General features: G+C 39.0%; 1 protein-coding gene and 1 pseudogene across 2 annotated transcripts in view; both read left to right on the plus strand.

Annotated features, from left to right (window-relative positions):
• Nucleotides 1-20,573: 20,573 nt before the first annotated feature.
• Nucleotides 20,574-48,205, plus strand: LOC110218664 (prostaglandin-E(2) 9-reductase-like; annotated as a pseudogene). The gene is made up of 9 exons (XR_013484339.1): nt 20,574-20,683; nt 29,342-29,510; nt 30,547-30,663; nt 34,372-34,447; nt 35,663-35,785; nt 36,447-36,556; nt 39,974-40,139; nt 45,273-45,355; nt 47,121-48,205. The product of XR_013484339.1 is annotated as a prostaglandin-E(2) 9-reductase-like (transcript).
• A 21,566-nt stretch (nt 48,206-69,771) lies between these two features.
• LOC110218733 (aldo-keto reductase family 1 member C1-like) overlaps nt 69,772-72,089 on the plus strand; it is a 25,547-nt gene continuing 23,229 nt past the window's right edge. Inside the window, 3 exon segments of the mRNA XM_078150109.1 lie at nt 69,772-69,895; nt 70,559-70,668; nt 71,219-71,384. Of these exon segments, the coding sequence (XP_078006235.1) occupies nt 69,776-69,895; nt 70,559-70,668; nt 71,219-71,384 (396 nt within the window). The 5' untranslated portion in view covers nt 69,772-69,775.

The following is a 72,089-nucleotide window of genomic DNA, read 5'->3' on the forward strand; positions in this document are numbered from 1 at the left end:
AAAATCTGCTTCAATAGATTGTCTTTACTTTTACTTCTTTTTTTACTTTTACTTTTTACCACTGTTTACTACTTTACACTTAATTTCTTCTTTTTAAAAAATTCACCACTCAAAGGTGGGAAAGGGAATAGGCAATAATTATATGGGTTACTTGTTCACCAATTCTCTTCTGACAGAGTTAACACAATGTGCCATTAAACAATTTTCATTGGGTAAACGTTAGAGGAGGGGGGGTAGGTGTCCAAAACTCAAGCTTTTTTGGGAGAACACAAGGAGCAGGTTTAACTTCAAGTGCAAGTGATTTTCCTAAAGTTCAGGTCTAACCTTGTCACTTCCTTACTCAATAAACTTCAGTTCCTAAATGAATATACTTCTATCACCTATAGAATCAATCAAAAATCAGTTAGTCAAGAAACATTTATCAACTGCCTACTAAGTGCCAGTTACTGTGTTAAGTGCTGGAGAAAAGGAACTCTCTTAGGGGAGACATAATATAAACAAATATATATAGATAAACTGTATGTGTATACATATATGTATATATGGAGAGAGAGAGAGACAGAGAGGATAAAATGGTATTAGTTACAGAGGGAAGGCACTAAGATGAAGGAGGACTGGGAAAGGACTCTTACAGAAGGTTTCACTTTATCCCCACTGTTTGGTCCTGAAAGCTCTTTACAACCTGTTCTCAACCCACCATCCAATCCTTCACACATTACTCTTCTTTATGCTCTCAGTGATCAGACAAATTGACTTTCTTACTGTCGCTCAGTTCAAATCTGTCCTCACCCATTTAGTAGCTGTGTGACCCCGGGCAAGTCACTTAACCCCATTTGCCTCATTTTCCTTATCTGCCAAATGAGTTGGAGAAGGAAACGTCAAACCACTCCAGTGGTTTCTTTTCCAAGAAAATCCCAAAAGGGGTCATGAAGACTCAGAAATGACTGAACAACAGCAACAACAACAACAACAACACTGTCCCTCAGCCATGCCACTCCATTTTGTATATTCTTGCTTTTGCACTGGCTGTTCCCCATGCCTGGAATGCACTCCTTCCTCATCTTAGACTATTGGAAACCCTAGTTTCCTTGAAGACTCAACTCAAGAGCCATTTTCTACATGAATCTTTCCTGATTCCCTCAGCTGCTAGTGCCTCCTTCCCCAAACACTCTAGCATCTATTTCATATACACATACACACATTCATATATTATAAAAATTCATACACATCTATTTCACATATAAACACGTATCTGTACACATCTATATGTAGATGTGTGTGTATATAAAGTGTGTATGTGCATATATATATATATATATATATATATATATCATATCTCTTTATATATCATATCTCTATATATTCATATTGACTTCCTCCAAAAAAATCTAAGTTTCTTGTGGATATGAACTATTTCATTTTTCCTTTGAACCTAGCCCCTGGTGGTGAGTGGTACACAGTAGACATCCAATAAATTCTTGTTTGATTGAATGAATCACTACATTGGAAAGTTAAATTGGAGTTGTACCTCTTTGTACAATTAGACTTGTTTCATAAGCCCAGCTTTTTAAACTCTTTTGTGTGAATATAGGTCAGATTTACCTCTTTTGTCCTTGTGGGCATTAACATTGTCCAACCTCTGTAAGAGACTGAGACAGAGCTTGAGCCCATGGCACTTACTTAAAGGGTCCATGGTCCCTCTAGTGAAGTAGACCACAGATCTTCCTCCTGATCTGAGATACCCCTCCATTCAGGGCCCTATTTTTATAGGGTTAGATATCTAGACATTCAAGAACAGCTATGACAAATACAGAATAATTCCATTGGTTGACATACAACGCATAAGCTAAAATAAGCAAACAACGTATCAGCAGGGTCACAAGTTGGCAAAGCAAAGAATATCTCCACTGACTAGGTGGTAGTCATATGGTCCAAAAATGAGGTATTAGCGGTTTGGGGGTCACAGATTGGGAGAAGCATGGGGCATCTCCACTGACTAAGCAGTTATAAAATGAGATAAGAGAGAATGGTCTAGAGGTACAAAAATAATTTGAGGGACTTTCCATGTAATTAGGTCACCCTGCCATACTGGTCTTGGTCACCATGACAAGGCAAAACAAAGGTGGAGGGCTTCTAGTTAACTTCCTATGATTAAGCACATGAATTTACAATCTTCAGCTCACAGTTCTGGAGCCAAATATACAAAACTTATAATCATTACCTCCATAGAATTATGTCAAATTGATTGATACTAATTGGAAAATCATCCCTTTGACCTTGACATCAGTATATTGGATTTTGAGTATTAATTTTATCTTTCTTCCCTGTTTGGTTATTAACTTGTTTAAATATCTTTGGATTATGGACCTTTGGATTATGATGTAGGAGAGCCCGTAATCTGATAATACTTAGCAAGATTGTGTAATACTGATACTTTTATTGCTCCCTTTCTAAAGCTCTGGAATGAATACCTGCCATGAGAAGGACTTTGTGAAACATGCTTGCCAAAATAGCGTGAAGGATCTACAGTTGGACTACTTGGACCTTTACCTTATTTATTGGACTAAGGGTTTTAAGGTACACTATGGTAATTACATTCATCATTCAGACTTACTCATTTTCATACCCCTGAGCATGGGGGGTGGGTGTTACTCAGGTTTGCAAACTCAGAGTATCTTTAAGAGGAGGCAGTGAAATCTTGCCTTTTGTTCCCCTGCTCTTTAAGTTACCTTCCCTTTCCTAATTTCTTTAAATTCCTTTATAGAAGGTAAGCTCCTTGATTCCATGGCATTTTTTTTCTTTATATTCCCAGCACCTAGAATACTATCTTGCACATAGTACATACTGAATCCATGTTTCTTGAATTGAACTAACTTGAATGGGAATACCTGAGGTTATTCCCTGTTTGGTCACCTGTGTGGTCAGCTGTGTGCCCTCTTACAAATAGTTTAATCTCTATGTTTCTCAGTTTCCTCATGTGAGGAAGTGCAAGGTTCAGACTAGATGATTTGAAAATCTCTTCCACCTCTAACATTCTATAATTTTCATCCTCTAAGATACTCATTCATATCAAAAGTTTGTCTGAAGCTTAGATTCTTCTTAGAGTTAGATGGTTATAAACCAATAATAGGCAGTGGAAATACCATCTTCCCTGGGAATACAGCCAAATTCTCTAACTTCTTACTTACTTGCCCTGTTTCTTTTGTGGTATCACATCTGGAGCTTTCAAACATATCCTGAGGTTGTTGGACCAGAATCTCAGATAACTGCTATCAGAAATAGTAGCTTAATGTGAATCAGAAAGTCCTTATCAGTCCCCAAATACTGAACACACAGCTTTTAGCGAGGTAGCAAGAATAGCCACAGCACCACAGTCACCTAGGGAGAAGGTCAAAGCAGACACAACCCACCATCCCACATGTCTGCCTACTGCAAAAGACAATTCATGTCAGGGAATCCAAATAATTCAGCCACATGCTTTCTACTTCACAGTTATTTACTGGGGTTTGGATAATTTACTTTTTTTTTTAATATAAATTTATTTATTTTTAGTTTTTAACATTCACTTCCACAAGTTTTTGAGTTCCAAATTTCTCACCCCTCCCCCAGAACCAAAATGGCATGCATTCTGAATACCCCTTCCCTTAGTCTGCCTTCTCTTCTATCTCTCCCCCCTCCCTTCTATTATCCCCTTCCCCTTCTATTTTCCTGTAGAGCAGGATAGACTTCTGCACCCCATTTCCTATATTTCTTATTTCCAGTTGCATGTGAAAACATTTTTTTAAAACATGTGTTTTTAAAACTTTGAGTTCCAAATTTTCTCCCTTCCTCCTTCCCCACCCACCCTCACTGAAAAGGCAAGCAACTCAATATAGGTTGTACATGTGCAGTTATGCAAAACACTTCCATAGTAGACATGATGTGAAAAACTAACTCTATTTCCCTTAATCCTATGCTGCCCTCCCATTTATTCTATTCTTTCTTTTGACCCTGTCCATCCTCAGAAGTATTTGCTTCTGATTACCCTCTTTCCCAGTCTGCCCTCCTCTCTATCATCCCCCTGCTCTCTTATCCCCTTCTCCCTCTATTTTCCTGTAGGGTAAGACAGATTTCCACACCCAATTGAATGTGTGTGTTATTCCCTCCTTAAGCCAAATCCTATGAGAATAAGATTCCCTCATTCCCTCTCAACTTCCCCCTTTCCCCTCCACTGTGAGAGACTTTTCTTTTCTGGTTTTTTTTTTTGGTGAGATAATTTACCCCATTCTACTTCTCCCTTTCTTCTCCAAGTATCATCCTCTCTCATCCCTTAATTTTATTCTCCAGATATGACCCGTTAGCCTTCAATTCACTCTGTGCTCTCTATCTATGTATCTATCTATATATATACATACATATATATATATATATTTTTTTTTCCTTCAACTACCCTAATACTGACAAAGTTCTCATGAGTTACAAATATCATCTTTCCATGCAGGAATGTCAACAGTTCACTCTTAATAAGTCTCTTACGATTTCACTTTCCAGATTAATGTAAGGTACTATCAGGTTAGATGCACTATTAAGACACTGTAAGGTACTATCAAGATGAAAAGGTCTTGTGTAAAAACCAATCTGAATAAGGTTTCTATCTCATTCCCTCCTTTTCACACACAGAGCAATCAATTACCAGTTTTATAGATTTTAGCATTCAACAATAACCAACAAACTTACAATTTTCATAAGTGATAGCCAAATTGTTTTAGCTGTAACCAAATTATTTTAAGTTACTTGGCATGACTGATACAAAAGTTTATTAGTTTGAAACTTAAAACAAACCCATTACCAATCAGATGACTTGAATTTTGTTGAATGCCTTTCCAAATTACTTTACATAGAAAACTGGCATTTCATCATTAACATGCTAAAGCTACAACTTTTAAAAGAGCAGGCTTACCCAAGTTTGGAGGCTGGCTGGCTTCTTACTTTATACTACCTTGACCCATGTCACTTTCCTCTCTCCGGCACAGCTGCTGGAGGTGGAAGTGGGGTGTGGGATGGTGAGCAGGATGCACTGAACCTGAGTGACACTTCCAGGCTTTCTGGGTGGGCTATGTGGAGCCCAGGGACATTGCCAGCGAAGCCCCAATATAACTGCTGCCCCTCTCCCCTCCTTCCTTTGACTAGGTGAAGGAGGGGGACTCAAATTCCCTGCTGTTCTCCAGCACTCTCTTTTCTTAGTCTGGTCTGGGATGAGAGGGGTTAACAAGAAAACTTGGGGCTGTTTGCACTTCCCACACTGAGATACCCTCTTGACTCAAGGGAAGGGTGTGAGGGAAAGGGAGTAACTGGGAATGTTAGGAGGTGTTTCAAAACTCCTTGATAATCAATCTCAAAACCTCCAGAATCTGCTAAGATGTTTTTAGTTGTTCCAACTTTTCACTTAAGGGAAAAAAATGATTTTGAACGTTTACAATTTTTCTTGGTCCTCTAGATCGTATTGATTATTAATTTGATTTTTCCTTTTCCTTTTCAAGGTCTTGGAAACTGAGATTTTTTCCAGTTCTAACCTAGGGGCAAATCTTAGGGAACTTCTGCTGAGAGGAAGTCCTCCCCAGCTTCAAGGATCTGGTTGCCATGAGGCTGGAAGAGAAGGGGAGTCCTGCAGGCAGAGGAATGGGGACAGGGAGTCCCTCCATGAAGGAGGATCCTGGGGTGTAGTAAGCCTCAGGAAACTAAAACGGCACCTGAAGTTTTCCCAATTCCTTAGCGTCCTAGAGAATTGGGTATCTCTTCCAGATAGGGCATCACCCATGTGGTGGAAGGTCTGCCTTCATTTGAGAAAGCTTCATAACCATCTGAGCCAAATGGAACCTGAGAGCATCAGGCCCAAAAGGCCTCTTCAAGCCTTCCTGGGTTCTTGGAGAGTGACCCCAACTGCAGAGCAAAAGAAATGGATTGAGAGAGAGGAGGCTTGAGGGGGTCAGACAATTCCCCATAAAGGGCCACCAATATGTTGTGGTTTAGGGTGCTAGGACCTCCAAAATATAAGGGTACAGGGCAGGTTGCCCTCAAAAGAATTTGATCACTCAAGCCTTTCAGTCAGAGACAAGGTTTATTGTGTCACCAATACGAGTGGGCAGGATTCTAAGAATTTATGCATTTAATGGGGATGAGATTGATATTTTTAGATAGAAAATACTATGGGAAGAAGATTTGGATGGCATTAAGGAAGGGTAAAGTGGCTTGGATGCTCCAGAGGTAGCAGAGAAGGGGTCTAAATGGGATGAAGGAGTATCAAGTAAGATAATTAAGCAATCAAGGTGGGTTGGGGTGGGCCAGATGCCTTCTGCAGAGGCACCAATGATTTGGGTTACTGAAATGTATGGGGAAATTCAGGGACTGGGTTGCTTTCAAAGACATGGTCTTTTTCTTTTAAGGGTTCAGATCCCATTCCCATCAGCCCAAAGTTTGCAATTCAGTCAGATAAAACAACTGATACTTCTAACATGGCATAGTTCTTACTTTATGTAAGATATATTTATGGAGGAAGCATACATGAGGAATTATTATTTTGTTGCCCTTTGGAAGGGCACACAGTAAGGGAACATATATCTATATCTATGTCTTGATGAATTTCTCACAAATGAAGGTTGACAGTAGGAAAATTGCATTTGAGTTTCTATACATAGTGATGGAGCAATGATCGGCATGAATGTTGGATTTGTAGTAAAAATTAAAGCTAGTGGCAATGAACATATCACTTTTACTCACTGCATGATCCATCTGAAGGCACTGACAGCCAAAAAATATCACTAAAGTTAGACATTGTTTCTTGAGATGTTGAGGTTTAGGGGCTTAGGCGTTCTGGTATCCCAAAATTACAGCACATGAGGCCTGCCTGAAAGAATTCGACCCAAGCCTTCTTTCAGCCAAAGACAAGGTTTATCATATTGGGCAGATTCTTAAGGAGCCTGAACATTAGTGAGCTATTGGCTAGATTTTAAGAATCTCAGTTCCTTAACGGAGACAAGATGGACCTTATATACAGAAAGATTGTGGGGGAGATCTAGGAGTGGCCAAGTATCAGGGACTGTGAGGTAATAGAATGCCAGGGCCATGTGGCCAAGGGAGAATGAAGCCTAGCTGCAATGAAGGATGGGAAATGGGGGGGCATGGGGAGGTAAGACAATGGAGAGCTAGGCTTCGTTTAGGGTAACAGAGAATTGGGAGATTAGCCACAATGAAAGGCCAATTGATGGGATTATAGCCTCAGGCAAAGCCAGAGATTTGGCCATGGGGGAAAGTTCAGGGTTTTTCCTTTTTGGGATCTAGATCCCTCCTCATCAGAGATACTATCAAAACCCTCAACAATCCTTTATTTTCAAACCTTTGGAAAGACTTGGACTCTGCAGCTTATTACTCCATGCAGAGGTGAGGTGGCTCAAGACTGCTAAATTTAAACAGATTACTGAAACTGAAAGATGAAGCTGTTGTATTTTTGACTGAGCAGAAATTTCATTTGGGTAATTTTTTTTATATTGACTTATGGCTGAATGCAATGCTGAAATAGTGAAGCCCTCTCAGTGTAGGATAGGAGCTGACCCCTCCCTACATTTCTCAGAAGCTGCCTGGCTGAGAAAGCACTGTTACAAGTAGATCAGGTGACAGAGTCAGATACTGTTCACCCAGATTCTATTCCTCCCCAGACCCCCCTCCCTAGTTGTTAAGCAAACCCTTCCTTGTTTCTTGCCCTTTTTGTGCTTTCTTCCCTCCTTGCTGGGGAGAAGTTCTTCCCCTTAGAATGTGAGCTTCAAAGCCCAGTCAAGGGGAAGAAGAGCCAATGAGTGGGTGGGGGGTTCTGCTTTATGGTCTATATAAACTTGTTCGGAGCTTTACACCCTTGCACTTTCTCACTGACCCCCACCTTGAGTGACACAGAGAGTGTCCTTTCTCACAAGAAAGCAATAAAACTCCTTTTTGCCTTTCTTAAGAACAGTCTCTCACTGATTATTACAAGGGGGTCGCAAACACCCCACACATGGCTTTCAAAACTGTTCTGTAAGAAATTTTCAAAAAACTCAATGATTCAAACATGTTGCTTCAAGGAAAAAAATTGTAACATATTTTTGTTAGAAGATAAAATTGAAGGTTTCACTAAAAAAGTGATATGGAAGAATAGGATAGAAAATGGTTCTTTAGAAATGTTTATAGCTAGAGCTGATTTTATAATTGAAAACAACATTCCCAAAGATTTAATTGTAAGAGTTATAATTGATCATCTGAAGTGCTTGGACACACAGGTTTAGAAATACTTCCCTTCAAATTTTGATTCTAAAAAACTACATTGGGTTCATAAACCATACTCACTTGAAATTTTAAAAAGTGAGTCATCTGCCATTACACAGTTGTGTGGGACAGAGACCACTTACTCAAAAATTTAAAAAAAAAAACAAAACTTAGATACCTTGAAAGTAGAAAGGAGTTTATTGCTTTCTCATGAAAAAGGGTACCCCCTTAGTCGCCATTGTGGGCCAGGAGAATACGAATTCGCTATAGAAACCAAGACTTATTTATGCCCTAACAGGAGTTTCTCCTCCCTAACCCTCTTCCCCTTATCCCATTGGCAGGGCTTTCAGGGGGCACAATCTTTTCAGGGAAATCTAGAACAAAGGTACTTACACAAGTTTTCCCAGAGACAAGAAAAGGTGGGAAGTTTTTGCAAGGGCTCTTAACCACAGGGTCTGAGCAGGGGAGGGTTTTGAAAGCAACAATCAAGAATTATTAATAAGAACTATTGACTTTTGAGGAGGCTTCATTTCTGAGAGATCATCTCTCACAATTCCCTCCTCTCATTTCTTACAATTTGAAGCCTCATCACGCCTTACTAAATCTTAATAACCGTCAAGGTGGTCTCGGACTGGCACCTAACCGTGACTCTTCACCTTGATTTCTCCTTTCCCTTCTATCTTAACCAAGGGGTACAAGGAGTCTTGCACACAGGGGAGGCACACTGGGAGGAGGATAACAACAATTTCCCTCAAATTTTACAATCTAAGAGTTTTAGAAATACAATACAATTTAGAAACAGTAATAATTTTGTAACACAAACAATAAACTTCAGGTAACATCAATTGCATTTCCATATTATCACATACTGAAATTATCACTCTTATGGTACCTTTAACATTTGGCAGTCTTGACAACTCTAACTATTACATATTCCACATCTTAACATACGCATTCTTCTCTAATTGTACTTCAGAAATTGAATCTTTTACATATGATAAATTCAAACAATGATTTTACTCTTACTTAGGCCATGAGATGACTACAAATTCAGATCAACTCACCTACTTCATTTACTGACCACTTGCTCTAATCAGAGAAATCTACTATAAGAGGGAAAGACCTGTGTCTCCACCTACAGGATCACATCCCCTCTGGGTGCTTGTGCCATCTCTCTCAGATGCTGATTTTAATGCAGACAACTGTACCCAAATTCAAACTCAAAACAAAATTAATTGTAGTGCCAAGAGCCTTTTACCTTAAACAGATAATTTCACTAATTATGGCTTAAAGCCAAATATGCTTAATTTTACTCCCATGGAGTTGCAATAATCAATAAAATTTTACCAGGACTCGCATCTCAAATTTAAGCTTGTCCCAGTGTACAAGCCAATCATTAGAAACTTGCAACTTCTCAGCAAGCCAAGTTTGTTGTTTAGGAACTGCAAGTTCTTTCCTCAGGGATGATGTACTCTGTTTTGTCTGTTCCTTCTTACTTTCCTCTACCCTGGCCACATACACTTCTTTGGGCCATTTCCAGCAACTCATCTAAAGGTCTATTCTGCCAATTCTCCAACTTTTGCAACTTTTTATGAATATCTGGCCAGGAGTTAGTTGCAAGATATACTCTCAATAAACTTTGTGCAGTTGAGTCCTCAAGTTCTAACCCTGAAAACTTCCTCATGTTGTCCTTCAGCCTGTCTAAAGAGGCAGAAGGAGTTTCCTCTTTTTTCCTGTTTGATCCCCATATCTTATTCACGTTCTGGCTTTTAGGGACAGCATTTCTAATTCCCTATAATTTCCTCATGTTCTTTCTATAGGCCAGGTTGTTATGGTCCCCATTTGGGTCTACAAGGGGGAACTTCTCTTCTCCCCTTGGTTCCCCTTGTGCTATCGAGTGGCCAGCATCCCAGGTTTTCATCGCCACCCCCGAATCTGATCTTCTTCTTCCCTAGTGAGTAAGATATCTAATATCACCACCATTTTCTCCCCAAATATACAAATTAGGTCCTAAAAACTGATTGACCTGATCAGTGAGCCCTGAGGGGTCCTCAATTAACTTCTTCATATCCTTCTTAAAATTCCTTATCCCTGAGCTATTATGGGGAGCATTCACATGCTCAATTCCTCCTTGAGCTAAAGGAATCTCTTTCAATGGGAACTCCCTGGTGGTGCTAGAAGTAGGTAGTGGAAAGTTCTCTTGGTCTTTGAGTAACTGCTTTAGTTCTCAGCAGAGAGGGGCAGGGCCAAGCTGTGGCTTCCCTCAGATCAATCAGTTCCTCCCAGGGAGGAGCTAATCTTGGTGCCTTTGCTTTCCGACCCCCCATATCCCAAGGAGGACTGTTTCTGCCCTCTTCTAGGCATTATGTTAGGCACCTTCCAATCATAACAAATTTCAGATCCATACATTTTCCCAATTTACCTTAGTCCCAAACCATGTAACATCACATTTCATTTAAAGTATTACCAGAATGAATTAAATTACCTTTTGGTTGTGTTCTGGCACACAAAATCTTTTCTCTTTCATGTGAGGCAGAAAAGATTAGGTGCCAAATCTTTTATTCTCATAAACCTTCCTGCCTTCCTTCTACCTACTTATCCCTCTGCACATACCTTTACATAGGAACACCCATTCACACCGCAAATACAAACACAGAAATAGACATCCTTCAAATTGTAAAATCCTCAAATCATATTTATCTTTCCCTTTATACTTTAGCAAAGTCCAATTAGCTATCCTCCAGGACATCAGGAAAGGAGCTATGTTTCTTACCACCCACTCTTGGACGTCCCCATGGCTCACCAGTTCTTGCCCATTAAGGCTCACTATATCTTGCCATGAGGTGGAGGCTCACTAGTTTTTGTCCTCTTTTGAGAACTCAACGATCTTGCCCCCTTACAGGAGGGGAGGCTGGCTAGATCTTGCCGAGGGCTGGCTAGACTTAGATGCCTTGAAAGTAGAAAGGAGTTTATTGCTTTCTTATGACAAAGGGTACCCCCCTAGTCGCCAATGTGGGCCGGGAGAGTATGAATTTGCTACAGAAACCAAGGCTTATTTATACTCTAAGGCGAGTTCCTCCTCCCCAACCCTCTTCCCCTTATCCCATTGGCTGGGCTTTCAGGGAACACAATCTTTGCATGGAAATCTAGAACAAAGATAATTACACAAGTTTGCCCAGAGACAAGAAAAGGCTGGAAGTTTTTGCAAGGGCTCTTAACCACAAGGTCTGAGTGGGGTAGGATTTTGAAAGCAACAATCAAGAATTATTAATAAGAACTATTGACCTTTGAGGAGGCTTCACTTCTGAGAGATCATTTCTCACACATTCAAGAAGAATTTACTGAGTTAGTAAGAGATACAGTTTTAAAACTTGAGTTTTGTAAAAAATTGTTATATGAATTTTGGCTTGAGATTAGGGCAGAATTTCCAACAATTTCTGAAATGGTCCTAAACATACTTCTGCCATTTTGTACTACATATTTATTCGAAGTGGCTTTCTCAGCACTGACGATTATAAAATAAAAATATTGTTCAATTGTGAAAGATGTTGAAGATGCACTATGTCCAGCAGTATCAAATATTCAACCAAGATTTAATTCCTTATGTAAAAATAATCAAACATCCATCTCATGAGTATGTAAATTTGCTTTTGTCTTTAATAAATGGTAAAATTATATGTATATCAAAGAATTGTTTTAAAATAAATTTCTTTATGATTTATTATCAGTAAATGTTTGATTTGTGTACAAATTTTGTATACCTATATACCCAGGTCATATAAAAATCTCTCAGGCAAAAAGGGGTCCTCAGAAGAGAATGTTTAATGGAGAAAGCCTTGAACAAGACAATCTCTAAGTTCCCATCCAACTCAGTCTGTGATCCTGTGATGGGGTCTTTGTTACATTATTATAAGAAATCTGGAGTGACTGAGGCCAAGATGTAAGAGAAATAGGAGAAGTGGTCTGAGTGCTGGGGCAGCCCAGTCAGGTGTGGTGGGTTATGTCAGGGAAACTAGTTATTCATTGGATACAGGAAAACATTGAGTAGCTCTAGCCAAACCTGTGAGTTTGCCCCCTTAGGCCAGGGTTTAGCATTGTTTTCACTGACCTGTTGCTGCCCTTTCTTTGGTCTCAGACCTTTGTTTCTGGCACATTCATACCTCCCTTGAATAATGTATTCAAAATCCCTCCCAGCTGATCTCCTCTCAGGCCTACTGTATTAAATTACTTCCTCTTACCCTCCATTCAAAACTTTCTTTTGGAGTGGTAGAGCTGTTTAGTAACTAGGTATTAAGGATGGAGACACTATATGGTTAAAGTAAGAGTGTAAACAACTGATAAGTTTAACAGGGTCAATGAGTTATTGGATATAGAAAAAAAAGAATTTCTTAAGTCAAGTGAATATCCAATTGGTAGACTGCATAAGATAGAAATTAGCCAGGCTTAAGTCCCTAAAGAGCCAAATTGTTGTCAGAAGGCCCTGGGTTCAGTTCCTTTGACACATACTGCATGTGTGCCTGTAACCATGGGCAAGTCATTTAACTTCAGAAGGTCTAAGACTATAAACTGCAGAACAGCTGGCTGACCAGGATGGGTAGAAGAATTCCCTGTCCAGGAGCTCCCTAAATCAATGGAAGCACAGGTCTGGATACCTTCCCTTCCACACCCCCAGTCCCATTCCAAAAATGGGAGAGAGATTTTTGAGGGGGAGCATCTTCTTTTTTCCCCAGGCTGCTTTAATTTTCTTTTTAAAATAGTCATCAAGAAATGAGAGAGAGAGAGAGAGAGAGAGAGAGAGAGAGACAGAGAGAGACAGAGAGAGACAGAGACAGAGACAGAGACAGAGAGACAGAGACAGAGAAAGAGAGAAGAGGGGAGAAAGAAGTAGGTCTAAGGAGGCAGCTAGGTGGTAGACAGGGTGACAGGCCTGGAGTCAGAAGACTTCATCTTCCTGAGTTCAAATCTGGACTCAGACATTTAGTAGCTGTGTGACCCTGGGCATGTCACTTAACCCTGCTTGCCTCCGTGTTCTCATCTGTAAAATGAGCTGGAGAAGGAAAAGCAAACCACTCCAGTATCTTACCAAGAAAACCCCAAATGAAGTCACAAAGAGTTGGAAATTACTGAACAACAACAAAAACAAGAAATTGAAATTTATGCATATTTTGCTTCTAAAGAAGTGTATACTATTTAACAAGGTAGTAACAAAACCACCCTGTTTACCATTTTCTTTTCTTCTAGGCATTGAAAAATGTGTTAAATATGCTTTTTTTCTTCTCATATCTATCACTTTCCACTAATCTACCACCATCATTCCATTCTCCCAATTCAGAGAACCTCATAGGAACTCATAAGGTAACATGATCATTGTAAAATATGCCAGCTTTTAGAGTAGTTAGGATATTCTGTAAGCACCCCAACAGGCAGAGTGCAGCCTGGGACCTTTGTGACACTGGCTGAGACTCCAAGTCCTGGAGACAGAATTTCTCAGTCTACACCTTGTAGACTTTTATTTGCATTTTTGATATCTTCAGATTTTAGTGGGAAATTGTATCCAGGGATTCACTGATAAGCACGACTAGCAATCATATTTGTCAGCATGCAGAGACATTTTAATAATTGGTTTATTATATGCTCAGAGCAGAGTCTCATATTACACAAAAACCAGTTTAGAAATGAGTAATGTTTCTGTAAGTGTTACTTACATACAATCAGGATGGACATAGTAGGAATTTTATAGAGAGAAGGTAAAAATGTATACATCAAAGACTAGATAGAAGAAGGGGAAGATATACATCAGGTAAATTAATAAACTGATCAGCAAATACTGGAGCTAAAGCTACTGTCTCAAGCTGGAATTTTGAAAACAGAGCAGGAACTGACCAGATAGAGTCAAAGTTGTAACTGATGTCTGAGCTTAATGAAGTAGGTATACTAAAGGTGAGACAGAAACTCTTCTATCACTAAGCTGAGCCAAAGTTTCACATCTCTGCTAAATTCTTCAAGCTCCAGCCTGTTACTGTCTCAGGCAAAATAGCAGCTATGTTAAAATTCTCTCAGGACACTGGTTATGTAACGGTGACTTTGGGGAAACTACTCCCTACTTGTGATCAGTGCTTGGATATCAGCCATCAATGTAACATGGGTTGTGAAAGGCAAAAATGCAAGCTAATTCTTTGCAGTGGAATATTTTTCTATCCTGTATAAAATAGAATGTTAGATTAGGTCAGGTCAGGTCAGGTCAGAACTCCCATTCTTGTCCTAAAGTTGTCACAAACTGCTACAACTAAAAGCAGATAGTGTTCCCCCCCCCCCAAAAGTTTACAAGGCAATAGAACAGGATTCAAGTAAGTTTCTAAGTATTTAGATGTGTAATATTTTGGAGTTCGTTGTGAGAGGAGTCATCAAATTGGGATGGACTAGTTGCCTGGATTATTTTACTTTAAACTGCTATCATTAGTTTGTTTTCATTACAATCTAACCTCATAAACATTTGTAACCAGTTTCCATTTCCTGGCTTTAAATCCTCTTTTAGCAACATGTAGTATAGTCAAAAAGCCCCAGATTTGGAGTCAAAAGAATTGGGTTCAAGTCTTACCTCTGATTGCTTACCACCTTACTTACCTCTGTCACTTAATCTCTCTAAGCCTCACCTGATTTTCAAAATGAGGAGTCTGGACCATGTGGTGGTGGTGATTTTAATGATCATAATTGTTCTAATACTTAAAGTTTTACAAAATCCTTTATACCCATGATCTCACTGTATCTTCATAATAAGTCTTTGAGGAATGCTGTCATTCATTTGAAGAGGACCACTTAACATCAAGGATGATTTAAGTGAAGCAGAGTGGCCCAAAGTCATCAGCTTCACTTTTGCTTCCAGAGTCATAGAAGTCCAGTGGCAAGACAACTATTATTTTCCCCATTAAATAGGTGAGGATACCAAGGCTGAGAGAATGACTTGCCTATGGTTACACAGCTAGTGTTTGAGGTAAGGTTCCAATCTGCACTTCCTAATGTCAAGTCTGTCCACTACAGTGACCAGTGAACCAGAGGTTCCTCCTGGGGGTGCTGGAACGATCCAGGGCAGGCAGTAGTAGTCTTGCATACTATTGGGGGGTGTTGAATAAAAATAAAGGGGTGATGGAAGCATAAAGAAAAGAAAGAAGAGAAGAAAGAAATCTTTGAAGAACCATTTGTACATGTTTCATCTGTTGTGTGACAGAGTTAAAGTTGTAGTGATTACGTTTTTTTTTTCCCAAATAAGCACACAAAATGCAAGTTATAACTGCTCAGTGGTCAAGTCTTCCTACAGATCTAACAAGCAAGTATTGGCTAGCAAATGTGTTGTTCATTGTCAGGAAAGCCAGCATGCATGGGCAAGAATGCGTGTGTGTAATGACTTGTTTACAATATGGCACTATGTAGTTACATGATGCAATATTGAGTAGTCAAAATTTCAATGTAGGAAAAACCCCACAAATTTACAATAAATTACTAAATTTAAGATACCTTACTAAAAAAAGTTTTATGTTTTTTTTTTGAAATGACATGCCCATGGGGACGCTGAGTAATTTTTTTTTTTTTGAAAAGGGGTCAGTAGGCCAAATAAGTTTGGGAACCACTGCATTATGCTGCCTCTTCATAGATTATGTCTAAGGTCTTTTTTTCAGCAATAAATTTTATGATCTCTTAGGGTTCTAGGTGCTTGATTTTGAACTCACAAAAAGAAGATAACAATGCCTTCTTCAGCCTGAATAGAAAGCTTCTATTGGGTGAATTAAGGAATTTACTTAGGAACAAGTAAGCTTAGCTTCTCTTCTGCTTTAAACAGTGTGTGTTCTTTTAATGATAATCACTGGACATGATTGCTTGAAGCAGGGAAGAGAATATTACACTTTCATTGCTACAACAAAAGCCATTTAAATTAAGGATAAGCTTTGAAATGTTTCAGATATGACAGATCTTACCCTAGATCCTAAATGCCTGATGTCAGGCAAGGTAATTCACTGGAATTTTGGGTGCTGTTGCTCACTCCAAGTTCATTCCCAATTTCAGAGAGTCACATGCTAGGGACTAGACATGGAGCATTTCCTGCCCAAGTTTTTCATTTTTCCACCTAGGTGGTTGCAGGATTTGGGATGGGTTCTTGACATATCCAGATAATAATATCAAAAATAATAATAGCTAACGTACAACACATACATTGTGCTTTACAATTATCATCCCATTTGATCCTTACAAAAACCCTGGGAGGTAGATGCTATTATCCCCATTTTACAGATGGGGAAACAGGCAATCAGGTCATGTGACATGCCCAGGGTCACATAGCTAGTCAGTGTCTGGGGGCAAATTTGAATTTAGGGATTCCTAATTCCGGGTCCTGCTTTCTGTGCACAGCACCAACTGAGAAATTGAAGGTGGGATGGATTCCCATGGGGTGGGTGTTACCCTCTGTGAGGAGAGTAGTGTGGCTTCCAGGGGAAATCATCCTACTGGGGGACTGGTGAAAGATCTACAGGAAATTTCCCCACCTAGTTTGGGGAAGGTCAAGGGTTTTCCACAAGCTGCTTCCTTACACTTATTGTGGATGGATGTGTCTTAATACTGTTATGGGGAAATACCCCCTCTCTGAGTTCATGTGGCAGGTTTCTTTTTTAAGTTGTTTAGTCATGTCCCACTCTTTGTGACCCCATTCGGAGTTTTCTCGGTAAAGATATTGGAGTGGTTTGCCATTTCCTTCTTCAGCTCCTTTCACAGATGAGGAAACCAAGGCAAAGAGGGTTAAAGAAAGTGTCTAAGGCTGGATTTGAACTCAGGTCCTCCTGACATTAGGGCTAGTGCTCTACCCACTGTACTACTGCATTACGTGGTAGGTAACTACTGCTAAATATACATTTACCACCTCATAGAAATTATAGAGGTAAAAACCTAGATTTGGGGGCTAGGTATCACAGTGGATAGAGTCAGGCCCTGGAGTCAGGGGGACCTGAGTTCAAATCTGGCCTTGAGGCACTTACTAGCTGTGTGACCCTAGGCAAGTCACAACCCCAATTGCGTCAAAAAAAAAACCCCTAAGAAATTTAATTATTATTATGCTTAAGCACAGATTATACCTGAACAATTATTAGGATTCTAAACACACTTCTTATAGGTAAAGTTACAGCAGTGACAGAGAAATAATTCTTTTACAAATTTTAATCAAAGCCTATGCTTCCTTCAATGTCATAAAAATTGAACAAAATTAGGTAAACAGGCTCATGACATCATACATCCCCTAAGGAAATAAACCTCAGTAAACCAACTCTCCAGGTAAACTAAGTCAGGTACAGATTAGAGCATTCACAGCCTGATGGAGGAGGAGAATCTACATGTCACCACAGAGGCTGTTGCTGTTTGTCCTTTGTTCTCCAAGAGGACCATGAAGTGAGTGAGGTGATGCCAAGACAAGCAAGTGAATTGGATTTAAGTGAGGGAGGGCTGTGCACAGTCACCAGCCTCATTTTCTCCTCTGGAGCCATCTGGGTCCAGTAGCAAGATATAGATCAGGATGACTGGAGATGGTCCTGGGTGCAGTGGAAGACCTTAGCCTTTTTAAGCTAAGGTTTTTAACATATCTCAGTTTGACTAAAACAACACCTATTCAGTGATTAAGGCTAGGTTAGAAAGTCTTTAATATATCTCAGTTTGAGGCAACACCCATTCAGTGATTAAGACTAGCCTAGAATGTGTTTAACAGATCTCAGTTTGAGACAACACCCATTCAGTGATTAAGGCTAATTTAGATATTTAACAGATCTCACTTTGACTGAGGCAATACCCATTTAGTGGCTAAGACTAGGTTAGAAAGTCTTTAACAGGTCTCAGTTTTGTTGCTGCAACTAGATAGTACACCAAATGGAAAGGCGAGAAATAAATGTGAGATGTGGGCCAGGCAAAGCAGAAGAGACTGACTCAGTTTATTCATCTAAGGGTACAGGATATATATAGAAAATCTATCCTAACTTCAAAGGGTGCTCATTATCTTGATTAGTGGCATTTCTTTTGTTATCTTTTTGTTTTATGGGCCTCTGTTGTTAAGATATTACCTTGTTATGACACTCTCTTGTTTTGTGACATTCCCCCGTTTATGGTTGACAGAAACCAGACTTGCTGGGGCTACTTTCTTGTTCTATGGAACTTAATTTTGGCTGAGAAAAGACACAGGCATCCTGAGTTAGGTGAGGAGGGAGAAGGGAACACTTCTTTACTCTATGGGTATATAATCTCCTTCAACTCACCCTTTTTTTGAACTCAGTTCAACTGCAGTTCCAGTGCATGGATGCCTGCACGCTGCCCACTTTGAGAGAAACAGACTGGCATGCAACCTAATTGGGCTGTCTTTCTTTTCTTAGACAGAACTCTGGAGGTTGACAATAGTCACTCAGCATTCCAGTTACCAGGAGAAAGGAAAGGAGGAGCAGGTGGGGCTTACTGCTCTGCCAATTTCTTAGGGATATTATGTCTTCTTTATCATTGACTCAGGAACTCAATCAAGCCCACTGACCAAAAGAGCTTTAGATTGTTGAGGATGTAAAGAGTCACATTTCAGGGTCATGGAGGGGAGGGAATATGTTGGTAGGGTGACTCTCATGCCTGGAATACTGTTCCTCTTCATCTCTACCTCCTGGATTCTGCCTTATTTTGTCCTTAAGTGGACCTCAAAATGGTGCTGGTTGTAGGGCAGCTTCTTCAGCATTTGACATAGTTTTAGCAGGTTGGGATGAGAGAAGGCAGCCTCGTGGCTCACATCATGATGGAGTTGAGGGAAGAACCCTGAAAATAAAGAGGAGACTAGGTTAATCAGATGGGGGTGGGAGGACATTTCATGGCTCTCTATCACCAGAAAGCCCTCTTGATCAAGTATGGGGAGTCCTCTCTCTAGGACTGGAGCAGGCTCCCACTCAGGCTGAGGGATTAGGTCAATAGGTGTAGCAGGAGACTGTCTGGGAGGATAGAGAAACTGCTAAAGCCAACATTCCCTGGCTGTTGGCTTTTTGACAGAAATTGGGCTCCAGCATAGTAAGACTGAAAGTAAACTAAGTCAGTAGATTCAGCAGTTAGAGGCTTTCTGAGATCTCAAAATGAAAGGGGAGGGCAGCTAATGGAGCCACTTAAATGAATGGTTCTCTTCTGAAGGAATACTAACAGGTTCCAGTGAGTAAACTACCCTGTGATCTGTGACCCAAGATGATGATTCTGCTGGGATTAGAATCCTGAGGCTGGAGGAGAGCAGATGTGGTAAAGACAGGAGAGCTCCCAGTAGTGTTGAGAAAGTGCTGCTAGGCTTATCCCATCATTGCTTGTGGAAGAGGATGGTTGTAGAAGTTCAAACTGAAACCTGAGGAGTCTCTGGAAGGATGGTTCCCAAGGGCATGATCTAGTGGAGAAATGCTGAGAGGCTCTCAGTACAGGACTTCCATAGCCTAGAGGCTCTCTGAGGATATACATTTACAGAGCCAACTAAATTTATTAGAAACTCCAGAGAGTGAATACTTTTTGTCCCTTTTTAGGTAACTGAGATGGGGAGTTATGTGGACCTCACCTCATAAAGATGAATTCCCGGTTGCAGTCAGCTTGCTAGTGGGCATGTGGATGGATGGGAACGAAGTTCCTAAAGGAAGTGGATTTGAAAGATTAGATTTATGCACACTTCACCCCACCACCTGCCCTCTAGCCTGGCACATCTTATGTTTAGCCTGTCTCAGATATAATTGGATAGTGCTTTCTCCAAAAGTTCAGACTCTAGCTATGGGTCTCCCACACCACACAACAATACAGGTATGGGTTGATGAATTAGTGAAATATGAGCAGGAGGCTGGGACAGTTTCGACTTGAGCAAATACGGCCAAATCAGCTCACGAACTTAGCTTTCTTCTCCTTTCCCCCTTCCCATCATGTTGCTCCCTCTCTGTGATCTCTCCCTCCCCAACCACTTCTTCCCCGTTCTAGCCCTCCAACCCTAGTCCTCCCACTCAGACTCCCCCACCATTCTTTAGGAATAACTACTGAAAAAGGGAATAGCAATCAAATTTAAGTCAAATGGAGACTTTGTTTACTCACTTTAACATTTCAATGTAGCCATGGTTCTGGGGAAGCTGTAGATAGGTGATTCCTGGCTTCCCCACCCCACCCCATGCAACTTGATAACAATGCCACTTCCTCTGAGCTTTATTGGGCAATAGAGTATAAATATAAATAGCCAGTTCTTCTGTCTTAGTCTTTGCCACGGCATGGGAGTTTTCTGACTTCGCACAGAACTGACCTGACCTGTGAGGTGAAAGAAGTGGCTCTTTCCAGCTCTCACAGGGTGAGAATGAATGATAGGAATACCATCCCAGTGCTGGGATTTGGTACTTATGAACTTGGAAGTGTAAGTATAGAGAGGATTGGGGTTTGTGGGTGAGGGTGAGTTGGACACTGGAAGGGTAGATGAAGTGTGTTATTCTAAATCCCATCTCACCCCATAACACCCCAGTATGGTGCAGAGACTCTGGGGTAGAAATGCACAATTACATGTCAAGTACAGGATAGTGAATTTCTGTAGAAACCTGACACTGTAAAATACATCACATCTTGATGTTAACCATCACGGGGCCAGAGAGCCTGGAGTTGTAGTTCTTCCCAGGTTGGGAAAGACAGCTAAGGTGAGATCAGCCCTCATGGGAGGGAGAGGTTTTTCACTAAGCCCAGAGTTTGCAAAAGCTCCTGGATGTGTATGAGAAGAGAGGAGCATCAGTGGCACACAGTGTCTGCTGTATCTGCCTTTCCCATCTTTGAGACCATGACAGATGATTATTAAGTGGAGGAGCAGAGAGAAGGTGCACACCCTATCCAGGAGCTTGAGTGCTAAGAGAAAAACAGAGGTCCTGCTCCCTGCCTTACTTCTCCTTAGTCCTGTTTTTAAAAAATTCTACTGCAGAATATTTGCCAGATTTAATATTTTTAATTATTTTAATTATATTTATAAATTATATAAATCTTATGAACTATTATTATTACATAAAATCAATTTAATTTGAATTTAATTGTAACATTTTTTTTTCATACAATTTTTCACTGTAGTTGACTTGGTCCTTAACGTTGCCCAGTATTCCTTTGACTGAGGCTTGAGGACAAAAACAAAACCGCACTGGAGAGAAGGACCTTGCCCAGGGCAAGGCAAGGAGGTCTTTTAGCTCTGAAGGCATAAGCCCAAGCCATTTCATAATTACACTTTAAGTCACAAAATTACTATGAACGTGCACCATCCTTGAAGTAAATTTGTACCACAGGCAGTGCCTTGTGAGAGTAATGGTTGTACTCCATGGACAGATTACTTATTGAACCTGTGCGCCTTGGTTGGGGGGGGACGACATGAATGTTGGAAGATGTGTGGATGAGTTCCCCTGACTTCCTGGGAGGTGAGGAGAAGGGACAGCTTTATTTCAGATACAGGTGCAGGAAATGCAGGGTCAGCATGAGGGCATCTGGATATTGAAGGAGTCTGAGCATTAGGAAAAAAATGTGCAGCAAGCAAAGCTGTTTTGGGGAAGTATCCATGTTGCTGTGTGAATATTGCAGCTATAAGAGGGAAAGAGACAGAAAGGTAATAGCGGGGTTGTATTTTGCTTAACATGTGAGCACAGATGGGAGCCCTCCAAGAGAAAGAGGTTTTTTCCAGCCACATCCTTGTCTCTGCACATAGTGGTCTCCAGAGAGCAGGCAGTTCATTTCTTCCTTCATTCAGGATGGCAGGGCTCTTAAAGTACTTTGGGTTTTGTGGGGAAATAGCCCAGGTGAGGAGAGATCAGCAGCCACAGCTCTGAACCCATTCTCTCCCTAGGTGTCACTGTCTCACTGTCAGACATGCTTTGTCTGCCTCCTCCCCTTTAGTTCTGAGGTGAAACCAGGACTTTTGGGAGAACGGGGGGGGGGGGAGGAGCAGAAGAAGGGGAAGCAGTTGTTGTGGAGTGTGGCTAGCTGCACCAAATTTTATGATGGTTGAGGTTACATAGGGTGAAGGTCTGGACTTACTGATTGAGTAGCTGAGGAAGGGTACAAGCCAAAGCAGGACTACCCTAACAAGAAAATGGAACATGGTATCTGGAGACCTTCAGGCTAGGGAGAACAAGATGGAATGCCATTAATACTTTCTGGTCTGTTAGCTAAGACACTGCCCCTAATTTCATGAAACTCACAAACTAAAAGAGAAGTAAGACACAGACACAGAAAACTATAAATATACGTTATATGATACTACATTAGAGAGTTATACTGCGAAGAATTATGAGAAGTTTGAAGTAGAGATAATAACCAAGTGGGGAGAGGGAGAAATGGGATAACGGAAGGCTTTCTGGACAAAATGATATTTAAATGGAGCTTTGTGGTATGGTTAGGAATGCTGGCTGTTTGCATTGCTCTTATGTGTAATTCTTCTCCTGGGGTAGCTATATGGCTCAGTGGATTAAGCCTGGAGTTAGGAAGACTGAGTTAAAATCTGGCCCCAAGCACTAACTAGCTATGTGACCCTGGCCAAGTCCTTTAACCTGTTTTCCTCAACTATAAAATGGGGTTAATTATAGCACCTCCCTTCAAAGGTCCTTAGAATAGGAAGTCCACAAAGTATTCATGATAGCAAATCAAAGTTCAAGATGTGAGAAAGGAGTAATCATGGGACAGTCCTTCTCACTTTTTACATCAGCCTAGTGACAAAATTTGAATCTGTCTAGGACCTGGAGACATCATCAAAAGTTTGAATATTTTTTGTTCACAGAACTTCATGAAGTATTTTCTGCTAAGGAGTACAAGGTACTATCTGCATTAGACCCTGCCATACCTTCAAGCCAGAGATTCTCAGTGTTTTACCAAAAACCAAAAATTCACTGTTTTTTTTTTACCATAATCTATCCATAATATCCTTTTGGATTTATTTATTAAATGTATACAAAAGTAATAATATTCCCCTCCCAACTTCCAAAATATAATTTACATTTTATATAAATGTTTTAAAAATAAAACATTTTATTCTGCCTACACTTATAAAAATTCAAAACATAAAACAATAAAATACTAATTACAAACTAGTTAGTAATAGGTTATATTTTGTACAGACCAATCTGAAGGAAACAACCCAGCAATATTTCATACACTTATTACATTTATAAAACTTTGTGTTATATTTCTTTATTTTATAAATTTTGTTGAATATAAGTAACATTTTAAAAAGTAAGTTACAACTTGAAAGATGTTTAATATGATAATCAGATGTAAACAATGCAAGACAACCCTTTTAGTGACTCTTCCAAACCTTTTCATCCCTTTTCAAATCTCCTATGGCTCTTCCTCATCTACTCTCTCAGTTGAGAACCTTGCCTAACGTTTTACTAAAAAAATTGAGGCCAATTGCCTCTGAGACATCTTCTCCCAGTATTTCTTCTTGTACCCCTATCTCACATGAAGAGTTACCTTTCTCCTCAACAAAGCAAAGTCCTCTGTGATTCCATCCCATCTTTCACTTATCTTCAGCCACTCCTAGTCTACTGGCTGTTTCCTTACTGTCTACAAACATGCTTAAAAAAAAAGCCTCACTTGATCCTTACTAATTATTGTTCCACATCTCCTCTCTCCATCTATAATGTCTCTCTACTTCCTTTCTTCTCAATTTTGTTTTTAACGTGCTAAAATTTGACTTTCTACTTCATCTTTGAAACAAAACACTTCTAAGTTACTATTGACCTCTCAATTGACAAATCCATTTGTCTCTTTTTCAGTCCTCATTCTTCTTGACATCTCTATAGTCTTTGATACTGTCAATCACCCTTTTCTCAATGATACCTTCTGCTGTCTAGGTTTCCATGACAATACTGTCTCCTGGTTTTCCTCCTACCTGTCTGACTTCTCCTTTACTGAACTTCATCTAGGTAATGACCCCCACCACCCACTAACTATGGATGTCCCCCAGAGCTCTGTCCTAGGTCTTCTTCTCTTCTTCCTCTGTACTATTTTACTTAGTGCTCTCATCAGTTCCCATGATTTCCGTAATTAACTCTATGCTGATGATTTTTAAATCTACTTATCCATTCTAATCTCTCTGCTGACCTTCAGTTAGACATCCCTAATTGCATACTAGACACCTCAAACTGGATGTTCTATAGACATCTTAAACTCCACATGTCTAAAATTGAACTCATTTTCTTTTTTCCCAAAACCTCTCCCCTTCTAAATTTTTCTATTACTGTTGAGGGTATTGGACTTATAACCCAGGTGTCATTCTTGACTCCTCACTATGTTTCACTCACCATATCCAATCTGTTGCCAAAGTCTGTTGATTTTGCCTTCATGATATCTCTCACGTGCCCTTGTCCCTTCTCTGACAGTGTTATCACACTGATGCAGGCCTTCATCACTTCATGCCTGGACTGTTGATTAGGCTATTGCCTGCTGATTGATCTCTTTGCCTCAAATCTCCTTTTACCCCAGTCTATCTTTTACTCAGCAGCCCAATTAGTCTTCCTGAAGCACCAATCTGACCATGTCACACCACTATTCAGTCAACTCCAGTGGCTCCATATTACCTCCAGGATCAAATATAAAATATGGCATTAGAGGCTGTTTATAACCTATCCCCTCCCTACTTTTCTAGCCTTATACTTTATTCCCTCCACATTCACCATGGAGGAAACCCATGTGCTCTTTCCACCGGAATAGATCTCCTCAAAGTAGTTCTGGTGGCATTCTAGATTCCCATGAAGAATATCTCAACTTGTTTTATGTTCTTCAGATCCTTGCTCCATGCCCCCCCTGAATCATTTCTTCTCAGGGGAAAGCTCTCTGGCTGGTACATATGAACAGGACCTTCACTAGCTCTTTTATTTTCTTATGCTCCTCCTCATTTGGGAGTCTGATCACTTCTTACTGTCTTCTTAACTCCCTACAGTTCTGGCTTTCACCCAAATCATTCCATTGATGCTGCTCTCTAACCTGCTAAATCCAATGGCTTCTTCTCAGTTCTCATTCTCCTTTACCTTTGATGCTGTGGTTCACCCCCTTGATACTCTTTTCTCTCTAGGATTTCAAGACATCCCTCTCTCCTGGTTGTCCTCCCTCTCTGGCTGCTCCTTCTCAGTCTCCTCTGCTGGAAACTTATCCAGATCTTGCCCTCTAACCTTAGGTCTCCCTCCAGGTTCTGTCCTGGGCCCTCTTCTCATCTTCCTCCACACTACTTCATTTGGTATTCTCATTAGCTCCCATGAATTTAAGTATCTCTGTGCTGATGATTCTCAGATCTTACTTATCCCCAAATTTTCTGCTGCCCTCCAATCTGTTATCTCCAACTGCCTTTCACATATCTCAAACTAGATTTCTAGTAGGAGTCTTAAACTAAACATACTCAGAACAACTTTTCCCCTAAACCATTCCCCTGTCTTCCTATGGAAAGGCTGTAATCCTCCCAGTCCTGCAGATCACACCTAACTCTACTTGTCCCTATCTCTCACCCTTCATATCTTTTGCCAAGGCCTGTTGATTTCACCTTTGCAACATCTCTCATATATGCCTGCTTCTCTCCTCTGACTCTGCCTTTACTCTAGTGAAGGCTCTCATCTCACACCTGGGCTATTCTAATAGCCTTTGATGAATCTACCTGCCATAAGTCTTTATTCATTGTAATTCATCTTTCATTCAACCACTAAAGTGATTTCCCTAAAGCTCTGGTCCAACCATATCACTCCCCTGCTCTATAAACTCCAAGGGCTTTTTATTGCCTACAGTATCAAATACCTTTATGATAAGTAAAGTAAAATATATGCATATTTTTTCTGCCTTTGGTCTTGATACTAAGTCACGATCAATTTTTGCAAAGGAGTCATACACAGCTGAGAAATACGAATATTCATTTCTATTTCCTTTCAGTAATTGTTAGAGGTCTATCATCTAATTTACCTAAGATTCTATTCATGTTCTTAATTTTTCATTTATTTTTTGTTACATTTACATAGGGCTGATGGGGTAAACTGAAGTCCCTTATTATAGTTTTATGGGTTGTTTCTCCTTGTAATTAATTTAGTTTTTAATTTGTTTTTAATAGCTTTGCCATTGGTTACATGTATATTAAGTGTGAAATCAATCCATTACATTACCTTTCAGTAAAATGTAATCTTCTCTTTATCTCTTTTAAATTAACTCTAATTTTTATGTTGCCTTGACTAAAATGATAATTGTTATTCTTTGATGTTTTGTGTTCTGCTGAGTCATAACAGATTTTGTACCAACTCCTTATTTTAACTCTTTCTGGGTCTGTTTCAAGTATGTTTCCTATAAACAATATACTGTTAGATTTTATCTTCCAAATCCATTTCTGTTTTATGCATGAATTCATCCCATTCACATTCAGCATATTTTCTAATTCTGACATTTCTTTCGACTTTGTTTTAAGAATTATTGTTGTCTCCTAGACTCATACATTTCTGTTCAGTCCATTCTGATTTTTAGAGAGTTTGTTACTGAAGCTTTGTGCCTCTTCTGTTAAGCTATTGTTCCTTTCCCCAGTTCTTGTCTCAGTAATTCTGTTTTTTTTATATATTTTTTTAAACTCATAATTTTTTTTTTTGAATTAGAAGTTTTCTTGTGGGCAAGCTTTTTTCTTTCTTTGTGGTTTTGATTATAGAAGTTTTTGCATTTCCTTCTGGTTTGTGCCTTTGTCATCTCTGCATTCATAAAAGTTTTTTTATTTTGATATTGTTTAATTCATTTTTGTTGCTGAGGCCTTAGGTGTTGAATTCTAGGTCTCCTCTACTCTGGTGGATCAGATCAAGTTGAGTACCTTTCCTTTACAAGCTCCATTGTCTTTCTTTAGGCCTTTTTCTTTACTATGGACTCCAAAGTTCTCACTTGTGGTCAGCCTTAGTTAATAGCTTTTCCTTTGAATAGACAGAGAAAAGAAAGAGAAGCCTTTTCTTTAATTCTTAGTTATTCCATGCATACCCTCCTCTGGTGGGAGAAACCTAGCTGAAAATTTTTTCTTAGGAAGGAGAAGGAGAATGCAAGGATCAAAGATAGTCCCAAAGGTGTCATGATGGAAAATGCTATCCACATCCAAATAAAGAACTATGGAGATTGAATGCAGATTGAAGCAGACTATTTGCTATTTTTCTTTCTTCTGTTTTGTTCCTCTTTCTGAATGTTCCTCCTCTTGGTTCTAATTTTTCATTACAACATCACTAATGTGAAAATATGTTTAATAGGAATTATATGTATAGCCTATATCAGATTGTGAGCTGTCTTGGGGAGGGAAGGTGGAAGGGAGAGGGAGAAAAATTTAAAACTCAAAAGCTTATGGAAATGATTGTTGATAAATCAAAATAAATTAATAAATTTTTTTTTAAAAAGAGGAAAAAAAGGAGAGGTTAATGTACTTTTCTGCCACAATCTTCTTTTTTTCCTTGTTTTATTCTCTCTTAAAAATATGGTAATAGTACCTACAATCTGTGGGAAAAGCTGCTGAACTTGGTGCTATATTCCTTGCAATCCATAATTTTATTTCCTGAAAACAATTTTGGGATACATAACATTTACCCTAATATGACATATAAAGTTTGTTGTTGTGCAGTCATGTGTGACTCTTTGTGACCCCATGGACCAGACACCAGGCCCTTCACTATCTCTCAAAGTCTGTCCAAGTTCATGTTCATTGTTTCCATGACACTATCTGTCCATCTCATCCTTTGCTGTCTCCTTTTCCCTTTAATCTTTTCCAACATCAGGTCTTTTCCATTGTGTCCTGTCTTCTCATTATGTGGCCAAAGTCTTTAAGCTTCAGCTTCAGTTTTTGAATTAATTTCTTTAAGTATTGACTGATTTGATCTCTCTCCTTGCTGTTTAAGGGACTCTCAAAAGTGTTCTCCAGCATCACAATTTGAAAGCATCAATTCTGTGGCTCTTAGCTTTACTTACAGCACAACTCTCACAGCCATATATAAATACAGTATACATATAATATACATATCACATTTCAAAGAACCACTTTACAAGCTGCTTTGAATCAGGCCAACTGTAGCAAGTATAAACAAAATACATAACGACAACATACATACAGTATTACATATACGTGTCAAAAAGTAGCCAGTTATGCTGTAATATCATTATTTAGTCTATTTATTGATTTGATGGTTCTAATTCTTTTATGATTAATTGGTCTTTCCATGTCTGTACCTAAAGTGGTTGTTGGCAAAATCTCACTACCAATATTTCTAAACTCTATGGTTTGCCCTCTTATCCTTATTAATACTATTGCTGAGGTTATAGGTATAGACTCCCTAACAGTAATTCTAAACTTTTTGTCCTGCCCCTTTAGGTGATTCTAGAATTTTAGTTTAAATGTGTGTTCATGGATAGCAGACATCAAGTTAATTTTCTTTCTTTTTTTTTCTTCATTTCATGATTGGTAGTGATTCTCTTAAGTTATCTTTTTTCATTTTCCACCCTAATGCACTAAAAGTCCTCCCAAACTTTTTGTTGTTGAAAGCTTTTCTCCTTCTTCTTTAAGCCTTACTAGTTTTGCAGTACAAATTAATATTGCTCAGTTTTCTGGCACAGTATTCTGCTGTCTTGTGGTAGCCATGAACTCAAATATACTTAAAACAAAACATTCTATCAAACTATGAGCTGTTGGAGGAGTAAAAGCATGGAATGTATCAGCAGATCCTAAAATTGAAGTCTAAGCCAAATAACTCAGCTGACCTGGGCAGATGTCTACCTGGCAAAATGTCTAATTATCTCTAGTACCTAACAGCCCCATACTTCTTTGAACGACCAAATGGAAAAATAAACAAGCATCAGGATCTAAAGAAAACAAATACAAAAAGCAGGTCTGTGTGGAAGAACTTGAGTAGTACTTGACCAAGGGAACGACAAACAAGGGAGAAAGTAGAACTGGAGAGATAAGAGTAAAGGGAAGGAGAAACAGTAGTTAAAGGGCCATGTTTAGGGAAGGAGGTCTGTTGGGCTAAGCTGCCTTCATCCAGGTTGAAATTCTCTCCCTTTGAATCCTTAGATTCCCAAAAGTGAAAGTGAGATGGGCACAAAGATGGCTATTGAAGTGTCCTTCCACCATATTGATGGGGCTTTTGCATACGGAAATGAAAAAAGAAGTTGGACAGGCAATCTGAGTGAAGATTGCAGATGGGACAGTGACCAGAGAGGACATATTCTACCCGGAGAAGGTATTGTTGGGAGGAAATCAGGGATTGAGTTTTGTGGGATTTTTTTCATGGTAAAAAAAAATGTGACCAACTGTAACCTATGTGGAACAAAGAGGAAGTCTCCCAACAGAGGCAATTTGAAAAACAAAAATGAATTATGCTGCATAAAGGAAAAGAGGAAGGCTACCTAGTGTTGATGAGAAGCAATGGAATTGAACTCCCAGTCATTTAATTTCAAAAGTAGAGTGGCCACTCAGTTAATAAGCAAGACCCACACTTGCACAGGGACATTGATTAAAGAAGAGATACTATCTTTGCTTTTTAAGAGCTTACACTCCCATAAAGCAGTGTAAAATAGCTAGACATTTAATTTTCTCAAATAAACAATTAAGAAATCACCTCGGAGACAATGAGAGAAATGAGCACCTCCAGGAAAACTACTAAGTAGGTATACTGACCATATTTTCTGAATGAGCAGCTGTGAGCTTATTCTTCTTATTATGACATGCCAAATGTCATTTTTTTTTTCTTTTGGTATTCGGTGGACTCACTGTTCTGGACTGACAATTTCATAATTATGCTAGCAGTTTAAATTTAGTCTTGAAGACTAAAATCTAAATTATTCCTCCTTCTCCTCCTTATCTTTCTAGCTGCAGGTTTGTCTAATACTTCTTTTAAAACCTGTGATTCAGACAGGTCTCCATACTGGGTGTACATTCACTCACAACCTGCTTCAAGTGGTAGTTCAAGACCCTTGCTCTAGTGGGTAAATTTCTCTACTTCCCTTTCGCAATTTACAAAGCATGTGACATCTGTTTTGAACCACATAAGAACTCTTGAAGGTAGATAGAATTTATTTATTGTCTCTCATTTTACAAACAAGGAAACAGGCAAGAGAGGTTAAATGACAAGGATGAACTTCACAATTTTTCTGTAAATTGGCCATTCTGGGAACTCAGTCGACTGTCCTGGTATTGCCACAATTTGCTGTCCTACTTGGAATTGCTTTGATAAAGAATACACCAGGTTACTTTGAATGTTCTTTCACTACCTTTAGCTTTGGAATATGTACCGCCACCCAGAAATGGTCAGGCCTGCCCTGGAACAGACCCTGAAAAACCTCCAGCTTGATTGCATTGACCTTTATCTTATCCATTATCCAGTCTCTTTTAAAGTAAGTACTAGAACCCCCTCTAGACACACAAAGATGTTTTGACCACATTTCTCCCTTTTCTGCCTTGGCATTTTCAGCCCTGCTTCTGTAAGAAGTGAAGGAATGTTTTGTCCTTATTTGGGCTTTGTCTCTAGAGGACTAGATAATGTTTTGACAGGAAAAAAAAGCCATTGTTGATAGGATTGGGTGTCAGTGTCCTAATATTTAAAGTAGATGCCTACAAGTAAACATTTCCTAAGGATATCCTGATTTAACCTTAAGAAATGAGGCTGGTCATGGTGGTGAATGCCTATAGTCCCTGAGTTGGGGAATTCTCTTGACTTCTTGGGAGAGCATACCTGTCAGAGGGCCCAGTGACTGTGGGTCAAATATCAGGAAAAAACTTAGAGATTTATTAGAGTGCTAGGGAATCTGCTCTTGCTGATAGCAAATTCATTCCTTTGATTGAGTATAGATTTGGTTTTTATGACTTTCAGGCTGCTTAGAGTACAAAGCCAAAAGCATTGCAAATTTAGGATAGAAAAAAAGCATTTTATAGAAAAGGCTCAGAGTATTAGGCAAAGGAGGAAAAAGGAGTATTTGGAAGAGTGGGGATTCAGTATCAGAATTTAAAAAATATTTAAGAGCAGGGATAAGGGGAAGAGAACAAAGTTTTACAATTAGTCTTTGACAATTGTGAAAACAGTCCTTTTAGAAAAAACTTCCTTTCCACAAAACCAATAGTGGGTAAGTCCATTGTGAAGGTCATACTCTCATTGCATAGGGTTGATGGACTTTCTAATGATAGAACACCAGGAGATTTGAGGATTTTTAGTCCATCAAGATGTCACATAATATTTGTGTTGCCTATTTTTGGGGAGGCTAAGGCTGGTGAATTGTTTGAGTTAGGGAATTCTGTGCACTGCCTATCCATTGTCCCCACCAAGGCCTGCACAGATCTAGTGAGGCCCCAGGTTGCCTCAGGCAGAACAAACCTGCCTAGGCTAGAAATAGAGCAAGATTGTCTAATTTATTTATGCTATAGCCTTTTACATATAAGCCACATACACATTTGGAGCTTATCTTTGCATAATGTGTAAGGTGTTTTAAATCTAATTTCTTCCTTACTACTATCCAATTTTCCTAGCAGTTTTCGTTAAATAGTGAGCACCTATCCCAGTAATTGGAGTCACTTTGTTTACTGAATATTAGAGTATTAGGTATATTTGCATCAGTTATGCTGTATACTCAATCTGTTAGACTGATAAATCTCTTTTTTTAAAGATAGATTTGCAATACTTTTAAAAATTATTTTGGGTGTTTGATTTACTGATCTCTAGATTCAGTTTCTCAAATGGGGCTTTGCTCCAAGGTCAGGTAATGACCCTTGCTGGATTTTAGGTTCAAGTGGTTTGCTCTGCTTGGTCTTGGCTTGGGTTCTTGCACTGACCTCCATCTCCTGGAGTTTGGCTCCCCATGCTCTTTGAGGTTCAGAGAGCGCAGAACCGGATGTTCAGATCCCCTTGGCTTTGGCTGTTCTGACCTAAGCTCAGTAGCACCTCAGTAGTTCTTCCAGTTGTTCCTCCCCAGGATTTTCAAGGTCTGCCCTAGAGCTTTCTCAGGTGAGTCCTCCATCCTTTTGTTGTTGTTGTTAATTTATTTTAATTTATCAACATTCACTTCCATAAGCTTTTGAGTTTTAAATTTTTTCCCTCTCCTTCCCCAAGACAGGGCACAATCTGATATAGGCTTTACATATACATTCCTATTAAACATATTTTCACATTAGTGATGTTGTAAGTAAAAATTACAACCAATAGGAGGAACCACCAGAAAGAGGAAACAAAACAGAACAGAAAAAAAATAGTAAATAATATGCTTTGATCCGTATTCAAACTCCACAGTTCTTTCTTTGGATGTGAGTAGCACTTTCCATCATGAAGCTTTTGGAGATGTCTTAGATCCTTGTTTGCTGAGAAGGGTGAAGTTTATCAATATTAGTCATTGTACAATGTGGCTGTTATTGGATAAAACCTTTTCTTGGTTCTGCTGAATTCACTCAGGATCAGACTATACAAGTTTGTCCAGATTTTTCTGAAGTCCGCCTGTTCATCATTTCTTATGGCACAATAGTATTCCATTATGTGCGTATACCACAACTTGTTTAGCCATTCCAATTGATGAGTCACCATTCTTGCTAAAGATGCAGAGTATTGCAGACTATAGATGCCACATCTCTCTAGGAAACTTGGCTAGGGGAAGAGGGGAGGGAAAGGGTGTGCTTTTCTTGTCTCTAGGCTGCTGGATGAATTTTTGGGCAGTTCTGAAGTGGAATATTTCACTTACTATCATTTCTCATTAATTTCTTGATCATTATTCAGTGTGATATGAAGTTCAGTTCTGCTTGAGTAGGTATGTGGGAGCTGGGCTGCCTGCCTCTACTTCTGGAGGCTGTCTTCTCTAATAGTTTTTGAAATGCAAAGGACAGGGACAAGCTAAGTGGCACAGTGGATAGAGCACTGGCCCTGGAGTAAGGAGGACCTGAGTTCAAATGTGACCTCACATACTTACTAGATGTGTGACCCTGGGCAAGTCATTGAACCCCAATTGCCTCCCAAAAATGCAAGAGACAAAAGAAATTTGAGAAATTTCAAGAAGTCCAAGTAGCCTTAAGAGCCTGGGTGATGGCCCAGTGCTTTCATACTAAAAGGAGAACTCAACTGTGTCTATTGGTCAGTGAGGAGCAAAGAGAAACTGTGAGTATGGGTATTTAAAGAAGATACTCTATAGAAAGAGAGGGTTGGGGTTTGAAGGGATACATGAACCATCTTACCATCCATGCTGGGAAAGGGAAGTATAAGAAAAAAGCATAAAATGAACAGGGGAGTTGATTGGACTAAAGAGGGACAAGAGGGGAGTCAGAGAGGTAAGAGGAGTGAATGTGTTAGGGGAGGGGAGAATTTCTTCAAGTAAAACAAGGTACAACTATGGAAGGCTTATTAACAGGTAAATGAATAAAAATGAAGCAAAGATTTAGCAGTTTTACTCTGGGCCACAGGTAACAAAATAGGAATGACTAAAACTATCATGTAGTGCACTGTTTCCTTTTGCTAAACCCAGAGGCTGCCTCAGGGCCTTGCACATCATAGGTGCGTACTAAATGCTTTATGAGTGAGTGGGTGAATGGATATACGTGACTACAATTGTATAAAAAATTCTAAAGTCTTCAAGTTAAAGGACACATCTTTTCTTTTTCAATTTCAGTAGACTACCAAGTTAAAAATTGGTGCATGCTATCACTCAGAACCTTGTACTTAAATTAGGCAGTTGTTTAAAAATTGTGTTAGGAAATATGCTTCTTCACAGGGCTTAATTCAATGGTTGTTGAGAAATTTCTTTTGTCACAAATTATCAATTAATTTTAAATATATAATAAAAAGAAATAGTTTGATTAGATGATCTCTAAGACTTTTTTCCAGGTCTACATCTCTGATCCTGTAGACTTGTATTATAGTTATTTATGTACTTGATTCCTATTAGGAGAAGGTAAACTCCTCCAAGGCAAGAACTATATCGCCATTTCATGTTTTCTTTGTGGCATCTGGCTCAGTGCCTTATTTGATATTTTTGATTTGATATTAGGTGTTTGATAAATGTTCGTTTTGTTGAAGAGAATAACTCACTTGCTTGAGTGTCTCAAGAAGAAACGTCTCCTTTCTCTAATTACAGCCTGGGAAGGATTTATTCCCATTGGATGAAAATCAAAAAGCTGTTGGTGACTGTGGATTTGCATGATACTTGGGAGGTCGGTGACTTGTGGAAGCAGACAACAAATATGCTGTGGCTTTGAGGTAAAGATAGCCCTGCCTAACAGTGATTGTGACTGGAAAGGGAGAACCTCAAGTAGCTGGAAGCGAATTTTCTCAAATGAAAAGATGCCAGACAGCTTGTTAAATGGAGTATGAGCAAGGCTAGAAACATAGACTTCTAATTTTAGCTCTGACACTGATTTGGGGATATTGAGTGAGTCATCTCAACTATCATTTGAAGAATGAGGGCAACTGGACTAAATCATAGTGAAGACTCTTGAGGTTAATGGTTTACTCTCTTATTCTATATTAATATAAAAAGTATATAAGTGTAAATTAATGAGGATTGACAGGCTAATCAGAAAATTGAGGGAATTACATATTTTAAGGTATTGCTAAAGCAGCCTTGATTGGTGACAGTGGGATCTTGGGTCCCCTGAGGTGGGTTATAGAATGGGGAGGACAAAGAGAAGAGTCACACTCCCAGGATTTCTTAGAAACTCCAAGAAATTTAGACATCTTGTCAGATTCAGATGAAGGTGAAAGAACCCATGAGTAATTGAGTGGGAATGGCAGGGGAGAGAGTAATTGGTGTGCTAGAAAATAACAAAAATTAAATATAAGAGAAAGTAGTTAGAAGTTGGGGTGGGGTTTCTGGTGGTTGTTACCATTTTTGTTTCTTGACAGTGTAGATTTTGTCAACCTTTTCAAAGAATAAAAGGCTAATTTGATATTTCTGAGTATCTTGGCTTTGGCTCCTATGATTTTTAATGTCATTTACTGAAATCATCACTTAACTTCCAGATTTTCATACTTTGATGGGAAAGGTAGTCATGTAGATGAAGTTCAGTTAATATATTTCCTTTAAAACTAGAAACATGACTGATAAAGAGCTGTCCTCTGAACCAGCATAGGAAAGAAATCAGAAGACCTGAACTGAAATCATGGTTTGGTTACTTATATAGCATTTAGCAATAACATCTCTAAATGCTAGTTTCCTTGACCAAAAAAAAAAAATTAGGACATTCGACTAAATTGTATCTAAAGCCCCTTCCAGGTTTGAATTCTGTGAGTTGTCATCTCCTGAGGTTCTTTTTTTCAAATCAGAGGAGAGGAAGTGAAAAGATCAAGGCTAGTGATGAATGGGGGAAGGGTTCTACTCAACATGAACTCCAAGGTTCCACAGGCATTCACAATCCCTCTCTATTCAGGTCATGGAGAAGTGTAAGGATGCAGGCCTCGTGAATTCCATTGGAGTGTCCAACTTCAACCGCAGGCAATTGGAGATGATACTGAATAAAACTGGGCTTACATATAAACCTGTCTGCAATCAGGTAAAACAATTATTTTTCTAGTGCAGTTTCTTTCCTATCCTTCCCCTTCCTGATAAATGAGGGTAGGGACTACAGCTCCCTGCAATTCTTGTCTTCATCATGATCCTACACTTTATGTTTTGTTCTTGAAAGTGTTTCTTTCTACTCACATTTTCCCAGTTTTAATAAATAAAACTTATTTCTTTGATCCTTTGACCATAAAACTTTTCACAGACATGTAAGGTTTCATTCTATATAATCCATAAGGTCATTTGAGTCTATTTTTATTACAGAGTTGATTTTCTGTTCAAAACTGCTCAAATCAGACCTGAAAGTTGTGTTTCTTGAAACACATTTAAACACTTTTTTTTTTATTAAACCTAAGTTCTTTTCCTACTTCTTTCAGGAATCAAACTATTCATGAATGGCAGTATCTGAATCTTACATTCTTTACTAACTGATTTAAGTCTTTTCCTTAACTGAAAGCTGCTTTTTCTGCCCCTTTCAGCACTAACGGCTCTATGTGAAAAGGGCCTTAAATAGACATACTAACTATCTCTGCTTTGGGTTGCAGCTAGGGAACTCCCAATCGCTTTGAGTCTCAAAATCCTTAGTATTGTCCCTTTTGGCCTCCTGCATCTTGTTTTCATAAGCCAAAACTTCAGTATTTATTGTACTGCAGGTAGAATGCCATCCTTACCTGAACCAGAGCAAATTGTTGGAATTCTGCAAGTCAAATGATATCATATTGGTAGCATACAGTGCTTTGGGATCCAACAGAGATCCTAAATAGTAAGAAGGGGGGTCTGTAATGGATTTCTTAATCACTAATAAAGTTGACTACCCAAATTTTTGTATGCTTATAAATTATGCAACACTGAGTAGTGGACTCAGTATTGATTGTAGGGTTATACTTAATTGGATTTGACCCCTGACTCTGGCATTTTACTAGTTACGTGATCTTCTTTCATTGTTTTTTTATTTTTTTATTGTTTTTTATTTTATTTTACTTTATATTATTTATTAATTTGTTTTTAGTTTTCAGCATTCACTTCCACAACATTTTGAGTTCCAAATTTTCTCTCCATCTTGTCCCTCCCTGCACCCTAAGATGGTGTCTTTTCTGAATACCCTACCCATAATCTGCCCTCCTTTCTATCTCCCCACACACCTTCTCTTATTGCCTTTCCCTTCTATTTTCCTGTAGGTCAGGATAGATTTCTGTACCACATTGCCTATATATCTTGTTTCCCAATTGCTTGTGAAAATACTTTTTAACATTTATTTTTAAAACTTTGGGTTCCAAATTTTCTCCCTTCCTGCCTCACCACCTTCCCTCCCTGAGATGGCAAGCAACTCTATACAGGTTACACATATGTAGTGATGCAAAACACTTCCATGGTAGTCATGTTGTGCAAAGCTAACTATATTTCCCTTTGTCCTATCTCACTTCCTGTTTATTCTATTCTCTCTTTTGACCCTGCCCCTCCTCAGAAGTGTTTGCTTCTGATTACCACCTCCGCCAATCTGCTCTCCCCTGTATCATCCCTCCTGCACTCTTATCCCATTCCCCTCTATTTTCCTGTAGTGTAAGATAGATTTCCATACCCAATTGAGTGTGTATGGCATTCCCTCCTTAAACCTAATCCAATGAGAATAAGATTCACTCATTTCCTTTCACCTTCCCCCAGTTCTACTCCACTGTAAAAGCCTTTTCTTTTCTGTTTTATGTGAGATAATTTACCCCATTCTACATCTCCCTTTCACCTTCTCCCAGCATAATCCTCTTTCATCCCTTAATTTTATTCTCCAGGTATCACCCATTCATCTTCAACTCACCCTGTGCCATGTATCTATCCATCCATCCATCTATCTATCCATCCACCTATCTATCTATCTATCTATCTATCCATATATTTTTTCCCTTCTGATACCCTAATACCGACAAAGGTCTCATGAGTTACAAATATCATCTTTCCATGTAGGAATGTAAACAGTTCAACCTTAATAACTCTCTTATGATTTCTCATTCCTGTTTACCTCTTCATGCTTCTCTTGAGTCTTGTATTTGAAAGTCAAATTTTCTATTCAGCTCTGGTCTTTTCATAAAAAATGCTTGAAAGTCCTCTATTTCACTGAAAATCCATTTCTCCCCCTGAAAGATTATACTGTTTTGCTAGGTAGGTGATTCTTTGTTGTAATCCTATCTCCTTTGACCTCTGGAATTTTATATTCCGAGCTCTTTGTTCCCTTAATGTAGCAGCTGCTAAACCTTGTGTTATCCTGATTGTGTTTCCACAATATTTGAATTGTTTCTTTCTGGATGCTTGCAATAGTTTCTCCTTGACTTGGCAACTCTGGGAATTTAGCTACAATATTCCTAGGAGTTTTCCTTTAGGGATCTCTTTCATGAGGTCAGCAGTGGATTCTTTCCACTTCTATTTTACCCTCTGATTCAAGAATATCAGGGCAGTTTTCCTCGATAATTTCTTGAAAAAATGATGTCTGAGCTCTTTTTTTGATCAGATAAATTCTCTCTCCTGGATCTATTTTCCAGGTCAGTTGTTTTTCCAACGAGACATTTCACATTCCCTTCTATTTTTTCCATTCTTTCAGTTCTGTTTTATAATTTCTTGATTTCTCATAAAGTTACTACTTTCCATTTGCTCCAGTCTGATTTTTACGGAAGTATTTTCTTCAGTGAGCTTTTAGACTTCCTTTTCCATCTGGCTAATTCTGCTTTTTAGGGCTCTCCTCATTGGCTCTTTGGACCTCTTTTGCCATTTGGGTTAGGCTATATTTTAAGGTGTTATTTCCTTCAGTATTTTTTTTTTTGGTCTCCTTTAGCAAGCTATTGACTTGTTTTTCATGATTTTCTTGAATCATTACCATTCTTCTTCCCAGTTTTTCCTCTACTTCTCTTACTTGCTTCTCAAAATCATTTTTGAGGTCTTCCATGGCCTGGGACTCATTTATATTTGCCTTGGAGGCTTTGGATGTAGGGGCTTTGACTTTGTTGTAGTCTTCTGGTTGTATGTTTTGATCTTCTCTATCACCAAAGAAGTATTGTATTGTCTGACTTTTTTTTGTTGTACAGTTTGCTCATGTTAGCAGCCAATTACTTCACTTTTAAACTCTGTTAAATTAGGGGTCTGCTCCAGTGTGGAGATTGTAATGTCCCAAGCTTCAGGGATTTTGTGCAGCTGTTTTCAGAGATACTTCTAGGGACCTGTAAATTTTCAGTTCTTCCATGGTGGTACGATCAAAGGTGAGGTGTTCACTCCATTCGGGGCCTGTGTTCTGGTCTACAAGCGACCAGAAGCACTCTTTTCTCCCTTGGAACTGTGAGGAGGATTCACTCTCCATCGCCACTACAAGCTTCACCACATCAGCACTCCTCTTTGTCCCAGAACTGAACTCGGAACTGTGAGCCAGATCTAAGCACAGTCAAAGCAAGAGAAACCTGCCTCAGCACCAGCAAAGAGATCCCTGCAATCCCCCTCTGATCAGCCACTTGATTCCTCCTCAGTCTGTGGGCAGAGAGCTCTGGAAGTAGTTGGTGCCCTAGGACTGTACTGAGACTGGGGCTGGGATTGAGCTTCTCTCTGATCTCAGCCACAGACCTTTCCTGCTGACCTTCTAAGTTGTCTTTTGCATTTGTGTGTTGAGAAATCTGGGGACTGCCATAGCTGTCTCTGATTTGGTCCCCTGTGGCCTGCTCCAGGTTCACTGAGGTCTGGTCTTTGATTTTGTGCCCATGGTGAAATGCATTCCTCTCCCAGCCTGGTGCAATAGACATTTCCAATCAACTATCCAGGTTTTCTCGGGCTGGAAATTTGTCTCGCTCTGTCTTTTTGTGGGTTGTGCTGCTCTAGAATTTGTTTAGAGTCATTTTTTTGCAAGTATTTGGAGGGCTTTGGGGGAGAGCTCAAGCAAGTCACTGCTTTCACTCAACCATCTTGGCTCCACCCCCTCAGTTACATAATCTTGAAGAAATAATTTAACTGCATTTCATTATATATAAAGAGAAGATAGTAACACTTACTGTGTCCACTTCATGGTATTATCATGAGGTTCAAATGAGATATTTATGGAAATACTTCAAAAATGTAAAAAGCTAGAGTAATGTAAAAAGTGATTACTTAAATGGCATTGAACTCTTTTCATTTCCTTGACCACAGATTTCAAAATGTTTGCTTTTTCTTGCAGGGTAGATCAAAATGCTCCTGTTCTCCTAGAAGACCCAGTCCTGGAAGCCATTGCCAAGAAGCACAATCAAACCCCAACCCAGGTCGCTCTCTGATACCAGATTCAGCGAGGGGTGGTAGCCTTGGCAAAGAGCTTCATTGAAAACTGGATCAAACAGAACTTTCAAGTAAAGAGGCAGGGACAGAGTTGGGTTACAAAGCTGCAGAAACTCTGGTGTTGGTGAATGGAATATTGGAGAAAATGATGAAAAATAGTGTAGTCTGGAAGCTGGTCATTAGGAAGGTGACTCCTAAAGAGTCTAGTGGACTTCAATGATTCAGTCTGGGGGACAGAAGTTTGAATACTCTACTATTTTCAAAAGATCTCCAAGAACTAGTTCATTTCAATTTTCTGAGGAGACAGTGTGTATGGCATTTATGTAACACACACTTTGCAATAACTACTTGGTATTCACTTTGTATCATGTTTGTTTAATATAAAGAGATGCAAAGTAGTTAAAAACATAGTAGTTTGGGAGGGAGAGCATTCGCAGTTAAGGGAATCAGAAAAGACTTCATATGGAAGTTGGTACTTGAGATATACCAAAGGAAGAAAGGGATTCTGTGAGGTAGAAGTGAAGAGAGAATGCATTTCAGGCATAGGGGATGGCCAGTGCAAAGGGAAGGAGATAGGAGATGCAATGTTGTGTGTGAGGAACCAAGAGAAAGATAGGTTGGGGCCAGATTGTGGAGGAGTTTATATTTTATCCTCAAGACAATAAGGATTTGATTGAATAAGATAATGACACAGTGAGATCTGCACTTAAGGTAAATGAGTTTGTTGGAAATGAAGAGAATAGACTTCAAAACTCCTTTCTTTTTTAAAATTGTTAGCTTTTCTGTTTTAATTAGTACTTCAGCTGAAGCATAATGGATTCTGCTCCAGCCCCTTACCTTTACTCTCCCTCTGTGCACATGTGTGTGTGTGTGTGTGTGTGTGCGTGTGTGCATGTGCGCTTCAAATGTGTTTCTTATCAATGACGTATTATGGGATTCTAGTTTTTGATCCACTGTGCTTTCTGCTTCCACTTTATGGGTGAGTATATCCCATTTCCATTCACAATTATGATTACTGTGTATTTCCTTCTATCCTATTTCCCCCTCGTTTACCCTTTCTCATTTCTTTTCTGTGTAATAAAAAGCCAGTGTTTTGTTTTGTCCACCATTTCCCTCAAGCTACCCTCCCTTCTATTAGTCCACCCCTTCTCTTATTTCCTTCCCCTATACATTAAGATAGGTTTTTATATCCAGCTGAGTGTTTATGTTATTCCCTTTTTAAGCTTCTTTCCTGTGAGATAATTTACCTCATTCTACCTCTCTTCCCTCTTCTCCCACTGAAATCCACTTTTCCATCCCTTAATTTTATTTTGTTTTTGTTTTTAATATTATCTCATGAAAATCAACTTATGCCTGTGTCTTCTGTCTATGTATACTCCTTCTAATTGCACTAATAATGACACAGTTCTTAAGAACTACAAGTGTCATCTTCCTATGCAGGGATATAAACCATTTAACCTTATTGAATGCCTTATGTTTTTTCCTCTTTGCTGTTTTCCTTTTTATGCTTCTCTTCAGTCTTGTTTTTGAAATCACATTTTCTGGTCAGCTCTTGTCTTTTTATCAAGAATGCTTAAAAGTATTTCATTAAATACACATTTTTTCCCCCGAGGGTTATATATTCATTTTCCTAGGTAGGTGATTCTTGGATGTGATTCTAGTTCTTTTGCCTTCTGGAATATAATATTCTAGGCCCTTCAGTCCTTTAATGTAGAAGCTACTAAATCGTGTATAATTTTGACTGTGGCTCAACAATATTTTTTAATTGTTTCTTTCTGGTTGCTTGAAGTCTTATTTCCTTGACCTGGGAGTTCTGGAATTTGGGTATAATATTCCTGGGAGTTTTAAGTTGGGGATCTCTTTCAGGAGGTGATAGGTGGATTCTTTCAATTTCTATTTTACCTGCTGGTTCTAGGATATCAGGTCAGTTTTCCTTAATAATTTCTTGAAATATAATGTCCAGGCTTTTTTTTTTTAAATCATTGTTTAAATTGTTTTCAGTTGTCTCTCTTGGTTCTGTTTTCCGGATCAGTTGTTTTTCCAATGAGACATTTCACATTTTCTTCTATTTTTTCATTCTTCCTATTTTGTTTGATTGACTCTTGATATTTCATGTAGTCATTAGCTTCCACTTGCCCAATTCTAATTTTTAAGGAATTATTTTCTTCAGTGAGTTTGTGTACCTTTCCAATTCTTTTTAAGAAGTTGTTTTCTTCAGTGAATTTTTGTATGTCTTTTGCTATTTTCTTTGCTTCTTTTCCCAAGGTGTTGATGCTTTTTTTATGATTCTTTTGCATCACTTCCCTTTCTTTTCCAAATTTTTCTTCTACTTCTCTTATTTAACTTTTAAAATCCTTTTAGAGCTCTTCCAGGAATTCTTTTTGAGCCTAAAACTAATTTCATGTTTTCTTCTCTGAGGCTTGGCATATAGGTGTTTTGACATTGTTTATCTTCTTCTGAGTTTGTGTTTTATTCTTCCCTGTCACTACAGTAACTTTCTGTGGTCAGGTTGTTTTGTTTTGTTTTGCTCATTTCCCAGTGTATTTTGTGACTTAAAGTTGCGCTCTGTTCCTTGGGTGGAAGGGGCACTACCCAAAGCTTCTTGAAGTAGGAGAGAGGGACCTCACCAATTGTCTGCTGTTCTGGGAGTGAGAGGTCTCTCAGCTTCCTGCTGCTTAGAGGTGTGGGGCTTGGCCTCTGGCCTCCTGTGCCAGGGCCACTGACCTGAGCCTGGGCTCACGGCCTTGCTGCTGGCTTGAATGGACACTGCCTGGGCTGGACTGTGCTCCTGTTTTACCTGCGAAACGAACATTTCCTGTTGATTTCCTAAGTTGTCTTCTGCTAGAAAACTTTTTCACTCTGTCCTTTTGTTGGTTCTGAAGCTCTAGAATTCATTTTGAGGCATTATTTTATAGTTGTTTAGAAGTGAAATTGGGAGAGTTCAAGTGAGTTCCTAGCTTACTCTGACATCTTCTGATTTAGTTAGTACTAAAACTAACTTGGATAAAGTGATAGATCCTAATGTTGTTGGTTCTTTGCTAAATTCTTTGTCTCTAGGGAGCACAAAGAAGAACAGGGCTTTGACATTGGTACCTTGATGAAGAAAAAGAACACTGTGCATAGGGCATAGAGTCTTTCAGCCTGAATGTTACTATAGGTATCCAGTTGGGGGCATGGTAGCTATGTGAGAGGGAATCATAATGATTTAAAAATATTTTATAGATTTCTTAAGTTGGGTGACAACTCACATGAATTAAAATGCCATGTTCTAGCCTTTTAACACCCTCAAAACCAGAACAAAGGAGTTAAAGCAATAGCATGAGGGAAAAGAGAGTTAGTAAGTATAGGGTGCTTTAGGCACATTTACTTCTCACATTATGGAAGTTTTGACTAAGGCAGTGGTTCCCAAATTTAGTTCCTCAAAGCCTTTCAACAACAACATACAGTGTGTTGTGAACCACTAAAGTAATTTATATATTGTTCATAATAATGTTTTAGATTAATTTATGAAGTACTTATAAAAACAGTGATAAATTTTGCACAAAAATTTCTAAATTCAAATTTACATTTTATAATTATAAAACATCAATGTTATTTTATCCATAATTACTAAAATTCTAAATAAAAATAAAACTCTAAGTATAATTATGAATATTTTATTTGGGATATTTGCTAAGAATTTAAAAAAGTGTTGCACTAAGATTTCATATCCATACAATTATCTACAAAACTTCATATTAAATTTATTTTGCCAACTTTGTTGAATATGAATAACATATGAAATAAGTGACAGCTTGGAATATGTTTACCCTAATATAATACTCATATGTAAACTTAATTTTGATATTGGACTCTTTTTTTTTTAACAGAGCTTTATAATATTTGACTCAACAACAGATAAAGACAGTCAAAACTGTTTCCACATCAAGTTTATTTCTGTATTTTAATTTAAAATAAGAAATAAGTGAAAGTGCTTGTTCCCATAAATAACGTGGCACAAAATGGTAGAATTTTACAAGCTATTTTGTTTGTAGGATGGAAGTTCATTTAAAATTTTTAGCCACCTAACCAATTAACAAAAGTAAATATCTAGTTAAGATATAGAAGACTTACTTTTCTAATGGCTAATAATAAGAGCTGTATTAAATATAAAATAAATGTACTTATGGTGCAATTACATGTATTGCTTCATTTTAAACAATGCTTATATCTACATTAACTTTTATAAGGAGAGGCTCTCTTCAGATATAACTTCATTCTTTTCTACCGCTGGCTTGCTGGCTATAGGCTCAAAGAAATTCTGCTGGAACACTGACCAGTGTTGACAACCATTTCACTTGAAAATCTACCAAACTGAAGAATAGTATTACAAGTGGAGGATATATTAAGTTAGAAAATGGCCTTAATACTGCAATGAGAGGCAGTCTAAGTTTGTTTCTGCTGGTAGTCCACTATAATTTCAAGGTGGTCTGTAAGTGACCATGATTTTCAAAGAACCTGACATTTATTTGCATTGTAAGAGTGCAAATATTCATAGTATTTTGATCATGTGATCAAATTACTGATGAGGTAGAATTATACGGTAACAGAAGAGAATGAAGGAGCTCTCTGATCTGTATAGAATTCAAATGAGGATATACCCACACATCTGATTAACTGTTGGGAATCTATTTGCACTGAAACTTTCACTCCTGTGGCCATGGCTATTTGGAAACAATTTGATAACAGGCTGAGAAACTTCAAGAACATGTTGCACTAAGTCAGAAATGGTCAATTTGCTATAATAGCCACACACAGAAATCATTGTGTGTATGATGGTTTGAACCTATATTGCTTCAAACATATATATGCTTGTTAACACAGTGGAAAACATATTTGCAACAAATTTTGAGCAATTGTTTGCTATGTAAAGCAGAATTAAAAAAAAATTAATCAGAACCTATTAGACCAATATCCTGGATCCCCAAGGGGTTTATGACCAGATAAATGGAAACTTCTAGATTAAGGGAAAGGCTACAACTCCCACAGGAAGATGAGAGCTATCAAGTGGGAGTGCCTAGTTTGCAGTTAGCCTAATGGCCTCCAACACAAGAACAAGAGTCTCAGTGGAGAACGTGACTGATTCAGTCATTCAGGTTGCTTATTCTGTTCTGAAGTGCTATAAGCAGATCCTACTTATTATAATGTCCTTTCTTCACTGGCAGGTGTTTGAGTTCCAGCTGAGTCCGGAAGACATGAAAGTCATTGATGGCCTCAACAAAAACTTTCACTACTTGCCCTTTCAAATGTGAGTTTTTGCTCTTTGCATCTTACTTCCTATCTTAGAGGTCTGTGACTGCAGGGACATAGGGGCAGCACTTTAAAGGAGACCTATTTCAAGTACTTTGCAGAGCAATTATACCTCTACAGATTATAACGTTTTGTAATGGTCATCGAATCTCCTCTTCCTTTTATGTGAAGCAGCACTCTGGACCTCTCCTGTACTAGATAAGATCTAAAAAAAGTTATTTTAGTAATTGAAGCTCACAGGTAAAATTACAATAAGGTATTGCAGCTTCAGTCATTTTTCTGCCCTGAAACATGGTTGTTCAGTTCTCTATAGTCCTCTTGCCTCTGTCTTTATAGTTTAACAGAAAAATTGTATTTTTCATACATGGATTTTATTATTTTTGGTGCACAATGGGTCCTTTTCTTCCACTTTCAGGCCAAACTTCTCTCATAGAAAAGGAGCAGTACTTTATACCAGAAACTTAGGCTCTAATTATGTCTCTGATACTTAATTAGCTGTGACACAACAAACAAGTCTGTTCTACCTTCTACAGGTAGCCTTTCCCAACCTCTATTAATTCTAGTGTTTTCCCTCTTTTGATTATTTCTTGTATATAGTTTGTTTTACCTATTTGTTTGCTTGTGGTCTCCCCCATTAGATTGTGTGCTCTTCAAGGGCAGAGACTGTCCTTTGCTTTTCTTTGCATCCTCACCACTTAGCACGGTGCCTCACTTATGGTAGACATAGTAAATGCTTATTGACTGACTGACTTGCTACATAGTGGAATATTTACTATGCTGTTAATTGCCCTTGTAATATCTCCTCCATCTGATTCTATACAAACAATTAGAATTTAATGGAGTTCATAGTACAGCCTGGCCAAAGTCCACCACAACACTTTTCCTTTCCTAAATTCCCTCCATGCTGTGGGAACAAAGCTTGTTTTGTTGATTGATGTGGATAAAGGTATGCCATGGTTTAGGGAGACAATGTGATAGTTATCATGGGAAAAGCACTGAATTTTAAGTCTGAAGTTTTAGCTTTGATTCCTCTCTCTGCCACTTACCATCAGTTTGACTCAAGGGAGGTCACTTGCCCTCTGTTGGCTTCAGCTTCCTAAATCAGACCCTTCCAAATACCCCTTATTATATGGCCCTTTTTAATGATAGTAATTGTCATTTACAAAGTGATTTATGGTTGCAAAGTCCTTTGTACCCATAGTCACAAGTGAACCTTGTAATAACCCTTTAAAACAAGTTGTCCAAAATACTATTCTTCATTTTAAAGATAAGGAAATTGAGCTTCTGACACATTTTGGTAATTTACCCATAGTCATACAGCTAATAATTGAGAGCCAGAACTTGAACCCAAGTTTTCTGATTCCAGATCCAGGATCTTTTGTTTACTGTTCAGTTGATTCATTCGTGTCAGACTCTTCATAACCCCTTTTGGGGTTTTCTTGGCACAGATACTGCAGTGGTTTGCCATATGCTTCTCCAGGTCTATTATACTACCCATTTATTTTCCTTGTATCTCAGAAATGTTTTCTATTCAAGGAAACTGAACAAAGCCTGCTTGAACCCAAGGCAAGAGGGACATATAGCTAGGTTCTCTTTCAGTATTTAGATACATGGGCCAAAGAAATCAAATCACTACAAAGATTGTATTTCTTAATCTGGGAATGGGTATGTTTGAGGAGATTGGGTTGGAGGGGAGGGAGGCTGTTGGAGTTGCTATGACTTTAATGCATAAGACTTTTACATGTATGTTTCTCCCTTTTTAGAGCACAGGAATGCCCCAACTATCCTTTTGATGATGAATATTGATGAAATTCTGACTCGGAAGATCTGTAACCCTGAGGCATTGCAGTTCTCTCAAAGGAATAGCTTACATTCTGTTAATTTTCATGGAAATTAGATGTGGAATTATGGTTAAGCCATGCACCATGGTTAAGCCTACTCGAAGGCATAGGTTAAAGGCAGTTGTTCTATTACAAGCTCTGGTGATAAGACAGACATAATGGTAACCATTTATGTAGCATTTCAAAGTTTACCAGGCACTTTTCATGCAGGAGTGCAAATATTATCCACTTTTTTTTTTCCCAAGAAAAGTAACCTTTACTCAGAAACGTTGTATCAGAACTAGTATCTGGCTCACAGTCTTCCTCTTTCCTCAAATCTTACCATTCTATTTAAGTACTTCAACATATATATTGATATCCCCTCCAGCATCCTAGCTACTCAGTTCCTTAATTTTTTCAACTCTCGTGGATGACTTCTTCACTTTACCATTTATATATAGTGTGGATGAGCTGTCCTAGCAATGGCAGTCCCATCAGTTCTCTACAATATCATCACCGCTGCTTTTATTTCCAACATGAATAAAGTAATTTCTGTAACTCTGCTGGAATGTGTTTTGCCACCACTATGGAGTACAGAAGAAAGCCAATCGTATATACATATGTATATCTATATCTATATCTGTATCTATATCTATATCTATATCTAATCTATATCTATATCTATATCTATATTATATGTATATCATCTTTTTTTTTTTAGTTTAAATCCATCCTAAAGAAGAAATTGATGGTTAGAAATTAACAAGGCAATCATGTACTATGATTACCCACTCAAAACCTGGGAGAACACTAGCCCTTTTAAGCCTTGAGATTTACAAATATCCATATCTGAGGTAACCCCTAAGGCAAAAATAACATCTTCAAATCTGGGATCTGTCTGTAATAATAAAAAAAAAACTTCAATACCTACTATTCCATGTGCACTTTCATGATTTTAATAATTAATGACTAAGCAAGCTTTCAAATAAAAATCTATCAAATAAAAACCATTCTTTAAAAAATAAACTTGTAAACCTAACAATAACATAATAAATATTATGCATTTTTAAACATTGCCATCATCAATTTGGTCTAATTTGTTCATGAATCATATTACATGAAAAATCACTTCATCATCTGTCAGTTTGGCATTTTATACAAACCATACTCCAAAGACCAGTATAGAGTAATTACACTTTCAATTCTTATTCATGCAGTTTCTAAGAATCTCACCTTAATGCCAAATATCAAGTGTTTTTTTCTTAAGGTATGGTCAAACTAAAAAGGGTAAAACATTATGATTATCTCACTTTAAATGGGTCATATTATAAATTTAGTTTGGATTTACAATCACAAATGATCTCATCAAAATCTCACTTTCCCAAAGACCATTAGCTGCCGGCACCTCAAATTATAGAGCCCCGTACTTTAAATTAGCTCCATTCCAAACATTTACAGTGGTAGTTTCACGTTCTCATCTTCTTCTTAAAATATTTCATCACTCACAAAAATCTTTAAAGTATAATTTGGAAATTTAAAGAAAAAATATTACATTTATGTTGCAAATTTGTCTTCTAATTAGTTTATGATGCCATGCATTTCTACAAATTACAAAAAAGATTTCCTTTCTTTACTTGTCTAACTTTATCTCTGTAATCTCAATCTGACTAGGGTTGAAGTGATAAGAGAGAAAGTATCTTGAAGTTTTTTTCTCTGTCTTTTTTGTTTTTTAATTCCTAAAACCTTATCTTGAGCTAAAAGTCTGAAGTGGGAGTAAATCTCTGGTTATTGGGAAGGAGAATTTAGCATTAGATTATACAAAGGTAGAAGAAGTGTTTCAGGTATGCAACTTCTTTAATCTTCCCCACCGACCATTCTAAACTCCCTTTCTGCATTTTTTCCAGTGGTTTTTGTTGTTCAACTACAATTTCCCTTTAGAAATCCCCCATGTAGGGGGGTGGAGCTAAGATGGCAGAGTGAAAGCAGTGACTTGTCTGAGCTCTCCCCCAAAGCCCTCCAAATACCTCTAAAAATGGCTCTAAATAAATTCTAAAGCTGCAGAACCCACAAAAAGACAGAGTGAAACAAATTTCCAGCCCAAGACAGACTGAATGGTTGATCAGAAAGGTATATTGCACTGGGAGGAGCACACAGACCTCAGCAAAGCTGGAGCAGGCCTCAGAAGACTGAATCATGGGTGGCTGTGGTGGTTTCCAGACCACTCAATCCATGAACGCCAAAGCAACTTGAAGGTCAGGGAAAAGTCTGTTTCTGCTGAGAAGAGAAGCTAGGTTTCAGCCCCCAGATCCTGAGCACAGCCCAGGGCAGCTGCTGCTTCCTGAGCTTCCGGCCCACAGACTGAGAGGGAATTGAGTGGCTGATCAGAGGGGGATTGCAGGGATCTCTTTGCCAGTGCTGAGGCAGGAATCTCTTGCTTTACCCCTGCTTGGATTTGGGTCACAGTTCTGAGGGGTGGTCGTGGGGCGAGGAGGAGCACTGGTGTGGGTGAAGCTTGTAGTGGCAATGTAGAGGAAATCTTCCTCATAGTTCCAAGACAGAAAAGAGGGCTTGTGGTCACTCATAGACCAGAGCACAGGCCAGGAAAGGAGTAAACACCTAGCCCCTTTTCATACTGCATTGAAGAATTGAAAATTTACAGGTCCCTAAAAGTATCTCTGAAAAGAGCTGTACAAACCCCAAAACTTGTGATAGTACATTCTTCACATTAGAAGCAGACCTGTACCCTTAATAAAGAGTTTATAACTCAAGTAATTGGCTGGGATCACAAGAAAACCTCGTAAGAAGTGTCAGATCATAGAATTTTTTTTTTGGTAGCAAAGAAGATCGAAACACACAACCAGAAGAAGACAACTAAGTCAAAGCTCTTACATCCAAAGCTTCCGAGAAAAATTTGAATCAGTCCCAGGCCTTGGAAGAGCTCAATAAGGATTATGAGAAGCAAGTAAGAGAAGTAGAGGAAACATTAGGAAGAGAAATGAGAATGATGCGAGAAAATCATGAAAACAAGCCAACAGCTTGCTAAAGGAGACCCCCCCCAAAAAAATACTGAAGAAAATAACACCTTAAAAATAGCCTAACCCAAGTGGCAAAAGAGGTCCAAAAAGCCAATGAGGAGAAAAATCCCCTAAAAAAGCAAAATTGGCCAGATGGAAAAGGAAGTCCAAAAGCTTACTGAAGAAAATACTTCCTTAAAAATTAGAATGGAGCAGTTGGAAGCTAGTGACTTTATGAGAAATCAAGACACTGTAAAACAAATCCAAAAGAATGAAAAAATAGAAGAGAATGTGAAATTTCTCATTGGAAAAACAACTGACTTGGAAAATAGATCCAGGACAGATAATTTAAAAATTATTGGAGTATATGAAAGCCATGATCAAAAAAAAGAACCTAGACATCATCTTTCAAGAAATTATCAAGGAAAATTGCCCTGATATTTCAGAACCAGAGGGCAAAATAGAAATTGAAAGAATCCACAGATCTCCTCCTGAAAGAGATCCCCAAAGGAAAACTCCAACAATATAGAAAATTCCATAGTTCGCAGGTCAGGGAGAAAATATTACAAGCAGCCAGGAAGAAAAAACTCAAGTACAGTGTAAACACAATCAGAATAACAGAAGATTTGGCAGCTTCTACATTAAAGGACCTCAGAGCATAGAATATAATATTCCAGAGGGCAAAGGAAATAGCATTACAACCAAGAATCACCTACCCAGGAAAGCTGAGTATAATCCTTCAGGGGAAAAAATGGTCATTCAGTGAAATAGAGGACTTTCAAGCAATCTTGATGAAAAGACCAGAGCTGAATAGAAAATTTGACTTTCAAATACAAGACTCAAGTGGAACATGAAGAGGTAAACAGGAAAGAGAAATCATAAGAGACTTATTATAGTTGAACTGTTTACATTCCTGCATGGAAAGATGATATTTATAACTCATGAGACCTTTGTCAGTATTAGGGTAGTTGGAGGGAAAAACTATGTATATGTGTATGTATATGTATATGTATATGTATATGTATATGTATATGTATATGTATATGTATATGTATATGTATATATGTGTGTGTGTGTGTGTGTGTATATATATATAGATATATATATGTATATATGTGTGTGTATATATATATGTATATATATATATATATATATATATATGGAGAGAGAGAGAGAGAGAGGGCACAGGGTGAGTTGAAAATGAAGGGGTCTTATGTGGAGAATAAAATTAAGGGTGAAAGAGGATTATACTCAGAGAAGGAGAAAGGGAGAGGTAGAATGGGGTAATTTATCTCACACACACAAAAAAAAACAGAAAAGAAAAGCCTCATACAGTGGAGGGGAAACAGGGGAAGGTGAGAGGGAATGAGTGAATCTTATTCTGGTAGGATTTGGCTTAAAGAGGAAATAACATACACATTCAATTGGGTATGGAAATCTGTCTTGCCCTATAGGAAAATAGGGGGAGAAGGGACAAGAGAGCAGGAGAATGATAGAGAGGAGGGCAGATTGGGAAAGGGGGTAATCAGAAGCAAACTCTCTGAGGAGGGACAGGGTCAAAAAAAAGAATAGAATAAATGGGGGGGGAGGCTAGGATTAAGGGAAATAGAGTTAGTTTTTCACAACATGACTACTATGGAAATGCTTTGCATGACTACACATATATAGCCTGTATCAAGAGGGTGGGTGGGAAGGGAGGAAGGGAGAAAATTTGGAACCCAAAGTTTTAAAAACGCATATTTAAAAAAGATGTTTTCACATGCAACTGGGAAATAAGAAATACAAGAAATGGGGTATAGAAACTTATCCTGCCTTACAGGAAAGTAGAAGGGGAAGGGGATTAGAGATGGTGGGGAGAAATAGAAGGAAAGGTAGACTAGGGGAAGAGACATTCAGAATGCATGCCATCTTGGGGTGGTGGGAGGGGCAAGAGGCGTGGAAATTTGGAACTCAAAATTTTGTGGAAGTAAATGTCGAAAACTAAAAATAAATTTAAAATTTTTCTTAAATAAGAAATCTCCCATGTAGCAGACTACAAATAACACCAGGCATGACACAACACATTTTCCTGAGAACCTTATAGGATGGGGGAAAAGGGGGTTTCCTACTGTTGGGGTATTAGTGTTTGGCCCATAAACGCCCAACCCTGGTCAACAGTTTATCTGACTTACACACATTTGAGTTTCCTTCATTAACCTTGGGTTATCCTAGGTGAATTGGTGTAGGACTGATATCAGATGAGCTGTTCATAAAGGACACTCTGTCAGCTAAAGGGACATTAGGATATGAGAAGACACAACCCAGATATCTGATAAAATATTGCCTCTGGGCAGGTCACATGGTCTTTGCATTTGAGTCCTGGATCACACTGCCATACTTACCAGGATATACGGTTGGCTGCCACCAGACCCAGGTATCCAGTTTATTTCTAATGACCACAGGAGGGTTGAGGAGAGAGAGAGAAGAAAAGGAGAGAGACAAAGCTTGAGAGTATTAATGGCCAAGTTTAACAGATGGCAGCAATGCCCCCAGAGTCCTTAGGTAATTAATCTTAGAGGACTACTCATTTGCTGATAAGGTGGCTAGGATACTTCTAAACCTATTGGACACTATTCTGAGTCAAGGTGTCACACAGCCCTCTACATTAGGTAAAAGTTAAACTGAGGATCAAATATTGTATTCCACTGGATTACTGAGATTACTCACCTGGTCCTCACCATGCAGTCCTATCATGCTTTGAGCTTCTCAAACTGACCATCAAAGATCCCACTTCTGACACCAAAACTTTTTGGTGGAAAAGAAACCAAGAGCTAAATTTTTTTTAGAAGTTTATTGAGTCATCTAGCTGGGGAGAAAGCCAAAAAAAGGTGGTCTGCTCCACCAAGTCTCTTGAGTTACATATATAGGACTCAAAAAAGGAAGAAGGAAACAATGAACTTCCAAATAAAAATACCTTATGACTTCATGGATTTATGTGAATTATATCAATTCATCCCAATATTCTATTAAATTGTTTGGGGAAAAAAAAACAGGAAAAGAAGGGGTCCTACCAAATTCCTTCTATAAAAATGTGATCTTGATATCTACACCAAGGACAGCCAAAACAGATGGGGGGGGCAGGAAACTATGAAACAAATGTTAGCAAGGAGACTATAGTAACATATCTGAAAGATTATACCTATGACCAGGTAGAATTTATACCAGTTATATTAGGGAAACTTAAGCATAAGTGACCATGTGATTGTTTCAGTAGATGTAGAAAGGCTTTTTATAGTCTACAACATCCATTCCTGTTAAAAATATTAGAAGGAAAAGTCATAAATGAATTTTTCCTTAAAATGATAAGTAATATCTACCTAAAACCAAGAGCCAACATTATCTGTTACAGAATTTTTCTGATAAAGATCATAAAAGCAAGGAAGCAAAGCAAGGATCTCCATTACTATGCAATGTAGTGCTAGAAGTGCTACCTGTAGCAATAATAAAAAAAAGTGAAGGAATAAGCACAGACAAAGAAGAAAATAATCACTTTTTACAGACAATATGTTGGTTTACTTAGAACACTAGAGAGTTTACTAAAAATTAATTGAATCAATATCCTTGGAAAAGTTGCAGGATATAAAATGTTCCTTATATAAATAACTAGCATTTCTATACTTTAGCCAAAAAATCCAGCAGAAGAGAAAGAAAGTGCATGTAAAGTAACTACAGAGGGGTCACATGATCAACAAGATGGAGGATGATCAACCAATAAATAAAATTTCTTCAAGCACATATTATGTACCAAACATTGTGCTAAGAGCTGAGAATACAAAATGAGGTAGAAGATAGTCCCTGCCCTGAAGGAACTTACAATCTAATGGAGGAAAACATGTAAACAAATATATGCAAAGCAAGCTATATGCAGATAAATAGGAAATAATTAACATTGAGAAGGCACTAGAGTTAGTGGGAGTGACATGGGTGAAGATCCAGCAACACAGACTAAGCAGGATACCAGATGGGTAAGAGAAGCAAGAGAAATGCCAGAAAATCCCAGGGAGGGGAAAGTATCCAGGAAGTCATTAATAGTGTCAAGGGCTGCAGAGGGTTCAAGGAGAAAAGAATATATAATTCAATTCAACCAGCAAGCATGTATTAAGCACTCATTATGCAGAGGAGTAGAAAGCCCCCCTCAAAAAAAAAAGAAGAAAAAGAAAGAACAGTCTCTATTTTCATCCCCGTTTGACTTTCTCTCTATCTGTCTCTCATAAGCAAGCACACAAGCACGTGCGTGCACGCACACACATACAGGCACAGAAACTTTGTATCATCGTGGGATCATGAAAGTGAATCTTCATTTACTAGGGGTGGAAGTTTGGGGATTCTACCACATTCATGGCTCCTTTCCAAAGGGGATTGTTTTATTCATTGATTTTGTATCCTCAGTGCATTCCTTGGCATGTAGTAGGTGCTTATTAAGTCCTCATTGATTGATATCAAATGTGGTAACCCTCAGAGAAATATAGACTAGAGCTTACATCTAAATAAGTAGAGAATTTCTGCTCCATGGGAATATTGGTGTCACTAGATGTCTACAGCATTAGGAAATCTTAGCTGCCTTTGGTAAGCTAACCTTGGAAACAGGCTATCTATCCGTTAGCATAATTAGCAATTTATCCCAAGCAACTAGAGAAGGTTGATTCTGGTAGAAGATTAAAGACCAAAAAGACATTTTTATCCACTGGTAAATTCTTTTAACTTTTTCACCAACTTATTTCCATAAATCAGGCTTGTCTTTCACTCTGTCTATATAGGGTTGAAGTTTGAGACCCTAATAGCTTTCACCAGTCCCTCAGTCAGCATCTACAGCATATAAGAGAAGAGATATTCCATTTAGCATGTAGAAGATGCTATGTTGTAGTTGATAGAACAGTGATGTTAAAAGAAATAGCACTGTTTTACTGTATATTCTAGGGTGGGCAAACATAAACACTACACAGATAAGTTAATGCAGATAATTTGAGACTGGAAAGATCTATTGTGGCTGTTGGAAGGTGCTGAAGTATGATTTCTCTCACTCTAGATAGCCTACCTCCTCCTCTCTGCCATCCATGCCACTCAATTTTCTTTATGCAGACTTCATGAAAGACCCAACCTGATTAGTTGATTATTTTATAGGAGTAGTATCCATTCACTGTGGACACTCCAGAGCCAGCATAGTGCTGTGAAAAGCTTTTGTAGTCAGAGAATGGGGTTTCAAATCTCAGCTCAGGCAAATTATGTTCTTCTCTGCGACTCAGTTTCTTGGTCTGTAAAATGCAAGTATTGGTCTCGATGAACTCTAAGATCTTTCCCAGTTCTAAATCCAGGATGTTATGAACTTTCCTCTGTGTCCTATTCTCTCTACCTGGTCTAGCATTGCCCAGAACAGACCTCCAAAATCCATGCTTTCTTAGTAAGAGGTACAGGGGATAGTTAATCCACTTTATTTTGTAATTCTGATCTGGGGCTGAGCTGTTGTAACCGGTGAGTGAATGTAAAAATTACCTAAACTATTATGTATTTTTTACTATATATCCTACTATATACTTTGAGCCCTTACGATGTTTATTATCTACTCCAGACATCTTGCATATTCCCTCCCTGCCTGCATCCTCTCCAGCTTTCTACCTCTTGCTCCTTCAATCAAATCAATATTGCCAAATATTCTGTAAAGGGCATGTCAATTGGCTGCCATTTGACTCTGCTTGCCATTTTTGTGACTTTCAAAACAAAACTGGCCCTTCTCTGGACATAACTCCCCTGTGTTGTTGTCTTTCCCTAACAAGATGAAAGCTCCTTGAAGGAATGAATAGTCTTACTTTTGTATTTGTAAGCCCTCCCAGGTCCTAGCATAGAGCATGGCCTATTAGAGCCACTTGACAAATGCCTTTTTCATTCATTTAGATTTTCCCAGAACTTTTGTATTCAGCATGTATTGGGCTCTGTCCATCTGTACTTGCACATGTATTGCTTTGCAAATATACGAGTTGTTTCATGAGTGTGTAGTCTGTCTGCATAGTTAGATTATACAGTAGAACTCTAAGGTCTCTTAAGGACATGGACTGCCATTTTTCTTGTATTCTATTTTCACCCTATAATTCCTAGAAAGGTGCTTTTTGTATAGGAGCTATGTAGTGTCAGTCTGTACTGACCTTCAGAAAAACACCATGACCTAGAAGTTAGTTCTGATTGGCCAGGGCCATCACTGAGAGATTCATGTGCCTGATTTATTTCCTCATTTCTGGAAAAATCAGATTGTATCCTACTAATAGAATTTGTGAGTTAATTTTTAAGCTAAAACACAGGAGAATGTAAAAACTTATTTATGACAACAATCACTAACACTGAGTTTTCTGTCCACTTGTGAAAGCTAATCCACCTGTGTTTCCTCTTGTTACTGGGATCAGAAGGCCTGAGTTCAAGACCTGGATCCACTGCTGTGTGGTATGGACAAATCACCTTACTTCTCTAGGCTTCATTCTATTTAGCTTTAAATAAAGGCTTAAATTATTTTATTGTTAATATTCTTTAGAACCATAGCGTAAGTCCATAGAAAAGCCTTGGCTCATGTTTTGTTTAAAGGAACATTGAGGACTAAATGTTCTTGGTTATTTAAACTGCTTCTGTGATCTAAACCCTTTCTTGAATATATTGATTGTAACAGTCATGTGCTAGGGGTGTGAGTCTCCATCCCTAAATCCAGGTTATAGAGTAGAATCTCTTTCCTACATGGCAACACATAGGGATAGAGTTCCAAGACTGTGGGTTCCTTGGATAGGTGGTTTTAGTTGACAGCTTTGGTTTATAGAAAGACAAGCCTTCAATTAGTGAAGACACCACAACTTCCTACACTCATTGTGGAATGTAAATAGTTTTCATCTGGGAGAATGTTGGCTTACATCTCAGGGTTCAAGTATTTTGTCATACTGAGAATGATTATCCCATTAAAGTCTTTTGGTAAGTCATTATTTCCTGCCTGTTAAGATAAGGAAAATAGCTTAATACAGCTCTGGCTGTGTACTCTATATTAGGGAAAATGAAGTGAATAGTACTAGGCAATGTGCTAAGTAGTTTACAAATATTTAATTTGACCTTTACATCAACCCTGGGAAGTAGGTAGGGACAATAATATCCCCCTTTTACAGTTCAGGAAAGTGAAACAGAGGTGAAGTGACTTGCCGACCCTCATACATTTAGTAAGTGTCTTTGGCTAGATTTGAAATCAGGTCTTCTTGATTCCAGGCCTAGTGCTTTATCCACTGTACCAGCAGTTGCCTGGGAGATTACTGCTGGGGAGAACAAAAGTTTCTGCAGGTGCCTGTCTACTTCCCCCCCCCCCAAAATGATATGAAAGTGAGACTTAGGACAATCATAACAGATGGAAAGAGTAGGAGAATAAAGATAAAGGAACTCCTTTTCACTAGCATAGATTAACCATTCAACCTTCATAAGGTTTATTAGTTTTTTTGGGGAACCTCTAACAAGGGAGAGACAAGTTTAAGGTAGTAAAAAATCATGGGCATACACAGAAGAGAGAGAAAAAAAGATTACAACAGGAAAGAAAGCTATTTTGTTTTCAAAAGTAGAACAGCACGATCCACATTTTGCAGAGATTGATACTAAAGCCATCTTCTTTCCTCCATTCTCTTCCCCTCCTATCCATTCTTTACACTTTCATGTAAATGATCTCTGTTAGGTACAAATCAGTTTAAGTCATTGCTATGCTTAAAACCCTTCAGTGGTTTCCCTTTGTCTACCAAATAAAATTAAATCATTAGCTTGGTATGCAAGGGCTTCCACAATTTACAGTTATCCTTTCCACATCATGATTTTCCCCATCAAGGTTCTGATATATCACGGTTTGTCATAACTAATTAAACAGGAATTTTTTGGGAAGTTTTGTGGAACCTGGAGATAACACTTGGAGGCCAGCAGATGACACAGAAAATGTCAGAAATGCACAAAATATATTTATAGTATTGACTAATATAAATGTATTTTGTCTTTTAATATCATAATAATTCAGGCTTGTTTTGTAGTGCAAAGGGAGAGCCAAACAATTTTACACTGATTTTCCAGGTTGTGGGGTACCTATGCCCCTTACCCCCAAGATGTGGAAAGGCTAATGTAGTTCCATCCTACCTTTTCAGACTGATGGTACACTACTACTGCATTTGCTACCACTGACACTTTCTTTTTCTATATTCTCCCTTCCCTTGGCTTCCTTTGGCAAGAAATATAAAGCAAGTTAAAAAAAAGTACTCTTTAACTTACATTCAGAGTTCATCTGTTCTCTCTCTGGAAGCAGATAGCAATTTTCATCATGCATCCTTTGGAGTTGTTTTGGATCATTGTCTTTATCAGAGTAGCTGAGCCTTTCACAGTTGATCATCATTACAATATTCCTAGGGGAAACAAAAACAACTTCACTTATGTTTGTTAGTTCTGCCTATGCACCTATTCACTCATTTCTCAACCACTTTCACTCTGGCATCTGACCTTATCACTGAACTGAAACTATTATCTTTATGGTCTTCAGTTATCTCTTAATTGCCAAATCTGTTGACAATTCTTTTCCTTCTTGATCTCTCTGTAGCAGTTGACATTGCTGATTATCTTTTTTTATTCCTAGATTCCTTCTTCTTGGGTTTTCATGACACTGCTGTCTCCTGGTTTTTCCTTCTACCTGTCTGATGCTTCTTCTCATTCACTGGATCATAGCATAATTTCCTCCCTCTAAGCACAGCTTTGCCAAAGGCTTTGTTCTGAGCTCTCTTCTCTCTCTACACACTCTTCTCTTTCTTTGTTGCCTGCAGAAAGGAAAAATACATTCATAAAAAGATAAAAAGAAATCAAAGCCCATATAACAGAAGGTTCATTTATTTATTTATAATATTTATTACTATTTGTGTATTATTATCAAACTATTTGCCACCCTGTTCTACTAGAGCTTTACTTTCTCCTCTGTGGGTTGTTATGTCCCTTCTCACCCTCGGCTCTTCTCCTACCTGTATGACGAGTCCATCTCATTCTCCTTTGCTGGATCATCATTCATATGAAGCTCCCTTGTAGTGGGAATAAGTTTGTTACCTTAGAATGAGCAATTCCACTTTGTGTTACAGCTTTCATTTTGTGATGTAATTGTTATGTAACCTGTTTTTCTGTAATAAGATTACCATTTGAGTGATATAGTTTGGCAATCAAGTGTGATTCCCCCAAATTTGGTAAATAGCTACTAATAACATGTTTATATCTGCTAAATTTGGTAAACAAGTACTAATGATGTGTGTATCCTCCAAACTTAGTAAACATCATTTGTGCATGTGTATGCATGCATGTGTGTGTATATGTGTATGTGTGTCCCACATCTGGTAAGCAACTGATAAATATTTGATAATGCCATTAATTTTGATTGATGATTTCCTTTCATAATAAGCTTAGGTTCACCAATCAGAACATAGATATCACCTGTAAAAGTCCTCAGCCAGAACCATAAAAACCCAGTGGAGACCCCAACCATCAGTCTGCTCCTGGTTTGTGACTAGGACAGATAACCTTCCTTTCCCATGTTTGGAAATTTGAGCATCCCGTGTTTGCTCAAGAGTAGGGCTGCTTGATGATTGATAGAGACTTCTCAGAATGCCACCTTGAAGAGAGACCATGACTTCTGCAGGGCAGGGAAGAAACCTTGTCCTAAGTAACAATCTTATAGATGCTTAGTGGACCTTTAGGAAATAGGCTCATAGTTTGTTCCTAGAAGAGTTGATGCTTATGTTATTGAATAGCTAATTGCATGCCCTAGATCAATAAAATTTGATAGCATACACTGGTGTATGCTATGGTGTAAGTCTTATTAGTGTATAGTCAGCCCTACTAAGCATACATAATGGTAAATTGCTTTTAGTTTGCACCATTTGTTACACCTCTAATTACTGGTATATCCCAAGACTCTATCCTGTACCCTTCTCTCTCCCCACTATGTACTTTCTCATTCGATGACTTTGTTAGCTCCCATGGACTTTAATTATTATCTTTATACACATTACTCCTCAATCCTAATCTCTCTTGTGAAATCCAGTCAGGCAGCATCAATCTGCCTACTGGACATTTCAAACAATATTTGGTGTGACTCATTTTTTTTTTTTAGTCAATTCGGGTTAAGTGACTTGCCCAGGGTCACACAGCTAGTAAGTGATAAGTGTTTGAGGTCAGATTTGAACTCATGTACTCCTGACTTCAGGTCTGGTGCTCTATCCACTGTGCCACCTAGATGCCCCTCAAACAATATTTGGTAGGCATCTCATTCTCAGCAGGTCCAGAATAGAATTCATTATCTTTCTTGTCCCCTCCCCATCCTCCAACCCACCTCTCTTTTGAACTATTTATGTTGAGGGTACCGTCATCCTTCCATTCACCTGGGTTTGTAATCTTGGCATGGACTTTTACTCACTTTCTATCCCTCCACATATGCAAACAGTTGTCCTTTCTCCTTTTACAAAATCTTTGGCATCTATCCCCTTCTGTACTTACACAGCCAATGATCCCAGTTTAGGCCCTTACCACTTCCCTCCTGGATTATTTCAATAGCCTTTCAATTAGTCTCCCTGATTTAAAGCTCTCCCTAGCTCAATCCCTCCTTCAAAGGCTGGCAAAGTGATTTTTTTTTTTTCTCTTTCTTTTTTCAGCCAAAGACAAGGTTTATTAGAACATCCATCATATTGGGTAGACTCTTCAGGAGTCTGAACATTAGTGAGCTATTGGCTAGATTATAAGAATCTGAGCAATGGCTAGATTGTAAGAATCTGAGCACCTTAATGGAGACAAGGTGGATCTTACATACAGAAAGAATGTGGGAAGGATCTAAGAGTGTCCAAGTAGTTGGTGGGGTGACTGGAGAGCGGTCTAAGGAGCATGTGGATGGCAGTGGCCAGTGAGCTGGGGTGAACAGAACTCCTGGGACCTGGACCACATGGCCAAGGAGAATGGAGCCTAGCTAGGATCAAGGGTAGGAAATGGCTGGGGGCCATAGGGAAGTAAGATAATAAAGGGCTAGGCTAGGTTAAGGGTAACAGAGAATTGGGAGATTGGGTGTAGCCATAATGAAAGGTCAGGTGAAGGGATTGTGGTCTCAGGGGAAGGCCAGAGATTTGGCCATGTGGGAAAGTCCAGGGTTTTTCCTTTCTGGGCTCCAGATCCCAACCCCATTATTCCCCCCTCTAACAAATGGGAACAAAATTCTTTTGGGTAAGGGGTGAAGGTCTCAGCTTCTGAAACTGTTTCCTGCTGGTAAGGGGTGTAGAACTGTCCCTGCCTCAAGGGGATCCCAAAGAGGAGGTTGACTGGAACCCAGCACAGGCTGCATCGAGGAAACAATGGTAGGACATTGGCTGGTACCTGCTTTTTGCTACGAACTGTAGGTGAATGGCCTGTAGTCTGGATGACACAAATCTGACAGAAGTCGGGGGGAGACTGGGTCTGACACCGGGGTCTGGATGGTCCTTGTCTTGGGGTGAAGGGCCTGGAAAGGAGGTGTCAAGGCAAGGCCCTTGTCCAAAGCCTGAGTAGAGGTCACCTCCAGAGCAGGGGCCTTCCAGTCTCGGCTGGTGAAGACCTTCGTACTAGGCAGTTTTTCCCAGTGCAGGGAACCATATCATAAGGTTTGGAGGTTTAGAGGTGCTGGGATCCCAAAATCACAATACTCAGGTCCTGTCCAAAAGAATTTGACCCAAGCCTTCTTTCAGCCAAAGACAAAGTTTATTAGAACATCTGTCACATTGGGCAGACTCTTAAGGAGTCTGAACATTAGTGAGTTATTGGATAGATTATAAGAATCTGAGTCCAAAGGGAGTTTTGTAAATGACAGCTCTGACCAAGTCATTTCCTTTTCAGTAATCTCCAGCAGTTCTCTACTACTGCTAAGAACAAAAATAATTGTTAATACAGTAGTACATATATAATTTATAATTAAGAGAAAATTCTCTTTTTTTCCCTTTCTTTAAGTGGATGTGCTCAATTTTTTTTTTATAGCTAAGGGTGTGGTGTGTGATTAAAAATGCGTGAAAGATTCCACCCCCCCCCAAAGCCCCTGCACTGCTTTTGGGCCCTTCATTCTCCCCTTAGTTTTCTTAGTTCTGGCCTTTGGTACTGGAATAGAATTTATGCGCCTCGTATCTTTGCAACCACTGCTTAGGGGCAGGTCCTAGGTGCTGTTGCATTTTTGGGAGCCAGCACCAGGGGGACCCATCCTATGGGAAGCATAGTCAGAACTGTAGGTAACCTAGGTACCCCAGCTCTGCTTTGTGCTGCACTTCAGAGCTTGGCTTCTCATCTTTAGTATCCCTCTTGGTTTTTTACTTTCCTTACCTCATGGACTTAAATAAGTCTGTTATCATGTGCAGGGGCTGGGGGAGCCATCGGTTCTAAAATGCCCTCAGGTACGGAGACTCTTTGAGTCTTGAGACACCCTGTGTGTGTGGTGCTCATGACAGTGCTTTTGTCTGTGCCCCAACTGGGCCTTGACCGAATCCTCTTGGCTCCCCTGCTCACCCTCCACCTGGGCCTAGCAAGACTTGTACTCCCTCCCTGCTCAGCTTCAAAGAAAGCTTCAGTTACTTGCTGGGCCCCATGATGGAGATGCTGAGTGATATCTAGCCCCTGGAGTAGAACTATTGTCTCTAGGCTCTACAGCTTTGTTTGCCCTTTTCCCTGCTCATTCCAAGTTCTGTTCCCTGAAATTCAAGAGCTATCCTAGAGAACCTGTTCTCTAGATTCCAAGTTCCAGCCCTGAACTTGAGGTTTCCACACCTATTCCAACCTGATAGCTCACCCCTTGGAGCTTGGGGCTACATCCTTTTGGGTCCTAGATGCCTCCCACCCCAAACTCTATCTCTCCTGAATTCCAAGCTCTATCCTAGATTTCAAGCTTCCCTCCTTGTGGACTTTATTCTCAGGATATGGTGTTCAGCTCCCTGGCTTGGGACTCACACAAAGACTCAAGATTTGATATCCCTTAATCCAGGATTCCACTTCTCTAACTAAGGACCCTTCATTTCAATCTAGAGACTCTAGGGGAGGAATCAAGCCTGTCCAAACAATAGGCCCCTTTCTGCCTATTTTTCTTTCCCTTTCTTTCTTTCTTTTTCTTTTTTCTTTTTTTTTTTTTTGTTGGTGAGGCAATTGGGGTTAAGTGACTTGCCCAGAGTTACACAGTTAGGTAGTGTTATGTGTCTGAAGCCGGATTTGAATTCAGGTCCTACTGACTCCAGCGCCTGTTGTCTACCTGCCTATTTTTCTTTCCAAATTCTTGGAGAAGAGGTTGGCCCTGATCAATCACCTACCACTCACCCCCAACCCCATACTCAGGGACCACTTCTTTTCCTTTATATCTTTACCCACCCCAGAGTTAGCCTGGAAACAAAGGCTTTTCAGCCTTCAGATTGAAGTAGCTTTCCTTAGCTCCCTGTCTGCCATTCTTCAGCCCTTCCCTCAGTGTCCTCAAGGTTCTTTCTGGAATTTTCCCCTCACCACTTAGGCTCTATGTCCTCAGAGCAGATGTTGGGAGGATCGGGCAGGACCTCTCCACTCCCCACCTCAGTGACTTCACGTTTCCCGCAGAACATAATAAGAAGCTGGCAAATAAATCCAACCACTATGTCCTTTCTTAAAAAAAAAAGTTTGGAAATCAATGTATGCTTCCCCCTACACACACACATTTAGTAGTATTTTAGTTTTTTTCCAATTATATGCACAAATAGTTTTCAACATTCACTTTTACAAGATTTTGAGTTCCAAATTTTTTCTCCTTCTCTCTCCTCCCCCCTTCCCAAAATGGCAAGCAATACACATATAATCATATTAAACATATTTCCACATTAGACATGCTGTGAAGAAAGAATCAGAACAAAAGGGAACAACCATGAGAAAGAAAAAAAATGAAATCGGTATGTTTCAAACTGCATTCAGATTCCATAGCTCCTGCTCTTTATTTGGATAGCATTTTCTCATGAGTCTTTCCATAATGAGGAATTGTTTTAGATCATTGTGTTGCTGAGAAGAGCAGAGACTTTCAAAGTTGGTCATCACACAGTGTTGTTGTTACTGTGTGTAATATTTTACTGGTTCTGCTCACTTCACTCAGCATCAGATCATATAAGTCTTCACAGTTTTTTCTGAAATCGGTGTGCTCATCATTTCTTATAGAACAACAGTATTCCATTACATACATATGCCACAACTTGTTCAGCCATTCCCTAATTGATGGGTATCCTTTCAATGTCTAGGTCTTTACCACCACAAAAAGAGCTGCCAGAAGCAAGTTTTTATCTGTGGGTTTTTTTCCCTGTCTTATGATCCCTTTGGGATACAGACCTAGTAGTGGTATTGCTGGATCAAAGGGTATTCAGAGTTTTATAACCTTTTGGGCATAGTTTCAAGTTGTCCTTCAGAACAAGAAAGGAGAGCAATATGTAATGTCCACGAAATTGGGCTGGGGCCAGATTATGGAGGGCCTTAAATGCCACAAAGCACTTTGTATTTTATCAATTTGGCAACTGTGTGGAAGACAGAAGGGAGAGAGGATAGATGTGATGCAAGAGAATCAATTAGGAGAGTAATGCAATAGTCTAGGCAAGAGATACTAAGTATACAAGCAAAGGTGGGAGATGTGTGAGTGAAGAAAAGGAGACAGGTGGTGGAGACATAGTGGAGGTGGAGTTGAAAAGATTGGTAACTGATGAGGTTTGAGCAACAGTGAAGAGCTGGACAGTTATTTGGACTACGTGTGACACCTGGGCAACTGGGTATAGACACTGCAAAGCAAACAGTCTAGATCAGCTTATTGGTTGCTTTTCTTAATTTTAAGGAAAAGCAGTATGTCACTGTAATAATTATTGTACTACAAGTGATTATCATATTGAATTTGTCCACCAGGTGGCAGCCTACTCAAGCCACAGACCCAGGAGGCTGAGTAGTTTAAAATCCATGGAGGCTAGGTTCCGAAATTAAAGTGAGAGATAGTATTAAGTGTTGCCTGGCAGTTCTCTGCCAAAATGTCTCTCTATATTTACAAAACATAGACAATCAACATACCACAGTCACATGAAAAAACAAGTTGTGCCCATGTCTGTTCTTTATTTTAAAGAAAATCAATTTGAAAAGAAAAAAAAAGCCCTGGAAGAGCTTCACAAGGTATTATCATAACTCTTTGAGGGTCTGTTAACAAGTAAAGTTAGTGGCTCATGAGCTAACAAACCATGAGAACCCTTCAAAAAACATTTTTGGAAAACAATTGCCGTTAAAAGAAATGCTTCTATATCTGCAGTGTAGAGAAGGGAGTTTGGTGAGAAAGTGAGGAACCAGAAAGGTGCTCTGAGTTAGAGTTTCTGTTTCTGGGACATGATAGATCTTTTCATATTCATTTCTATTCAAATTAGCTTTCAAAGTAGATGATTAAAAAGACTGAGTTCAGCAAAATCCTTTCCAGGTGACTTGATCAATGAATCAATAAGGTTCTTTAGAGACGGAAAAGATTACATTTCCCTGGGAATGATGCATATGAGAGTTATCTAAACACTGCTCCATGAGAATAAGCTAAGGATAAAAACTGCACAATAGTGATAAAGGTACTTCTGTTTTCTGAGGTCTCTATTTTTTTTAAATTGGAATAACCCGGCCTTTTGAGCATGCCCAGTTTATCTAACAGATGGGTGGGATAGCCCCCTTCGATTAGTCATCTGCATCTTTAAAACTGGTGAGACCAAGGTGGTTTCTCTCTTTCCATCATGTTTTTGGCTGTACCTCCACACCTGCAATCCTCCTAGGTCATCATAACCCCAACTCCTAGGTACAGCCATTTCCCAGTACCTGAAACTGAGGACAAATAACACAAAACAGAAACAAACACCCTCAGAGCCTTTTCTTGGAGCCTGGGTAGAAGAGAGGTGAGCAGGGAAAGGGGAGACAAGTCCTTGCCCTCTCACCAGCTCAGTACATGACATTCATATTGAGCACAGCAAATAAGAGTTACAGAAAAAGAGTATTAAATATGTTTGCATCAGTATGTGGTGTACTTAATCTGTTACACTGGTAAATCTTTCTCTTTTGTTAGATTTGCAATACTTAAAAAAATTTTTTTTTGTGTGTTTCATTTACTCATCGCCTAATTCAGTTTCTTAAATGGGGCTTTGTTCCAGGGCCAGGCAAGCGCCCTTGCTGGACTGTTTGCTCAAGTGGTATGCTCTGCCTGGTCTTGGCTTGGGTTCTTGCACTGACCTGCATCTCCTAGAGATTGGCTCCCCATGTTCTTTGAGGTTCAGAGAGCTGGGTTTTCAGGGCTATCTCAGAACAGAGTGTTCAGACCCCCTTAGCTTTGACCTTGGCTGTTCCAACCTAAGCTCAGTAGCACCTCAGTATTTCTTCCAGCTGTTCCACCCCAGGGTCTTCAAGGCCTGCACCCTAGGGCTTTCCCAGGTGAGTACTCCATTCCTGCTAAACCTAGACTGAGAGCATTGCAGCCTTCAGGTGACACATCTCTCTAGGAAGCTTTTCTTGGGGTAGGGAAAGGGTGTTCTTTTCTTGACTCTGGGCTGCTGGATGACTTTTTGTACAGCTGTGGAGTAGAAGATTTCACTTACTGTTGTTTCTCATTAATTTCTTGATCATTATTCAGTGTGAAATAAAGTTTACTTCTGCTAGAGTAGGTATGTGGGAGCTGGGCTGCTTGCCTTTACTTCTGGAGGCTGTCTTCTTTAATAGTCTTTGAAATGCAAGGGACAGGGGCAGGTTTGTGGCACAGTGGATAGAGCACTGGCCCTGGAGTCGAACAGGACCTGAATTCAAATTTGAACCTGAGTTCCAATCTGCCTCGTGTACTTAACAGATGTGTGAGCTTGGGCAAATCACTCAACCCAAATTGCCTCTCTCCCTCCCAAATGCAAGGGATAAAAGGAATTTGTGAAATGTCAACAAGTCGAAGTAGCCTTAAGAGTCTGGGTGATGGTCCAGTGCTTTCATACTGAAAGGGGAACCCCACTTTGTCTATTGGTTAGTGAGGAGAAAAGAGAAACTGTGAGTATGAGTGTTTAAAGGAGATACCCTATAGAAAGAGAGGGTTGGGAGTTGAAGGGATACATGAACCATCCTATCATGCATTGTGGGAAATATAAGAAAAGAGGATAAAAAGAACAGGGGAGTTGATTGGACTAAGGGGGGCAAGAGGGGAGTCAGAGAGGGAAGAGGAGTGAATGTGTGAGGGGAAGGGAGAATTTCTTCAAGCAAAGCAAGCTACAACTATGGAAGGCTGATTAATTGGCATATGAATAAAACTGAATCAAGGATTTAGCAGTTTGATTCTGGGCCATGGGTAATAAAACAGGAATTACTAAAACTATCCTGTAGTGAATTTTTCCCTTTTGGTACATATCATAGGTGCTTAATAAATGCTTTATGATTAATGAATGAATGGATATATCAGTAGACTACTAAGTTAAAAAGTGACACATACTATCAGTCAGAACCATATAATTAAATTAGGCAGTTTTGCTTAATTGTTTCAGAAAATATGCTTTTTTATGAGGCTTTATTTAATGTTTATTGAGAAACATTTTTGTCACAAATTATCAATAAAGTTTTAAATACATAATAAAGAGAGAGGGCTTGATTAGATGATGTCTAAGATTTTTTTTCCAGGCCTACATCTCTGATCCTGTGGACTAGTATTATATTCATTTATGTACTTGATTCCTACTAGGAGAAGGTATACTCCTCCGAGGCAAGAACTATATCGCCATTTCATGTTTTCTTTGTGGCATCTGGCTCAGAGCCTTATTTGATATTTTTGATTTGATAGTAGGTGTTTGATAAATATTCGTTGAGTTGAATAGAATAACTCATTTGCTTGAGCATCTCAAGAAGAACAGTCTCCTTTCTCTAATTACAGCCTGGCAAAGAGAAGATCCCAATGTGTTGAGGTCTTGCACTGATGGGTTTCAGGATTTAGGTCAGTCTGGGTTATTCCTATTCATGTCCATTATCTAAGAGCCATCTAGGTCATAATGTAGGCTCTCTGACCTCTCCCAGGCACTGTCTGTCCCTTGAGAATATGAAGGATTTTCAACAAACCTTGAAAGATAACTGGGAAGCGAGGAGATGACTCGGGGGGACTCCCCCCCAGTTACTGTTCCCATGAGAAAAATTACTGTTGATACTTGGCTTTTTCCGCTCTGGGCTCTGTTCTCACAAATGGGGTATAAAAACCCTAGCCCTCAGATCAATAAACGGAACTGGTTCTGGATGTGTTACCCACCTGGCCTGCGTATCTTTTTATCTCTCTCATATTCGTGGGAAAAGAAACATCGCCAGGGACACAGGTGTTCACAACACCAGTGGATGAAAATCACAAAGTTGTCAGTGACTTGTGGAGGCAGACAACAAGTATGCTTTGGCTTTGGGGTAAAGATAGTCCTGCCTAATAGTGATTGTGACAGGAGAGGGAGATCCTCAGGTAGTTGGAAGTGAATTTTCTTAAATGAAAAGATGCAAGACAGCTTCTTAAGTGGAATATGTGCAAGGCTAGAAATCTAGACTTCTAATTTTAGCTCTGACACTGATTTGGGGATATCGAATGAGTCATCTCAGCTATCATTTGTAGAATGAGGGCAACTGGAGTAAAACATACTGAAGTGTATGTGTGGATTAATGAGGATTGACAGGCTAATCAGAAAATCCAGGGAAGCATATACTTTAAGGTATAGCAGCCTCTGTTGGTGACAGTGGGATCTGGGGTCCCTTGAGGTGGGTTATAGAATGGGGAGGACAAAGAGAAGAGTCACACTCCCAGGATTTCTTACAAACAGCAAGAAATTTAGACATCTTGTCCGATTCAGATCAAGGGGAAAGAACCCATGAGTAATTGAGTGGGAATGGCAGGGGAGAGAGTAATTAGCGTGCTAGAAAATAACAAAAATTGAAGACAAGACAAAGTAGTCAGAACTTGGGGGGGGGTGTTTTCTGGTGGTTGTTAACATTGTTGTTTCTTGGCAGTATAGAATAAAAGGCTAATATGATATTTCTGAGTCTCTTGGCTTTGGCTCCTATTATTTTAAATGTCACTTACTGAAATAATCACTTAACTTCCAGATATTCATACTTTGATGGGAAAGGTAGTCACGTAGATGAAGTTTAGTTAATATATTTCTTTTAAAACCAGATATATGGCTGATAAAGAGCTGTCTTCTGAAGCAGCATAGTAAAAAAGTCAGAAGACCTGAACTCAAATCATGGTTTGGTTACTTATTGGTTACTTACATAGCGTTTGGCAATAACTTCTCTAGATGCTGGTTTGCTTGACCAAAAAAGAAAAAAAAATGAGGAGATTGGACTAAACTGTATCTAAAGCCCCTTCCAGATTTGAATCCTATGAGGTGTCTTCTCCTGCGGTTCTTTTTTTCAAATCAGAGGAGAGGAAGTGAAAAGACCAAAACTAGGTGATGCATGGGGGAAGGGTTCTACTCAACATGTCCTCCAAGGTTCCATAGGCATTCATAATCCCTCTCTACTCAGGCCATGGAGAAATGTAAGGATGCAGGCCTCGTGAAATCCATTGGAGTGTCCAACTTCAACCGCAGGCAATTGGAGATGATCCTGAATAAAACTGGGCTTACATATAAACCTGTCTACATCCAGGTAAAACAATTCCTTTCCTAGTACAGTTTCTTTCCTATTCTTCCCCTTCCTGATAAATGAGTGGAGGGACTACAGATCCCTGCAATTCTTATCTTCATCATGGTCTTACATTTCATTTTTTCTTCTTGAAACTGTTTCTTCCTACTCACATTTTTCCAGTTTTTAATAAATAAAACTTATTTCTTTGATCCTTTAAACCGTAAAACTTTTCACAGACATGTAAGGTTTCATTCTATATAATCCATAAGGTCATTTGAGTCTATTTTTATTAGAGTTGATTTTCTATTCAAAACTACTCACATAATACCTAAAAGCTATGTTTCTTCAAACACATTTAAACACTATTTTTTTTTTATTAAACCAAAGTTCTTTTCCTACTTCTTTCAGGAATCAAACTATTCATCAGTGGCAGTATCTGAATGTTACATTCTTTATTAACTTATTTAAGTCTTTTCCTGAACTGAAAACTGCTATTTCTGCCCCTTTCAGCACTAATGGCTCTATGTGAAAAGGGCCTTAAATAGACATGCTAACATTCTGTGCTTTGAGTTATAACTAGGTAATTCCTAATGCCTTTGATTATCAAAATGCTTAATATTGTCCTTTTTGGCCTCATGCATCTTATTTTTATAAGCCCAAACTTCAGTATTAATTGTACTTCAGGTGCAATGCCATCCTTACCTGAACCAGAGCAAATTGTTGGAGTTGTGCAAGTCAAATGATATCATATTGGTAGCATATAGTGCCTTGGGATCCCACGGAGAGGCTCCATGGTGAGAAAGGGGGTCTGTAATGGATTCCTTAATCACTAGTACAGTTGACTGCCCAAATTTTTGCTTGCTTACAAATTGTGTAACATTGAGTAGCAGAAACAGCATTCATTGTGGGGTTGTAATTAACTGGATTTGACTCCCATTTGACTTCTGGCATTTTGCTAATTGCATGGTCTTGAAGAAATAATTTAACCTTTCTGAGCCCCATTTCATTATATGTAAAAAGAAGACAATAACATTTGTCCTGACCACCCCATGATATTAGTATGAGGTTGGAATGAGATGTCTATGGAAATGCTTTGAAAAACATAAGAAGCTTGGGCAGCTAGCTGGCGAAGAGGATAGAGCACCAGCCCTGGAACCAGGAGTACCTGGGTTCAAATCCAGCCTCAGACACATGACACTTACTAGCTGTGTGACCCTGGGCAAGTCACTTTTGCCTAGACAAAAAAAAATGTAAAAAGCTAAAAGATGATTGCTATCTGCATGGTATTGAACTCTTCCCCACTTCCCCAAACACAGACTTCAAAATGTTTGCTTTCCCTTGCAGGGTAGATGAAAGTACTCCCGTTCTCCTAGAAGATCCAGTTCCAGGAGCTATTTCCAAGAAGTACAATTGAACACCAGGCCAGGTCACCCCCTGATACCAGATTCAGCAAGGGGTGGTAGTCTTGGTAAAGAACTTCAGTGAAAGGCGGATCAAAGAGAACTTTCAGGTGAAGAGGCATGGACAGTGTTGGGTTAAGCGGCTGCAGAAACTCTGGTGCTGGTGAATAGAATATTGGAGAAAATGATGAAAAATAGAGAAGTCTGGAAGCTGGTCATTAGGAAGGTGACTCCTAAAGAATCTAGTGGACTTCAGTGATTCAGTCTGGTGGACAAAGTGTGAATTCACCCACATTCTCTACTATTTTCAAAAGATCTCCAAGAAACTAGTTGTTCATTTCAATTTTCTGAGGAGACTGTGAGGGTGGCGTTTATGTAACATACACTTTGGAATAACTGCGTGGTATTTACTCACTTTATATTATGTTTGTTTAATATAAAGAGATACAAAGTAGTTAAATACACAGTAGTTTGGGAGGGAGAGCATTCACAGTTAAGGGGATCAGGAAAGACTTCATATGGAAGTTGGTACTTGAGATATACCAAAGGAAGAAAGGGATTCTGTGAGGTAGAATGGCAAAGAGAATGCATTTCAGGCAAAGGGAAGGAGATAGGAGACGCAGTGTTGTGCATGAGGAATCAAGAGAAAGATGAGTTGTGGCCAGATTGATGTCCTCAAGATAATAAGGATTTGATTGAATAAGAGAATGACACAGTGAGATCTGCACTTAAGGTTAATGACTTTGTCAGCAATAAGGAGAATGGACTAAACTGGGGAGTCACTTGAAGGAGAGTGATCAATAATCCAGGTGAGA

Source organism: Phascolarctos cinereus, unplaced genomic scaffold (genome assembly GCF_003287225.1).
Source record: "Phascolarctos cinereus isolate Bilbo 61053 unplaced genomic scaffold, phaCin_HiC Scaffold_1;HRSCAF=81, whole genome shotgun sequence".
NCBI classification, from domain to species: Eukaryota; Metazoa; Chordata; class Mammalia; order Diprotodontia; family Phascolarctidae; genus Phascolarctos; species Phascolarctos cinereus.